This window comes from Ambystoma mexicanum, chromosome 14, assembly GCF_040938575.1.
Source record: "Ambystoma mexicanum isolate Mex_15411 chromosome 14, UKY_AmexF1_1, whole genome shotgun sequence".
NCBI classification, from domain to species: Eukaryota; Metazoa; Chordata; class Amphibia; order Caudata; family Ambystomatidae; genus Ambystoma; species Ambystoma mexicanum.
In genome coordinates this window covers 532,106,285-532,178,373 of record NC_090940.1, presented here as the reverse complement: position 1 = coordinate 532,178,373, position 72,089 = coordinate 532,106,285, and positions in this window count along the sequence as shown.

Here is a 72,089-nt window from a genome sequence, read left to right as displayed (position 1 = left end):
TAGACTTTGCATTATATCTTCAATGAGATCACTACTACTAATGCATGAACTTCCGCAACATCCAAAGGGTAGTGTTGTACATCTATTTTAGATGTCCCGTAATGGTATTCAAGGATATTGGGTCTCATTACGACCCTAGTGGTAGGGGGTTAACGGGGCCTTTAGAGTTGCCGGCCCCGTTAACCCCCTACCACCTCATTACGAGGTCTGCTGGCGGGACCCGCTAAAGACGCCTGGTAAAACCAGGAGTACTTAGAGGGACCCTCTAGAAGACCAAGATGCAAACAACGGGCCCGTCATTAACAGGCCCGTTGTTAGCATCCTCCCCATTCCCATTGAGCCCTATGGAGGTTCAAATGGGAATGGGGATGTACCGGGTCCGAGTTCCTTGAATGGGGAAATACCGGCCCTCCAGGGTATTTCCCCATTCAGGGAACCCGGACCCGGTACCCAACCCGGTTTGGGGGTAGCCAGGCTGCAAATAGTGTAATGAGGCCCATTGTTTTTGTCTCAATTGGCCTCATTAGGAGTATGGTGGTAAGGCAACAACGGCGCCGGTATAGCTACCGGCACCGTTGCTACCGTACCGCCATACTAGGACTTCTGCATGCAGGTGCCCTTGCGGCCACCTGGTCTGACCAGGTGGTTGTACTGGCAAACGCGAGCAGAACATGATGGTAGCAACGGTACTGTTATAAACTGTACCACTGCTACCATCCTCCCCATTCCCATTGAGCCCTATGGGGCTCAAATGGGAAAGGGGACGTACCTGCTCCGGCACCCGCGCAAGGGGAATTACTGGGTCTGCCGAGGTCGGAATGGCCCGGTAATTCCCCTTTCGCAGGTGCCAGAGCCGGAAGCCAGTTTGGGGGTAGCCTTGCTGCTAAGCCCAGCAAGGCTACCTCCAACCTCGTAATGAGGCCCAATGTGTTTTGTGCATACAGTAACGCCCATCTTCAGGAGTGGTAGAGTCTAAAGTCCTCCCAATTTCTAGTAAAACATGTTAATGACTATCTAATCTTTTTCAGATATAAGAACCACACAACAGTGAAGTCACTCATCTGCTTAGAGTCTAGTAGTAAAAGAGGACAAGCATACATGTTTTACTGCCCATCTGCGTTATTCTTGATGTCTCCTGCTCCACCCAAATTAACAGCCGGCCTGGCACAAGCATACTCCCCCTACACATCCATGCAACCGTCACTCGCTCATTCAATCAGCATTCACTCATGCACCCATACACTATACAACCAGCACACACCCATGCTTCATACAGTCAGTCAATCATTCATTCATTCCTTCAAGCAGAGGACGCTTCCTGCTTCTTGTACATGCGTGCAGGAGTCTGAGTGCTGCCTTGTCGCCACCCCAGACCCTTTGAATGTGTAGGGAGGTGTGGAAGCACTCAGACGCATTCAAATATGCAGTTCCTCCAGCCTGCATCCCGAATGGGCCATGCAAGGCTGGGAAAGCAAAACACCCACAGACTTGTATGGTCCATTGAACATGAGTGTGAGGAACATTTTAAGCCAGTCCAGAAGCATACCTTCAGCTGCAGCAAGCAGCTGGGTGTGCTGAGTGTTTGCACTGGGCTGGCTCGGCTCCTCCATAAAAGGTGAGTGTTCTAGCAAGTCGGTGCCCCCTCGCCCATTATGGATAAGCCACAGGTGATCATTAACTGCTAGAGTGGCAGAAGCAGTCAGAATCAGGGCATGCATTGCAAGGAGAAGTCAGGAAAGGAGAAGTCAGGAAAGAAGAAACAATTCACCGAGGGCGAGGTTGAGGTTTGGTGGCATCTAGTAGCATGAGGAAGAACATTTCAACCTACGTGGGAAGCAAACCACCATGGCAGAAAGGAATGTCCTTTAACATGAGGTGACCCAGTGCATATGGGTATGCTAAACTGCACACTCAAAAGACATTACAAAAAAGTGGGGTTCCACCATATGCTGCATAAAGGGATACCTTGCAGAGGAGACATCACTTTCATGCAGCCACAAGTTTTCTGTGACTCATAGCAGAAGAATTGTCACAGCAACCGCCCCAAAGCAGTGCACTCAACCCAATAGCAGACAGCAGTGTTCTCTGAATGGCTGAAGGAATGGCCATGCTACATGGAAAGGGACAATAAGCACAGCCATGGTGAGACCACTTTTTGTACGTCCCTCTCAGTAGGGTGAGGTGTTCGTAAGAGTGGCCAAAGCTACTGACCAGCTGAAATGTAGGGTTAAATCAAGAAATTCTTTCACCACCAGGAATTTAAAACCATGCCAGAGTTCCTGCCTCAATGTACCAAAGGCATCCAATTAGATTCCCAAGAAAAACAGTTCTACTGCAGGCAGAATGTTTGTGAACTTGCACCGCTTGCATACAAAGTCATGGGGAAAGAGTGGGCACAAAGGATATGGGGCAGTGTGCCTAATGGAAAGGTGGATTGTAGGGGAAGGGTGAAGCGATAGCTGAACTGCCAACAGGGAAGACAGGAAGGCTGGAAGGGAGCAAAGAAAAGTGAATGGACATACCGGGTAGAGCCAAGAAAGTTGAACAATATGTCCAGAGGTTGGAGCCTGGGAACTGTGACGAATCTAGGGTAGAGCCACCCCCTTTGGGGACTAGCGAGATGAGCCTGCTTCCCTTAAAACACCCTAGCAAGAGGGTAAGGGGGATCCCTGTGGGGGTGGCTTCCCCATAGGGGCAGAGATCGCAATAGGAATATAGGTCAACATTCAGTTCCATGTCATTTCATCGTGGGAATAACCATCGCTGGGTTTTTCTCCACGGAAATTCCATCGAAAAAACTCATTGAATTTTTTATTTTTTTATTTTTCGGGGGTACCCACCCCAAGCACCCCATTCTCTTTAATTATTTTATATACCCGAATACCCAGACCCCATATATATATATATATTTGTAGCCCCCTCCAAAAAGATGATGAGTTTTTTTTCGATAGAGTTTCCGCAGAGAAAAGCCCAGCAAGGGTTAATCCCGCGATGAAAGGATGTTGTCCCAGCATTCCTCCCCCCTTATACATAACACCTTTGCAGGGTAGGGACTGGTGGTTACCATGGCCTTATACACCCTTTAGCAATGGCTTACCTGGCTTCTGACCGCACCTGTGCCCAATCTCCTCCGAAGACTAAAGGGAAACGAGTTAGCGTCTGGATCATCCTTACATTGGGAGAGCCGTCACAAGAGACATTTGATGAAGAAAGACTTCCTATATTTTGTTATTTCTCTGGGCAAATCCTGTTTATATTTAAGTTGGGCCACCCCTGTAAACAGTCCCTAATAACATTGTTGAACTTTAAGCATCTGGTCTTGCCGTACTTCTTAGTTGCAAATGTCCAATCTGTGACAGAACACACAGGCTCAGTGTTGATCTTTTCATTGTATCATTTTGTTTTGAAACTGCATCTATGCCTTGTAGGGACTAGACTCATGACCTTGCACAGTGAATCCATATAGATTGAACAGGAATATAACATGTATTCATGCATGTAGACTCTTGAATAGGAGAAAGAAAAGGAGAGAGACGACTTCGCAACTGGCCCTTCTACTGACAACACTTGCCCAGGGCATTGGTACTGCCAGCCCAGTCAATGGTTGATGACCAAACACCAGCGACCGGTGAAACGTATCTTAACAGAAGCTGCTGCAAGTGCCCAAGAAGCAACAGGCACACTGCCAAGGCCTTGATAACAGTCTAGAGCCCAAACCCATAATTGGTCCGATGTCAGAGAACCAAGTGTCCTCTCGGACCGCCCTCATCAACCTCAGGGCCACCAGAGGTGAATGACCGTGGCGTGTAATGATGGAAGTTATCTGCGCATGACGTGTTAAATACTGCTTGCCATATGCCAAACGCGCCTCCAGATGACCTATTATGCTGAGGCAACCACCTGTCTTCTACCTTGGAGGCCTACGTAACGTCATGGCAGCACACTCCAGCCATGGCAGTGCCTCCTCCCTACGAAGTGCCCATGATATATGTCCTAATACAGCAGGGGCATCAGTGCCATCACCATCTGCAATGATCCCTTGCCTCCCCAGATGTGCCACAGCAACTGAGTCAGCTCAGAGGTCAGAGGTTGACTTCATTCAAAGTGATGTTCTTTGGTTTGCCTTTGTTTTCAAGATTGTGCTTTGCTCACTGATGTAATGTTTTATTTTTTAAATCTTCTATTTAGTTTTTTAAAGTTGCATTCATACTTCAGTTGTAGGTTCTCTTCTTTTGTCCTTTTTATTAACACCTTTGACTCATGGTTGAATGACACTGAATACATTTTTGCCATATATATATTCCTGTGAGTTAGCATTCCGTTGGTAGCGTTGGACGTGACCCTGGGACATGGATGTGCTCTGATCTATATACTTGCTCTCTTTTTGAGGTCACTTTCTCCAGTAATATTTGGAGCGAGTGCTGTGTGCAATATGTATGGGTCAATGCTTTGCTCTTTTTTTGTGCTTCATGGTGTTCTTTACTTTAGTGGGTGTCTCCTTCATTTCTAGGGCATTTAGATGGCTACTCCATGCAAGAGTGCCTCATTCAGCTGCTTGGCATGTTTGCAGCCTGCCCCAGCAAACCTTGCACCTTTGCACCTTTGCTTGTGAATATGTTGTTCACATATTATGCTCAATTCCAGTGCCTTTCATTTGCTCATGAAAAAACATTTGAACATTGGTGCACAGGGACAATCTATGCTTATACTTGTGTTTACAAAATGAAGCATGAGATAAATACTGCACTAGTATGAAGAATATGGTCAGCAAAAGCAGGCAGTGAGGATAATACCCGTGGGCCCCCATTACAAGCTTCCCGGACTGGAAAGAAGCGCTGGTAACCCTGGTTACCGGCAGCTTTTCCAGACCAGCATACTCTGCGTCTGCCGGTAGGGGCAGTGAACTACCGGTAGGCCTGACCTGCTGCAAGTTCTGGCTTCCACTGGCAGATAATTCACTGTGCACCGGCACCATTAGTAATGGCGCGGGTGCCAGTGCTTCAGTGTTCCCATACCCGTGGAGTCCTATGGGACTCCACGGGAATGGGAACTTACTGTTGTGCCTCGCCCGTAATATCTGCCTCGCCCGTAGTATCCCAGTATTACCAGGATATTGGGCGGCTGAAACGGTCAGCCGAGGTTGCCGGGCCAACCGGCAACCTTGTAATGAGGGCCAAGTGTTACCAGAACTCATAATGAACCCCTAAGGGCCTTATTCTCTGTTTGGTGGTATTGCTTATGGTAATACCGCCAAACTTGTTTACCATTTGCAGTTGGTAAATACTGATGACCATCGAATTTAGAGTTACGTTTTTATTCCCTATTTTTGGAGTCCCATTTGACTCCATTTGACCTTGGAGAGCCCGGTAATTCCCTTTCCTGGAACCCGGACCTGGTACATCCCCATTCCCATTTGAGCCCCCATAGGGCTCAATGGGAATGGGGAAGATGCTAACAACTGGCCCGTTAATGACGGGCCCGTTGTTAGCATCCTGGTCTGCTAGCGGGTCCTGCTAAGGGCGCCTGGTTTTACCAGACATCCATAGCGGGACTTGCATGCAGACCTCGTAATGAGGTGGTAGAGGGTTAACGGCGCCGGCAGCATTACCGGCGCCGTTAACCCTCTACTGCCTTCCTCGTAATGAGGCCCAGTGTCTCCCAAAAGTAACAGGCAAGACAAAGCAGCAGCCGGATGGACAACCGCCAGGGGAAAAGCCCAAAGGCAGAAATATCCCCAATAGATTCCTTCTTCAGTAGCAGCAGAAGTAGACGTAGTTGTTGGTAAATTCTGAGGCACTTGGTAAATGGTAATAATAGCAGAAGGCAGGACAGGTGGAACAAGGGCGAAAAAGCAAGAGAAAAAGCCAAGCACATAACGGGAAGGCAGATGAAGGCAATTATAAGGCCTGCGAGGAAGGGAGTTACAATGCAGATGAGGAAGGCAACCTGGTGAAAGATAGTAGTAGAAGGAAGAAACAATGAGGTAGCAAGGAGAGAACAAAGATAAGTCAGAAAGGCCAGACAGAGTGCTGGAACTACCGTCTTACCTGAGAACGAACAGGGTTGCAATGCACGGGTGCGACAGGCCTTTGTAAAGTAAATACTAAGAGCAGACAACATCTTGAGAAACACTAGACCGATAAGCAGTCTTTTCCAGAGTAAAGTAATGGCACACTGCATGGATCCTCTTCCATCTGTGCCACAGTGACCATCGGGGGAGGGATCTGAGTTTCCAGGGGTGTTTCAAATGTAAACGTTGGAGCATTCAAGTGGCATGGACAAACGTTGAAGGTTGCCCAAGGCCGGTCAGCAGATGTGTATCCCTTCTAATGTATGAGGTACTGTGGCGATCCACGATTTTAACAGGAGTCACATATCTTTCAAACCTCGTATTGCTCAGGCTCATCAGAAGAGGGAAATGCTTGTCTTCTTATCTTCCTTGAGTTCCTGTCAGGTATGTATTGTTTCAGCAAAGAAGAATGAAAGACAAATAAATTTGTTTCCAACTGAATGAAAGACCTACATCACGGGATGACAACTTAGATGGATGCCTCAAGTGAGGTAGAAACTTAGTAGAAAGCCAAACTTTGGTGCCCTTCTTTCAATCCGGGTTACTTAATCTATGCCTATCCGCTTTCAATTTGTTGGCCTTCTTGTTTGTTCAAGATTTTCGTAAGCAGAATTATGGTTCTGAGAAATGGAATTAAAAAGAGCATCAACAGTAGGCAGTTTTATGGGAGGAAAAACAGAAGTAGGAAGAGGTCTGGGATGCATACCTGTGGTACCAAAAAAAGGACTCATCTTGGTGGTGGAGTGAATGGTATTACTGTAAGCGAATTCTGCAATGAGTAATACACCCACCAAATTGTCGTGATTGGCTGAAGAAAAGCAATAAAGATACAGTTCTAGGGTGTGGTTTACTCCCTCAGTTTGGCCGTTAGTCTGAGGTTCATAACCCAAGGAGAGTGCCCTCTCTGTGCCAATCTTTTGACATAGTACAGACCAGAAACGAAAGGTATATTGTGACCCTCTAACAGACAGAATAGTAACATGTAGAACCTGAAGCCTAAAGATTTCTTTTAGGAACACACTGGCAATTTGAGGGGTGGAAGGGATACCTGGTAATGGTGTGAAACTTGCCATCTTGCTGAAGGAATTGATGGTAACCATAATGGCTGTGCAATCATGCGAAGGTTGGAGGTCTTCAACAAAATTGCTAGAGATGTGAAGCCAGGATCCTCTTGGTGTAGGTCCTTTTGGAGCCACCCCAAGGGGTTGGCTGTGGAGTATTTGCTGTGGACACAAGCTGGACAGGAAGACACACACTCGCTCATGTCCTTCTTCAAAATAGGCCACCCGAAGGTGCGAGAGATGAGATCAATAGTAGCAGAGATACCCTTATGACCACGGCCTTTGAATCATGAAATCAGGACATCACTTGTTTCTGTAATAAGGAATCAGTAACACCAGGATATCCCCCAGGAACAACAATCCATTTGCGAGTCACCTCCTATAAGGAGGATATATATTCCTCCTTGTATATGACTGAGGTATTTCAGATCTCCTGTAAAAACGAGTGTATGGAGAAGACAAACTTCTTCTCCACGAGGATCCCCTCCACCACAGCGGGTGATTCCAAAGAACTATCCAGGCTGTGAGAAAGACAGTCCACAATGATGTTTTTACTGCCTGTTAGATAGGTAAGGAAGATGTCGAACAGGGAGAAGAAATACACCAAGCTTGCCTGCCGGCCGTTTTGGCTTTCCATCTGTTGAAGTACCTGCAGTTCTAGTGATCAGCACAAACCTCAAATGGATGTGTAGCTCCTAACAATAGGTGACACCATTCTGTACAGGTTTGCCAGATGGCTAAGAACTCATTTTCTATGACAGAATAGTTGATTTAAAATGAGGTAGGAGTTCTGGAATAATAGGCAACAGAGTGTTCTTTACCATCTGTTCCTATTTGTTTGAAGAACTGCTCCTATGGTCCTGTGGGAAGAATCGGTCTCTACTATGAAGGAAAAGGACTGGTCTGGCTGAAACAGCACCCGGGCAGAGCAGAAGATGGAGACGTTGAAAAGCCTGGTCAGCTGCTTTACCCCAAACAAAATGTACATTCTTCCTTAATAAAGAGGTTATGGGTAGGACAATCTCCAATAAATTCCTGATCGACATATGGTAAAGGTTTGCCAAACCTATAAGCATCGGACATCTTTTACAGAAGATGGGGAGGCCATGGAAGGATAGCCGAGGGCTTGCGATAATCCATTTTGATGCAGTGATCAGACAGGATGAATCCAAGATAGGAAACAGATATACTTCAAAGGCACACTTCTCTGGTATGACCAGGAGGCTGAGTTGTCATTGTTGGTGAAGAACCTCCTTAATATGCTGCTGGTGAAGGTCCTTAGAAGCAGAATATACCAAAATGTCATTGAGGTGAATTATCACAGTATGGAAGAGCAAATCAGTGAAGATCCTGTGCATGAACCTTTGGAAGACAGCAGGTCCATTAACCAGACCAACTGTCATGATTCACCGTCCCTGGAAAGTGTGGACGCAATGGAAGAAGCATTGAGTTGTTTTTTGTGAAGTGTATGCAGCGGTCTAGTGTTTCTACCTGACCTGACGCATTGAAATACGTGCCGGTAGGGCTCGGGAGTTGCGTTGCAACCCTGTGTTTACTCCCCGGGTTTACATGCTTTTCGAGCATACCTGCCATCTTCTGATTTCCTGCTTCCTCTCTTCCACTCTGTTTACCTCCTCGTTCCCTCCTTCCTGACTGTTCGTGTCTTTCCCTGTGTGTACGGAGCTTTCATCCCTACGTGCCATTGAACGCTTTACCTGTACTGGCTCCTCCTTGGTCTCTGCTCTGGAATGAAGGTCCGGCATTTAACTCCTATCCTGACGGTGTATCGGCTCTCCAGAGCCTGCTTGGGTTTTCCTGCCTCCACAGAGAAATAATACCGGAGCCAGTATCACTTCATTTTCTCTGACCAAACGTTATCAAGTGCATGCTGGAAGTTGTATTCCTGCACATCTCATCGGAACACCAGGAATCTTTCTCAAACTTCCGCGGATCAACTCATCAAGTTCAGGGTTTTTTAAGCAAGGCTTTTTCCCTGATTGTGGGGGTTGGCTCACTGGGGGTCCCCGCTGCTGGGCTAGTAGCTGTTAGGCAAGGTGGCCTCCAGAAGAGCTCATCCCAAGATCCACCAAAGAAAATCCGACACTGCCTGGAGAGAGAGGAGAGAGATACTGACTGAAGGATCCTCCGACGACGTGTCCACAGGTGAGGCGGAGGAGGTGGGTGTTAAGGATACGATATCGGGTAATTCACTATCAAAGCTTGAGAGTTTGAAATGCCCAAGAATGGCCAGCCTGGGACAATACCAGGAACTGGTCAATGCCATACAAGGGATTACGGTAGAAGTACAGACCCTAAAGTCTGATAACACTGCTCTGAAAGCCGACAACACAGCTTTACATCATCAGATACTTAAAAGGGAAGAGAACCGAGGAGACTTGCCACCATTGCCTCTGTCCTGTGGGAAGTAAGACAGAAATCCCAAAAGGCTAAAGGAATCTTTAGATGCCTGCTTGATTTACTACACCTTCCGTCCAAAAACCTTCGAACTCGATAAGGCAAAGGTCGGATTCCTTATATCTAATCTAGCAGGAAATGCTTTAGCATGGGCCACTCCGTTAGTCAACAATGCGGATCCAGTCTTGAATGATTACGGATTATTTGTACAGCAGTTCCGTACCAGGTTTGAAAGACCAGAAGTATTATATACCTCTTACGAGAGCCTATTAGATATGAGACAAGGGTCTTCGGAGAGTAGCACAAGAAACCGGATGGCCGGATTCAGTTAAGCATACACTTTTCAGAAGAGGTTTGCATGAAGGCATAAAAGACGAGTTGGCCAGGATCGCCAGACCTTCGACCTTTCAGGATCTCATCGCCCTGGCTCTACAGATCGAATATCGAATTACAGAACGAAGAACAGAGAGAAGAAGACCCAGATCTTTCACCCCTTTACCTCTGAACCTCCCTATCAACCCCGAAAAAGCTCCATCAGCGTCACTATCTGATGAACCTCTGCAGATCGGATCTGCTAGAGGATCCCTGACTGCGGCGAAAGAAAACGACGCAAAGAGCTCAGTCTTTGCCTATACTGTGGCTCAGAGAAGCACTTTCTACGTGATTGTCCCGAAGTGCCTCCCAGGAGATCGGGAAGCGAACAACCCCGACCCTGAGCAGGGACAAGGAAAGGGTTTCGGCTGTTACTCCCTGTCTTCCAGTACCCTCAAAACACTTGGACTTCTCGCATCAGTTAATGGTGTTTAAGGTATCTATAGAATGGACTGAAGACCATAAGGCGGAATGCCTAGCTATGTTAAAATGCGGAGCAGCTGGTAATTTTATGGACGATCAGTGGGCAAAGAACCAATCCATACCAAGAAGAGGAAAGAACCAGCCTATTCCCCTAGAAGGAGTTGATGGAACACCTCTGACCTCCTTACCCATCACACAGGAGACCTACGAGGTAACTGTCACGATGCCTCCCCATCAGGAAAGAATTGTTTTCAATCTAATAAAGGCAGCACATTTCCCAGTTATACTAGGAATCCCTTGGCTCAGAAAACACAACGCCCAAATCAACTGGGAAACCAATATAGTGGAATTCCAATCAGAGAATTGTTTACGCTCTTGCCTTGGCCTTACCACAAAACAATCACACCAAGAAGAACCGAAGAACCTGTGCCCATAAGGAATGTAAACTTAATTCCTCCTGCATATCAGAACTTTGAAGATGTCTTTTTAGATGTACTACCCAGACCTTTACCACCTCACAGACCAGAAGACTGCACGATTGAACTAATTCCAGGAGCTGTGGTTCCATTTGGGAGGATGTTTCCATTATCTCTACCTGAGAAGGAAGCCTTAAGAGAATATTTAAATGGTCTGATACAAGAATCAACTTCCTCAGCTGGAGCTCCACCCTTTATCATTTCTAAGAAGGGAACCAAAGAACTCAGACCTAGTATCGATTACGGAGGCCTTAACAGCCTAACTATACGAGACAGATACCTGATGCCTCTAATAAAAGACATAATGGAAGCTGTGCAGGGTGCAAAGTGGTTCACTAAACTTAACCTACGAGGGGCTTACCATCTGCTAAGAATCCAGGAAGGGGACGAATGGAAGACAGCGTTTCGAACCCCATTAGGGCATTATGAATACCGAGTAATGCCTTTTGGCCTGGTCAACGCCCCAGCACAATTCCAAAGGTTTATGGACAAGGTTTTTGCCAATCTACTCTTTTCTTCAGTAATTGTACATCTGGACGATATCTTGATATTTTCCAGAACTCTTGAAACACACCGACAACATGTAAAAGAAGTCCTTCTGAGGCTTCGTCAAAATCATCTATTGGCTAAACCTGAAAAGTGCCTGTTTGAAGTCTCTACTGTGCCATATTAAGGATTCATTTTGTCTGAAAATCAAATTGAGATGGACACGCTTAAGATTGAGGCCATAACTCGATGGCCCACTCCTGGCTCTGTGAAAGAAATCCAGAGGATTCTGGATCTAGCTAATTTTTACAGGAAGTTTATTAGCGGGTTCTCTGACTGGATCCTGCCCATCACGGCTCTACTTAAGAAGGGAGTAAGATTCACCTGGACCCCCGAGGCTGATAAAGCCTTCAAACAGCTTAAAGAAGCTTCATAACAGCACCCATACTCCGACAACCCGACCAATCTTTACCTTTCATAGTAGAGACTGATGCCTCTCAAGGAGCAATTGGATCCGTGCTCTTGGAGAAGAAAGAAGACCATCTAGAACATCCCATACCCTATTATTCAAGGACGTTAGCCCCCAGTGAAAGAAACTACTCAGTTTTTGAAAGGGAACCTCTGGCCATCAAACAAGCCTGTGAAGAATGGAGGCACCTCTTACAGGGGGCCATGTATCCTTTTCAGGTCCGTACCTATCATAAAAATCTCAGCGTCTTACGACAGATGGAATGTCGGAATGCACGCCATGCTAGGTGGGCATACTTCTTTTCTCAGTTTGATTTCGATCTCACCTACTTACCTGGAAGGAATAATCAGGTAGCAGATGCTCTCTCTCTGAGCTATGTTGATGAAATAGAAAGTCACGCAGAAAAGGAACTTTTATTGAATGGTAAACGGTTCATTGCAACTATTACAAGGTTTCTTCAACAGGTATTGGAAGCCCAGAGAACAACCCCTATTCCCTTTGATTCTACTATAAACCGGAAGGGGAAATATTGGTTCAAGGAAGACCAGTTGTTTCTGCCCACCTCAGCGCTTCAAACAAAGGCTCTCTCTTGGTTCCATGATATATCCACTGCTGGACACAAAGGTCAAGCTGCTACACTTGAACTAATCAGATGACATTTCTGGTGGCCTAATATAACCAAGGATACTAAGGATTATGTTTCCTCCTGTCCTAAGTGCGCCCAGAGTAAATACAGCACAGCCAAACACTTGGGACTGTTACAACAAGAAGGGCCTTCCGTAGGACCCTGGCAGCATATCTCAATGGATTTCATAGTTGAGCTCCTAGAATCCCAGGGGCATACTGCAATAATGGTGGTGGTCGATTGATTTAGTAAGTTAGCCCATTTCTCCCCACTGAAGGGGACCCCTTCTGCCTCTGTGACAGCAGAAGTATTCCTTAAGGATGTGGTGCGTCTTCACAGAGTTCCTCTCACAATTGTATCTGATAGAGGAACACAGTTCATCTCGAAGTTTTGGGCCTCTCTCTGTAAACAATTGCAGATTCAAAAAGCCATGTCATCTGGGTTTCATCCCGAAAGCAATGGACAGATGGAACGTCTAAACGCTACTCTGTAACAGAATTTACGATACTTCTGTAACCAGGCTCAATACGACTCGTATCAACTTTTGCTGGTAGCGGAATTCTCCTACAATAACACCATTCATTCTGCTATTGGGATGAGTCCCTTTAAAAGTACCTACAGGTACGATCCCAGACATCTACCCTTTTCAGCTTTCCAACCTACTAAGCTACTTACTATAGATCATAAATCGAATACCCTTAAGGAAACCCAAAAAAGGGCACAGGAGACCTTGCTATCCAGTCTACAGAGGTACAAGAAATGGGCAGATTTGGGTAGACGAAAGAACCCAGAGTGGCGAGTCGGTACTAAGGTTTGGCTATCCATCAAATATCTACCCCTATGGGTACATCCAGGAAAATGTGCTCCTAGATACATAGGTCCCTTTTCCATAGAAGGACAAGTCAATCCTGTGGCTTTCAAGTTATCTCTTCCTGATTCATTACGCAGAATACACCTGGTGTTCCATACTTCTCTACTAAAGGAATACCAACCTGATCCCTACAAAAGACAAATAACCAAGAATACCTCAGGTGCAGACCACTCACAAGAATATGAAGTGTCCCGCATCCTGGACTCTAGATACAGACATGGAACTTTACAATACCTCATACTATGGAAAGGTTTTCCCTGGGCCGAACAGTCTTGGGAACCCGTGAGGAACATAAACGCACCCAGACTGGTATGTCTCTTTCATAGGCTTCACCATGGGAAAGCAGGAGGGGGGCCCTTGAGAGGAGGTCATACTGTCATGATTCACCTTCCCTGGAAAGTGTGGACACAATGGAAGAAGCATTGAGTCATTTTTTGAGAAGTGTATGCAGCGGTCTAGTGTTTCTACCTGACCTGACGCATTGAAATATGTGCCGGCAGGGCTCGCTCGTTGCGTTGCAACCCTGTGTTTACTCCCCGGGTTTACACGCTTTTCAAGCATACCTGCCGTCTTCTGCTTTCCTGCTTCCTCTCTTCCACTCTGTTTACCTCCTCATTCCCTCCTTCCTGACTCTTCGTCTCTTTCCCTGTGTGTACGGAGCTTTCATCCCTACGTGCCTTTGAGCGCTTTACCTGTACTGGCTCCTCCTTGGTCTCTGCTCTGGAACGAAGGTCCGGCATTTAACTCCTATCCTGCCTGTGTATCAGCTCTCCGGAGCCTGCTTGGATTTTCCTGCCTCCACAGAGAAATAATACCGGAGCCAGTATCACTTCATTTTCTCCAACCAAACGTTACCAAGTGCACGCTGGAAGTTGTATTCCTGCACATCTCATCGGAACGCCATGAATCTTTCTCCAACTTCTGCGGATCAAATCATCAAGTTCAGGGTTTTTTAAGCAAGGCTTTTTCCCTGATTGTGGGGGTTGGCTCACTCGGGGTCCCCGCTGCCGGGCTAGTAGCTGTTAGGCAAGGTGGCCTCCAGAAGAGCTCATCCTAAAATTTACCAAAGAAAATCCAACACCGCCTGGAGAGAGGAGAGAGATACTGACCGAAGGATCCTCTGACGATGTGTCCACAGGTGAGGAGGAGGAGGTGGGTGTTAAGAATACGATATCGGGTAATTCACTATCAAAGCTTGAGACCAACGGGCATCACCTGGTATTCATAATGCCCATAGGGAGTTGCGAATGCGGTCTTCCACTCATCGCCGCTGCAGATCCACGGAGGGTGATAGGCACCACGTAGATCTAATTTGGTGAATACTTTAACCCCTTGAACCGCTTCAAGGATATCATTAATCAAAGGCTTTGGGTATCTATCTCTTACAGTAATTCTGTTAAAACTGCGGAAGTCTATGCAGGACCATAGTTCCTTTGTGTTCTTCTTAAGTACAAAGAAGAGTGAAGTCCCAGGAGAGGATCTTGAGTCCCGAATAAGCACATTCTGCAGGTTGCTGTTGAGATATTCCTTTAGTGCTTGCTTTTCGTGAATTGGAAAGGGTATACATCCTGCTGAATCAACAATGAAATCTGTTATGAGATCAATATCACAGTCTTCTGGCTGATGGGGAGGCTGTTCTTTGTGTTTCTTATCCTCAAAGACGTCCATAAATTTGTGATACATGCTGGTACACAATGTATCCCAATGATGGAGACTGGCACTTGTAGGAGTGCCACATTGAGCTGTTCTTTGGAGGCATCTTCTAGGCAATGTGTGACACAATCCCTTGAGGTGAACTGAACTGTATTATCGGTCCAATCTATATGTGGGTTGTATTTGTGGACACTTATCACACAAACGTGTACATTTATTTCGGGATAAATAGTCAGCACACCTTACATATCTAAATCACTAAATTAATTATTTCATTTTTCTAAAAGTACATTCCACAAATATATATTGTGTGGTTGCCATTCTCTGCACATAACAATATATTCAATACATTAATCTATTCACAACCAGCATGAATGCATTCAGAAAATGTTTATAAAAATAAATGAATTACATATATTTTAACACCAGCCATTAAAAGTGCAATGGAAATGCCAAATGTTTGCAGTGCCATGGAATGTCCAGAATGATCGGAATATGGGCAGCATGTAGAAAGTAAAAAGACAAGAGTTCATGGTGGTTGTTGATGTCAACAGACATTTCAATGGAGCTGTGTGTAATGGGCACAGAACTAAGTGGTCTGCCATCAACACACTCCAAGGGTTGATAATCTTTCCTAACCCCCATGTCGGCCCAAAGGGTATCCATGAAGATGCTTGCAGTACCAGAGTCTAGAAGAGCGAGTACTTTGATAGGTGTTCTATTCTTTATCTCCAGGCATACTTCAGCACTGTGAGTCTAGAGTCCAGAATCTTAGACTAGAGAATCAATGGTGGGACTGTGCACACAACCCTGCATCATCGTCCCATCTAGGATCGGGGTCTGTCATTTCCTTGTCTCCTATGGAGTACATATGGAGTACCTCAGGGCAGTCTCTGAGTAAATTACCTTTAGCTCCACGATAGAGACACAGACCTTGATCCCTTCACCTCTTCCTTTCCACAATTGACAAGGGACCTCAGACAGTTTCCAGCTGCATAGGTTCTTTGGGAGCTGAAGCAACCTTTATTGGGAATGATGGTGTATAACGCAATCCCGTGGGAGCCCCTCAAATCCATCTCTTCTCATTTTTACGTTCTGATAAAGGGACCTCGATCTGAAGAACTGTAGACACCAGGTCATAGAATGAAAACAGAGCGGGGTACCTGGGCCAATTTGTCCTTGATGTCATTGTTGAATTTACTTCTAAAGATAGTATACTGGTGTGTCTCGGCCATCCTGCTTTGACAGCGGTCCTCTTAAAGGAAGAGATATAGGCGAGGACATCAGAGGAACGCTAACTCTTGGCTTTCAAACATTTTTTTAACCGCTTGTACAAAAGTGTAATAATCAGACAAAAGTGTACTCGCCGACGTTACTATTGGTGTTGCCCATGCCTGCTCATTTCCAGTTAGGTTTCAGATCGTGAAGCCCACTTTGGCTCTGTCAGAAGCGTAGGTGGTAGTGCGGAATGCAAAGTGCACAGTGCAGTTGTCTATAGATTCCCGGATATGTTTATGGGACACGTCGAATTTCCTTGAGGCCAAACCGAACTGAGGCAAATCCCTTGTCTGAGCGTATCTGGTTATCAACATTTACCCAAGGGTGGCATTCTCTGCCTTCAGGTGTTGTACCTCCAAAGTAAGTCCCTGAACGGCTCTCAGAGTCAGCACTGTGACCTATGTCCTCACCTCTGATAGTGTCCTGTTCTTACGGCATCTCTTGTTCCTTCATCCTTTTTTCTTATGTCATGCTGATGTGAATTCTTTGAAGAGATATTGGCATTCTCTGCCTATCGCCACAGTGTATCCTTAAAGTAACAGGCAAGACAAAGGGGCAGCCAGATGGACCACCCACAGGGTAAAATCCTGAATGCATAAAAACCCCAATAGAGTTCTTCCTCAGAAGCAGCCGGAAGTTGACGTAGTTGTAAGCACTTGGTATATGGGAATAACAGCAGCAGAAGGAAGGCAGATGGACCAAGGGCAAAAAATCAAGAGAAAAAGTGAAGCACCGAACGGGAAGGCAGAGGAAGGCAGTGCCAAATCAGGTGAGGAAGTCAACAGGACGAAAGATAGTAGAAGGAGGAACAAACAACAAGGAAGAACAGAGGGAAGAAAGATAGTAAGAAAGGCCAGACAGAGCACTTGAACTAGAGTCTTATTCGAGAATGAACAGGGTTGCAATGTACTGGTGTAAATACGAAGCGCAGGCACCATCTTGAAAAAGACTAGACCGATAACCAGTCATTTCCAGAGAAAATGTAACGGCACACTGCATGGATCCTCTTCCATCGGTACCATGCCGACCTTCGCCATGCTGTTACAGCATCCCCCTCTCATTCGGTATTCCTGAAAAATGCAATCAAATGAGGCTGAAAAGATCCATACATTTCCCAAAATTATTTCTTCCATTCCCTTTGTATAGCTGTTAAATTTGAGATGGAGACTCAGGATCAGTTCTGACGGTTTGCATCCCCTCCCCGAAACTAATTTGAATAGGAGAAGAAGTGCTAGGCTCATTTTCCCATTCCGGTATACTTGAGCAAATGCCTTGTCCAAAAATCATAGAGGAAAACTCAAGACGGGGAGGTAGGTAGCTAAACGTATGGATCGGTCCCATCTCCTTTACTGAAAATAAGTGATTAAATTCAAGATTAAAAAAGAATGGCAAGGGGCAAAATATTCAGGTGACGCAACTACTGTCGCCCTTACACATACAAGACACCTTGCACAGAGGAGGCTAAGGGCTGGAGCCAGATTCCTAAGAGCAGGAAATTCCACCTTACTCAGGAACATAGCACGGAAAGCTGGGGGCTGTGGTGGAAAATGGGAGGGTATAAAGGTCCAACACCCCATATCAGTAGAAGATACATCCTTTCCCCCAAAAAAAGGAAAAATTAATGCAGAAAAACAAGAGATAAATGCTATTAGATGGCAGTTATGATATGATATGATAGATCATGTATAATGCGCTTAATACCCAGAGGTTTCTAAGCGCGGACCCAGGGATCAAACCTGTGGTGCTCCGTGACATCTTGCTTCCAATTAAATAGTTAAGAATGATAAGTACCTAGGTATTATGTTAAACAAAAAACTAAATTGGATTGACAATTTTAAGAACACAGCTGAGAAAGCAACCCAGAACACATTGGCATTGACAAGATTGTATTCTGAACACAGTGGTTACAGTCTGATGCTGTTGGATGAAGCATTTAGGATAAGGATTTCTAAAGGTGTGCTATCTGTGCTATATGGGGACAGGGGAGGATTGGGCTCTTATCTGTGCTATATGGGGACAGGGGAGGAATGGGCTCTTATCTGTGCTGTATGGGGACATGGGAGGATTGGGCTCTTATCTGTGCTGTATGGGGACGGGAGGATTGGGCTCTTATCTGTGCTATATGGGGACGGGAGGAATAGGCTCTTATCTGTGCTATATGGGGACAGCGAAGGATTGGGCTCTTATCTGTGCTATATGGGGACAGGGGAGGATTGGGCTCTTATCTGTGCTATATGGGGACGGGAGGATTAGGCTCTTATCTGTGCTATATGGGGACAGCGAAGGATTGGGCTCTTATCTGTGCTATATGGGGACAGGGGAGGATTGGGCTCTTATCTGTGCTATATGGGGACAGGGGAGGATTGGGCCCTTTTTTGCAACAATCAAATACATAGGACAAAAGGTAGGTGCTAGCAGACACTTTTGGGGATTCCGCAGGGATCAGTGATGGCCTATGTTCACATCGATTTGGGGTTTCGTTTTTTCTTTTCTTTGTTTTATAAACAAAAAAAACGTGTTCAGAAAATGTTCATAAAAGCATCACAAGTAAATACAAAAGCAACAGGTTAAGAAGACACATTTCACATATAATACCAAAAGATAAAGTGCTCAATATAATATAGATAATTATAAAATCACAATTAATCCAAAGACATGTAATAAAACGTTTCTCCAATTGGAAGAGCACAATAATCATTTAGAATGCATACAGGATGAGCGGAGCTCAGGCCGCCTGCAGTATCCCAATTCATATGCTTGTGGAAGCTCGAACCCAGGCTATGGTTGATTTTTGGGGGTTTATGATCTTTCCATCGAATATTTACCATCAAAGGTAAGTACCATCGAATTTCAACCAACTAAAATGTTTAATCGAATTCCCATACAAAAAAAAGTCCAAAATGTTTATGCATCGAAACCCTTTCATCGAATAGGATTTCGTTATATAAACACTTTCTATTTTTTTGCATGGAAATTCGATGAAACATAATGTTAAAGGGAGCTATCCAAGTGCTGAAATCTATATTTTTAACACTGGACAGCTCCCTGTAACTTGGGGTATTTATTGTTTATTGGGGAGACCCCCAAAACCCCCCTCAACCGCCAGGGGTCCTCCCCCCTAACATCCCCCAAACCCCACTTTAAAAATGTAACCCTTGTCCAGTGCTGAAATCTTTAATGTATTTCAGCACTGGACAGCTCCCTATAACTTTTGTGATATTTATTTCTTATTGAGGGGTCCCCCCCACACCCCCCCAACCCCCATGTGGCCTCGCCCCTATCCCCCACAAAACCCCATTTTCAAAAATTGATTAACCCTTTCCTCAACCCATCCATCGAAATTCTTTCAATGAATATGCATTTTGATGGATCATTTTCGTCAGATTTTAATTCGATGAAACCTTTATCGATGGAAAGACTGAATACCATTTTTGGGCTTCCTGATGATTGAGTCGCTCGCCAAACATGGTGCATTGACCTTGTATGTTAAACGCATGGGAGCAACTCCATGCACTCTTCATTATGAACAAAAGAAACCATTAAGAGAAGGGGATGTCAGTCAGTCAATGGGCCTCATCACGACCCAGGCGTTAATCATGGCGCTATTACGCCGGTAATTTACCGATTCTGCCATGGTGAATGGCGGAATTACCGCCCCATTCCAAGGTTGGCGGGGCGGCAATCCCCCATTCACCATTGGCCCTTCCCCATTCCCATTTTTGCCCCCATAGGGCTCAATGGAAATGGGGAAGGTGGTAGTTACGGTACCGCAAATTGCGGTACCATAATTACCTCCGAGGTCCCTTTGCGGGTCCAATCCTTAACGGCTGGTAAAACCATCCGTTAAGGTAGGGACCCGCAAAGGGACTTCGTAATTAGGCAGTAAGGGGTTAACGGCGCAGCCACCTTTTACAGCGCCGTTAACCCCTTACCGCCTGGGTCATAATGAGGCCCAATAAGTTTATTCGGATACATGATCCATTAAACGCAACAAACATTAACACAATACAATGCAATCAATCATTAAGAACCCCTCAATAAGCACTGAATGAGCACCACACACAGTGGGTAATAATAAGCAGCACTCAGATACTTGAGAGTTCGTAGCGCTATATAAATGCTAAATATTATTATTATTATTATTATTAATAATAAAACATTCTTCATAGTTAATTCCCGTTCAATTCATTTGCCACAGATTTTGCAGCACATATACAATACAAAAATGCCTACAACCCACATAGCACCATAAAAAGACTAGATCCAGGGTAAAGGAGCAGTGATACGAGCAGAATGGAGCTTATTCACTTAGAAACTGCTTCCTTAGGTGCATAGCTCTCTTCCAAAGCGAAAGCAGTGCCTATGCAGTCAAACCCGAATCCGCACGAAGAAGAAACGAGTGTATGCTGCTCCCTTCTGGGAGACCACAGGCACATGCCAAGGCGTATGTTATGTACTATGGCATGTTTGCTTTAGCGAAGCAAGAGCTACTCGTTCAAGACTGTTAAACATTTGCTATATTGCCTTATCTTCATCTGGGACCATGCCATTACTGCGCCCAGTTTACCGTGCCCTCCCAAAAGGACGACCTTTTATTTTTTTTCGACCCCCTTTTCTCAGCATATATATGTGAGGGATGAGGTACAGTAAATAATGAATGTGGGGAGTGGGTGGGTAGGAGTTGTGGGGGTCTCCGTCTGCATATATATATATGCTGTGAAAAGGGGGTCGGGAAAAAAAGTCAGCATTTTCGGCTGCCGCAATCAGTGGCGCCCCCAGACATTTTTCATAGGGGTGGCCCGATGAGGTCATTGGGGTGGCACAACAAAACAAACACATGAGCTGCAGGCAGGCAGGTGGGGGAGCCAGCATTTTAATAAGTGTGGCTGTGATTCCCCTTGGCCACCCCTTGATGGCGCCTCTGGGCGCAGTAAACTCGGCACAGTAATCACATAGACCCTCTTCATCTCAGAACAGCCCTCCGCTCTAAAATTAAGCAACGCTCCAGATTGTGATCAGCCGGAAATGTGGAGCAAAGTTGTCATAGGAGAGGTTGTATACTAATTGACCTTTTCACAATTGACCTCGGGAGAATTGACCTCGGGAGAATTGACCTAATTTAGAAGGTCAATTAGGACATATATGCGGGGGGAAACCCCCTGTGACCCCCCAACCAATCCAAAGCCCCCTGCAACCCCCCACCCAATCCCCTTATATTATTTTTAATCCAAAACCAACCTAATACATATATAAAATAACTACGATAGTATAAAGGTCAATTGTGCAGAAGGTCAATTAGGACCACTATAATTAGGTCAATTGTGCAAAAGGTCAATTTGGGCAATACCTTAGGGGATGTTTCTTTTGTCATTATTGGCTGTACAAGGCTATGGGCTTTTATATGCAAGTAATTACAGGCAAGGAATTATTGAGAGTCGACAAGCTGAAATGAAATATACAAACTACTTCTGATTACATAGTCAAAGGAATGGGGACTGTTTTATTGATGTAATTTGATGATTAAAAAGTGTTGAAAGCATAAAAGGTTTTTATATAAACATAATATACTGTTACAAAAACAAAGCAGTGCTGTTAAGATTTAAGGTGAAAAAAGAATATGATTAAGGGTACTTGGTAACTCACAAGATAAGTGACTACACTAGCTGCGTGTTGCATTGACTAACAACTCATAGACCTGCACATGAGTGAACACTCTCGCTGTGTCATGGTCAGGCGGACATGTGACGGCAACTGTAAACTCATAGGGGAGCCCTGTTTCAGGTGAAGTGGATGGAAACCTGTTCGGTAAACGTAATTGCCCATCAACATTTAGAAATAAGCGTTATCTCTTTACAGAGCAAACTGTTGTGCCTAAATCGCAACCTTAGGTTTCACCTGTGAAATCAGACAAATGTATAATTCATCTTCAATAGAGCATGTCATTTAAAATGTTTATACCAGAGTATAATCTCGGTTGAGATCTCATGAAAACAGACATTTATTTAAAATAAAGAGGAGATGAAGAGAACTTTACAGAACAACTTCTTCTCCAATGGTGCACTGGTGTCATTTTTCATAGATGTCTGATAAATGATATATTGTGTTATGTTGCTAAGATGTATACGACCCACACTGCCATTCGCAGGGCTGCTGGTGACCTGACAGAGAGTGGAGTGGGTCAGGTTAGTGGTTGGCGGGGAATAATGCAAGATCGTTTTCCTGTTTCTTCGACGTGCTGACCAGAAGTACCCCGAGCTCTGCCTGTGGGTTGATTTCTAATGTTCTGTGTTGAGAGCATAGAGGCATGTGTGTGTGGAGTGGAGGCGTGTGTGCTTGTCAGGATCAGACACATTAGCTGGGCCTCGGATATGTAAGCTGAGTCTAGAGGTGTAGCGTTCTGTTGTTTGATGTCTGTTGGGAAGGTTATCGCATTGTGGTGTGCAGGTGGCTTATCCAGTATGTGTATAGTGTCTTTGAGCATAGAGGTTCAGAATGTTAGGGTGCTGAGGTGAGTGGGGAGCATCATGGGAAACTTGGAGCATAGTCACAACACATATGGATTTGCAAACCTGCAGACCTTTGAGACCTGCCCGCCAGCTACAAGGGCTGAATCCAGCTGAGAAATATTATATTGGATCATTTCCTCTGAACCTCTTGCAGCTTCTTTCTTTCTCTGCTGAAATTAATGAAACTATGAGAGGGTCCGGCCTGCGAGTAATTCAGTAAGAGGGCAATCCGGCACACTGCACTGAGCTCCGTCGGCAGGAACCAACCGCTTTTGGTACGGTCTTTTCCATCCCTGCCGTCGCAGTTTTCTGTGCCGAGGATCATGACCCGTTCTTTCCCTCGCCGACGGCATCATGAAGGGTGGTTACGTTCACTGATGTTGAGGCTATCCGGAAAAAATGCTTAGTTAACCCACACAGGCTGGATCATGATACGGATTCAATTTGCGCTGGGATGCGGATAAAATTTTCTTCCTGAAATGTTATTAATGTCTAAAATTCTATAGGTCTACTTAAAAAAAAAAAATAGAAATGTGCATTCAAATAAATAATGTAAGGTGCATTTGCCAGCAAATGACCAATATGCATGTAGAGCAGAGGCGTTGCTAGGGGAAGTATGAGGGGGCTATAGCCCCGGGTCTTTTGGTTGTAGCCCCAGATAGAAGCTCAGAGGTTACAACCAAAAATGACAGCTAGCCCCCAGTCCCGACAGTTCCAACATTAGCATAGCCCCGGATCGTTTCCAGACCTTGCAACACCCCTGATGTAGAGTACATGCTTGCATGTAGAGTACATGATATCAGCTATCAGTCGGGATGTGCAAAGGGACTTTGCTGTCACACGCTTCGTGAAGTGTACCATATAACTTTGCAACCTTGAAGTTGTGAAGTTTTTCGCAAGCATGATTTAATGCCGATAAATTGGTTTTAGCAGCCACTGGAATACGTATAGATGATTATTAGCTCAATAAATAGTGCTGTTTTTACACAACAATAGAGTTGATGACTGGAAGCTTTGGAATTACTCTTAACCTCTGGCAACGCTCTGACCAACCCTCCAGACCATCATCGTTCTTCGCCTGCCAAGCCATTACAGAAAGGGGAAAGACCATATGCAAATCCGGCTTGGCCCCACCCCAAAAACGGTGTGGGGGACAGTCCAGCTGGAACCGCTTGGTCACATCCCTTCCTTGTAATGGCTTGGCAGGCAAAGAACGATGGTCTAGACGGTTGCCCAGAGCAATGCCCGTGGTTATGATTAATTCAAAGCCTTCCATCCATCACCTCTGTTGTTTTTCTTTTTTCCATCTGCAAACAGTAATAACTGAAAGTCAAATCCCGCTAATTTAAACCGGTCACACCAAGGAGGCAGTTCTGAAAAATATTCATGTAAAATACCATCTACTGAAACTATTTTGCAGAATTTCATTGAGCGAAATGGGAATTGAACAACATTGCTTGAGGACTTTCACCGTTCTCCTGAACCCTATAGACCAATCCGATTTGGCAGATTATTCCAGTGCAAGTGTTTTTAAACCTCTTTCTGTGTTTTAAAACCTTTTTAAATTATATAATCTTCCATTTGCACACATTTTTAATAATTGTATAACTCAATACAAGAATATTTTAAAAACGGTAGCAGCTGCACCTCTCCAGAAAGAACATGGCATGATAACTTGTTCTAAAATGAGAGTTTGCAGCCACACTTTAGCTCACTGTAACTTTCACAGATGGGAAATATCCATTTGCATAGCAGTCTTTGTCCCGCCCACATGGGCAGTCCAGCACCAAAATGCTATGGCAATTCGTCTCTGAACAAGAGTACCAACAGCAACCCATACCCGTGTTTCTGCCTTGTTGGGCCTCATGAGTGCAATACAAGAATACATCTGTGTTTATCCGATAGTATAGTCCGTAATGCTCAATTGTGCATTGCCCATTTCTTAACTACTATCAGACACTTTTTTCACCCTTTTACGATGGCGAAACGAAAAGTGAAATTGAGCCTTTCCCCACACTCACTAAACGATCACACTTAGTTGCTAAACCCATAGAGGAAGGCACAGTATTAATTAAAGAAATCAGATGTTTGTTGGGGTCCTTACAAGATGATGGTCTTCAAATATGAGCTCATAACAAAAAGGTCTACAGCAGGGAATTGTATCATTGCAGACGGTACAGCACTCATAACTTTAGCTTCCACAGGGGCAAGAGGGTGTCTATCAAAGCCATTGGGCCTCATTACGGGTTTGGAGGTAGCCATGCTGTTTTTACCGGCATGGCTACCCCCAAACTTGGGTCCGGGTCCCAAAAATTGGGAATTATTGGGCCATTCCGACATTTGCGGGCCAGGTAATTCCAATTCGCGGGTCCCGGAGCCGGTACGTCCCCAATCCCATTGAGCCCTCAAAGGGCTCAATGGGAATTGGGAGGATGGTAGCAACGGTCCCGTTAATAATGGGACCATTGCTACCATCCAGTACTGCTCGCGGGTGCCACTCTGCACCAGGCATGCAGAGCGCCCCCCGCGAGCAGAACCCGTAATATTGCAGCGAGGTAACAACACCACTGGTACCACTACCAGCGTCATTGTTGCCTTACTGCAACACTTATAATGAGGCCCATTATCACCAATAGGAAGAATGATCCCAGCCATTTGCCGAAGAGAGGCAAAGACTTGGATGCCTTTGAAATACCATGGATTCAGCAACAGATAAAAGCGAGAAATGACGGTGTCCCAGCAGAAATCCACATGTTAGGTCAACCAAGTGGCAGGGAATTGATGACCCCAGAACTCAACGAACAGCATTCTGCAAAGGTTACACCTGATAAACCCTGTGAAGCAGATGATTGTTATATCATCAGTAGTGTTTCTGTATCTAACAGACCTGAGACGTGGGCCTCCATGATTGAATCGAGTGATCGTGCTTGTGTAAGTAGAGTAGCAGACATAGAATTTGATGGTAAGACGGGCGAGAAGCATGTCTTTTGTGTAGATGCCAACATTGACATTGCTATTGCCACTGTGCTTGCAATATATATGGTGGAAAATAATAGCAGTATTTTAATAACAGAAGCTGTGGGCATTGACACTCCCTGTGGACGGGAAGAAAAATCTAATTCAGTGATTCATTTATACCACATTTGGTGGCATCGGTGGGATTGACCGGAACACGATGGAGGACTTGATAAAGACACTGAGTGAGGGCCAACAGTTTTTACAGCAGGCCCTGCAACTTCAAAGTCAGCAGGCCCAGGCTGATAGACAGGGCTTTCAACAAGCCTTGGAGCTATAGCAGGCCCAGTTATTAGAAGTCACAAATATGAGAAGCCAGACTGCAGTGGCAACGTCGGTCCTTCAAAAATTCACTAGCGGCGAAGATCCCGCTCACTTCTTTGTCAACTTTGAATGCCCAGTGGCCAAGTGAGAGGTGGTGCCACTCTATCGGCCCCCTCATGACTGGAGAGATGCAGAGCGCCTACCAGGCAGCTAACCCGGCAGGAGACACCAGCTACCAAGACATGAAGCGGGTGGTGTTGGAACATGGTGTTCGAACAGAATATGTATCCTGTGGCTGTGGACTGGAAAATAAATGAACAAGGGGATAGTTTCTGCATGGCCCAAGAACTTGACCCTCTACTGAAACATGCCAGAGACTCTGCAGAAGGCGAGCCAAAAGTGAAGAACCCCCACTTTATCAAGGATAATGGTTTATATTATCGTAAAAGTATCGACCCCGGCGAAGAAACAGTCCTCCAATTGTTGGTTCCCAGCAAATATTATTGTCCAGTACTTGAAGTTGCCCATCTTCAAGTAGGGGAGGGTCATCTTGGTGTTGCGAAAACCACACAAAAGATCCTCGCAAGATTTTATTGGCCGGGTGTATATGGGCAAGTAGCTCGCTTTTGTCAACAGTGTGTAGAGTACCAAAAAAAGAACCGGCCAAGTGTACCCAAGGCTCCTCTCCAATTCATGCCGTTGATATTAGAACCTTTCCAGCAAATTGGAATGGATATCGTGGGACCATTAGATGCTACAAGTAGGGGACACAAGTATTTGTTGGTAATTGTAGATTACGCAACCAGGTATCCCAAAGCTTTTCCCTTACGTTCCACGGACGCCCAGCAAATATGTGATGTCCTCATCCCTTTCATCTCCAGAGTGGGCATACCTAAAGAAATAGTTACGGATAGAGGAACCAACTTCATGTCAGCGGTATTAAAGCAAGTATGTGAAACTTTACACATCAACCAACTCAAGACTGCTGTTTATCATCCACAAACGGATGGTATGGTTGAGAGATACAACCTGATAATTAAACAGATGTTGAGGAAGACCATCCAACCAGGTGAGCGAACCTGGGATAGAGTGTTACCATGGATTTTAATGACGTTGAGGAATACTCCTCAGTCTTCTACGGGGTTTGCCCCATTTGAACTGTTGTTCGGAAGACCGGTGAGAACTCTGTTGGACATCCTAAAAGAGAGTTGGGAAGAGCAGTCGAATCCCGCAATTACCTTGACTGAATGCGCTTCAGAACTAAAATCCTGAGTAGAAAAACTTTAGTCATTGGCACAGTCACATCTACAACACGCTTTAGGTAAACAAGAGCAATATTACAACCAGAAGACAAGAGTACGTAGTTTTCAAGTAGGAGATCGGGTTCTGGTGCTTCTTCCTACGACTGAAAATAAAATGCTAGCATCATGGAAAGGACCTTATGCAATTGAGGAGGTTTTGGGACCAATAACATATAGAGTTCGTCAACCTGAGAATAAAATTCCTCTGCAGACTTACCATGTTCATCTACTGAAGAAATGGACAGAACCTGAAGTTACAGTAGCTATGATTAGCGTGGAAGAGGGGTCGGCAGAATACTTAGCAACGACGGAAGCACCAAGAGGAGTGGAAGCTCTAAATTTCAATCCAAAACTAGACCCTGTTAAAAAATCAGAACTTTATAGCTTGGTGAAGCGATATGCAGAAATAGTTTCTTCAATACCAGGAAGAACTTCGTTGACTTGTCACCACATTCAGACCAATCCAGGAGCAAAGGTGAGAATGCGGCCATATAGAATCCCAGAAGCAAGACTACAAGCTGTAGAGAAAGAAATTCAGGAGATGCTTCGCTTGGGCGTGATTGAACCATCACATAGTGACTGGTGTTCCCCTCTAGTGATGGTACTGAAACCAGATGGAAGTATTCGCTTCTGCATGGATTTCAGGAGGCTGAATGAAGTGTCAAAGTTCAACGTTTATCCCATGCCTAGGATTGATGACCTTCTGGAGAAACTTGGTAAGGCAAGATTTCTAACAACAATTGATTTAACAAAGGGTTATTGGCAAATACCTTTGTTCTCTCCAGATAAAGAGAAAACTGCTTTTGCTTCTCCCGACTGACTGCTCCAATTTACAGTCCTTCCATTTGGACTTCATGGGGCACCGGCCACTTTCCAAAGATTAATGAACTACTTAATAAAGGGTCGTGAGAGTTATGTTGGTGCCTATTTGGATGACATTGTTGTATCCAGTCAAAGTTGGGCAGATCATTTGAAACATTTAACTGCAATTTTTCAAACCTTGAAGGGGGCAGGGTTACACATAAACCCCAAAAAAACAAACTTGGCGAATTCACATACCAAATATTTGGGATATTATGTGAGACCACAAGAGGAAAAGATGGACGCCATACGTCAACTGCAGTTTCCAACAACTACCAAGCAAGTTAGAGCATTCCTTGGTTTCGTAGGGTATTACTGTCAATTTATACCACATTTTTCGACTTTGGCAACTCCTTTGACAAATCTACTGAGATCAGATGCTCCACCTAAGAGCGAATGGAAAAATGCTAAAACTGAAGAAGCATTTGTCGCCCTAAAAACAGCGCTTTCTGATAAAGCTGTTCTTCATTGTCCTGACTTTAAAATGCCGTTCTATCTACATACGGATGCTTCAGGATCAGGACTTGGGGCGGTACTTTTCCAAAACAAAGGTGAGGAAGAGAGACCTATTCTGTTTATTAGCAGTAAGTTGATGCCTCATGAGATGAAGTATGCAACGATCGAGAAGGAATGCTTGGCAGTAAAGTGGGCAATTGAGTCCCTAAGGTACTATTTGCTGGGCAGGAATTTCACGTTGGTTACTGATCATGCCCCATTAGTGTGGTTATCACGGAACAAGGAGACGAATCCTAGAGTGCTGAGATGATTTTTGTCATTACAACCATATTCCTTCCAAACTATTCATCAAGCGGGAAGCAAGATGACTCAAGCTGATTTCCTGTCTAGAATTTATGCCCTTCCCGAGCTTAAGGGGAGGATATGTGATGATGCCAGAGGAGGATGGGTCATATCAGAGCCAATTAAATAACCAAATCCCCTTTTGTATCATTAACAAAGCAGGAAGAGTAAGCTGATTATGTCATAAAGTGTCATGAAGGGAGGGTCATAACTCTTGGAAGGACAACTGAGAGCTCCAATGAGAGATAGAGTTTTCAATAAGGTGCTCTTCTTTAATACTGGACTTCTGTGTTGTTGTTTTTTAGCCTTTGGAGAAGAGTGAGGAGGAAAAGGCTCCCTCTGAAGAGGAAATTGTATACGAATGGGCTTATTGAGTGAGAGTTGCCCTAAAGGTTAAGTCAAGATATGCTCCTGTTGAGCGTCTTGTGAAGTTATAGTTAGAGACTGTTGAAGCGAGTCAGCAGAGGTCGAGAGAGAAAGTGAGTGAGGCCTTGAGAAGGTGTTGTGAAGGCTGGTGAAAACTCCAGCTGAGACTGCCCGTTTGGCGGCTCCGGCCCGATCCTCACAGAGGGAGAGGCTGTAAGAGCAGCTGAGAGGTGCCCCCACCCTTGCGAAGGAGGAGTCCGCTCGGTGAAGACATCCATAGCCGTAAGAGCAGTTGAGAGGTCCTCCACCCCTTGCGAAGGAGGATTCGGCTTGGTGAGAACATCCGTAGCCGTAAGAGCAGCTGAGAGGTCCCGCACCCTTGCGAAGGAGGAGCCGGCTTGGCGCCGTAATCCGCAGCCAAAGAACAGCGTAGAGACCCGTAGCAGCACTCGAGCCCCCACCGTTGCGGGGGAGGTGTCGGCGCCAAAGGCCGAAGAAGTGTCAAGCTGCAAGTGTGTTACAGACCTCCGCGGGGCTGTATGAATAAAGGGAAGTCCCGATCAACGAATAGCTAATCTACGCAAGTCAGGGAGGTCCAACGTTCGTCGGAGAAGTCCAGGAAGAGACAGAGGGCAAACAAATAAAGGTGAGAAGGCGGAAGAGGCAGTTTGGTACGGCGGAGTGAAAGATTCAGTAAAGAAACGAATAACTGAGAGAAGGGAAGTGGAGAAGCAAGGAGTAGAGTTTAGTCTTCTCTCCTATCTGTGAAATGGGCTAAACTTGAATACAGCTGGAAACTAGTCCTAGACTCATTTTGACACTAAGTCACCACAAGGTCTGCCTAATATTGTAAAGGAAGCTAGCCCTCTATAAAGGCTAGCTTGAGTATTGAGGGGGACATGAAGTGAAAAGCCAAGAAGGAACACCCATGAAGGTCTAAGGACCCCTATCACTATGACAAAAGAACACTGCAAACATACCTGGCAAGACAAGTGATAGAAAGACTGGCTGAGAGAGAAGAGAGACAAGGCAGTACTCCAGTTGTCTTGCATCTTGTTTTTCTGGTTACAAGCAAAAAAATAAAACAAAGTTCAAACCCCATACCTGTGTCTTGAATGGTCTATTCCCATCCGCTAATTAATCCAGTCTCAGCTGGAGTTTTCACCGGCCTTCACAACATCTTCTCAAGGCCTCGCTCACTTTCTCTCTCGACCTCTGCTGACTCGCTTCAACAGTCTCTAACTATAACTTCACAAGACGCTCAACAGGAGCATATCTTGACTTAACCTTTAGGCAACTCTCACTCAATAAGCCCATTCGTATACGATTTCCTCTTCAGAGGGAGCCTTTTCCTCCTCACTCTTCTCCAAAGGCTAAAACAACAACACAGAAGTCCAGTATTAAAGAAGAGCACCTTATTGAAAACTCTCTTTATCTTTCATTGGAGCTCTCAGTTGTCCTTCCAAGAGTTATGACCCTCCCTTCATGACACTTTATGACATCATCAGCTTACTCTTCCTGCTTTGTTAATGATACAAAAGGGGATTTGGTTATGTAATTGGCTCTAATAGGACTCATCCTCCTCTGGCATCATCACACACTCCCTGTGGACGGGAAGAAAAATCTCATTCATTGGGTGAATGTGATGCCATCCGGACTATATACAGCCTGGTGCTGATGGCATCGGACCACAATGTATATGCTCCGATGATCGTATTTGGGCTGAATTTCATAACTTGAAAGAGTTATTGTCGATCTAACAGGGTTGGTGAGGGAATTAAGTAACATAGGCCCTCATTACAACTCAGGCGGTAAGGGGTTTACGGCGCCGTAAACAGCGCCGACCCTTACCGCCTGAGTACGAGGTCCCTTAGCCCCATGGCGGATTTAACACCTGCTTTTAGCAGGTGTTAAAATCCATGGCGCTAAGGGACCATGTTGTTAATTACGCCACCGTAATTTACGGTGGCGTAATTAACGCCTTCCCTACTCCCATTATGCCCTATGGGGCAAAAATGGGAATGGGGAAGGGTAAATGGGGATTGGGGACTTACCGCCCCGCCGACCTCGGAATGGGGCGGTAAGTCCGCCTACCACCATGGTGTAAACATAGTTTACGCCATGGTGGTAAAGTCACGGCCCAGGCGGTAACTTACCGCCTGGGTCGTAATGAGGCCCATAGTGTCGAGACAAATAGTTAGACATAAGGGTAAACAAAATCGCCCCATTTCCCAAATAAATGAAACCCGCTCCAGTAAAGGCAAATAGTACAAAAAATACCTCTACAATACTGCCTGCTACTATGAGTAACATCCAGGACTCGCACATGTTCAATGTCACATCAAACCTGGTTGAGGTTAAAATATGTCATCAAATTTGAGGTTAATCACATCTAATTAAAAGTTGAGCGATGCATATTCCTCATTATAAAAATCAAGAAATCTTTTTGCATATGCAATGTTCCCATAATACGCAGTGGCTCCCATGAAAGTATGGAGGCGCCTACCAATAAGACCATAGACTGGATTCCACATGTAAGAGGATGTGACTCAGTCATACAGGAAGACCCAGAGCCATGGCAAACCCAGAGCTTGATCATATCAGGCAGAGTTGAAAGATCTTCTTCTTGTTCGGAGCCTGTTGACAATGGAATACAGGTCCTATCCCCTCTGTCTACAAGTATAATATCCAGAGAAGCCATTCCTAAAAAGTGTCACAGAATGAGTCAATCTTTCAGCAGTATCTAAACTGATGGCCCGACTAGTAGTACATTACAACCAGGCAGTATTTTGCACCAGGACCCAAGGAGCGCAAGGAGTATTGTAGTCACACACAATACGTTGGGAGAAGGTTTACAGGGAGTGGGTTGACTGGTAAAAAGTAAAGACATATACCACCAGGAAAAAATAACCTTTGCCAGTAAGGATGTAAGTATAGAAACGTATCTGCAGGAAAAAACAATCCCTCTTAATAATGACAGGAGACATGCCAGAATATTGAGCTGGAATAGAGCTGGGCTGGAGTAGAAACTACTGGACAGTGATTGGTGTGAGTGGATCAGAGAATTCGATATCATCTGCTTTCAGGAGACATGGGCCACAGAACCCCTCCACATTCAGGGCTATGGTACTTTCTCTATACTAGCTGCTGAATCGGCACCAGGATGGCCAAGTGGGGATCTGGGTTAACTCCTCATTGCATGACTCAATAAGTGAGAAGAATACCAGCCTGCCAGACTTACAGGATTTGGTGATCACTTTGAATTCTGGTCCTATATTATTAATCATCAACATTTACAATACAACTAATTGCAACAATGGCATGAGTTTCATCCTTCATGCATAAAACATCATCGAGACAAGGCGATCCCTCTTTAAAGGAGATTGGTATGCTATTATGCTGGGTGATTTCAACCTTCAGTTTGAACCCACCACTACCTTTGATAGTATCATGCACGAGGAGGACGAGGCTACGGATATCCCAATGTTAAGTTCAACTCGCCCTAAGCAGAAATATAAACATGGTACCGATTTCCAACGTCTTGTCTTAAATTTGGAAATGAGTGCCTGTAATGGCAGAACCTTTGATGATAGTCCATCATTACAAACTTTTAACTTAGGTGGTAAAACCTGGTAGAAAAAAAATCCAGGTATTCTTTATTTATTTATTGTTCATTTATAACGCTCATAATACCAGCGAGTGGTTTCTAAGAGCGGGCTCGGGATTCAAACCTGTGTTGCGCCACTTTGTCCTATTTCTTGAATTGACCTTGCCACAGTATGGGAAGGCACATAATAAACAGAGAAATAGAAATACTCCCCAGAGGATTTATTGGCAAAAACAGTTAAATGGCAAAACCTAGAATTATGTATGGCCCTCCCTAGTATTTACTTTGCAATCCTGTCACCACTGGAACAGATCCTCAGTGGTGTGGATATTAGTGAGGACGAGATACTGAGGCTGTATGCTGAGTTGGTTGCAATTATACACCCCTTGGTACCAAGAAGGCTGTACTGGTAGAAAACAATAGTAGAACATGAAATCCATGGTTTGCCAAGAAAGGTATGGTAACTAAGCAGACACAAATGAATCACATTAAGGACATAGATAGCAACATCAGGGAAGATATATCAATATTTGCCCCATAGATATTAGCAAATAATAGACCAGAAAAAGATACCTATTGCATAAGCAAAATGGGGAGATCCGCTGGAGGCTGTTCACGAGGAAAATAGTTCTGGAAATTGATGAAACCTGGGGCACGTGCAACAGAAAATGCATCAGTGCAAGTATCTGTGGGAGTAAATGGCTGGACCATTTTATGACCATGTGCGAGGAGGCTCGCCAGGCATTCTCACTTAATAACGTTACTTCACTGATAGATGGCATCGAGGTGGGTAAATCAATATTCAAAAGGGCACCTTTTTGATGCCTTGCTCTGCCCAGGTGAGTAGCGTCAAATATAGAACAAAAATGAGCAAGGTCATGTGAATCTCACTGCTGAAAGAAGAACAACAAACTCCTGCATTCGTCGCACCTTGACATGGTGGACACAGAATCATACATACACATTTTTGACAGGAAAATTCTGTACACTGCAGTTCAGATTTAATTTGTTTGCAGTGAGTGTTTCAGATACACTTGATTTACTAAAACATAAGATACCTCAACATTTATACATTTTCATGGTATAGTACCTAAATTGCATGTAACAAATGTTGAATATTTGTGAAACACAATTCTATTGCTTCTACATCCTCTAAGGAATCATTGGGAAGGAAACTAGAGAACTTAGTGAAGTAATAGCATGATAAACAGCGTAATTGCGTGAAAAACAATGTAGGGTTGAACAACAACAACACACAAAAAAAACAAGTCAACACGACAGTGTTTCGGCCAAAGGGTAAGCTAAATGAGTTTAGGTGGTGTAGGCCTTCATCAGGACGGGATATTCATATGGAAGAAGTATCTTATGTGGTCTGTTGGAATAAACAGACAGAGAGTGTTTCAGGAATGAGTCAATTCAGGTGAGTCTAGCAGTCGAGAAGTGAATAAGTACCAGGAGAAACCAGAGCTTACCGGATGGATAATCCACTCTTCTTGTCTCAGGAAAAGAAAGGGTTGGCACTTGGTGCCAAAAAGGGGATAAGGCACCCAGAGGTGATACAATCTCAGTGGATTTGTATAAGAATGAATCTGTGATCTGGGTACCTTTCTTCCAGAACATATTTAATGCCATTAGTGGTCTCACATTGGTGCTAAAGATGTAGGTGCAGACAGAAATTGCACTGATGTATACGAATGGGGGCAGTGATGAGCCTGCCAAATATTGGCCTATTTTGCTATTGGACTTTGTGGGTGAAATCTATGCCAAAATCCTCTTGGATCGTCTTCTCAAGTGGTTTGAGGAGACTCGGGCTAATGATTATCGACAAGCAGGGTTCCAACTTGTGGTATCTACTATTGATCAGTGTTTTTGACTTTCTCCTCTCCTTAATAAATATGTCACGCTGGGAACGATTAAATTATATGTCCTCTTCGTTGATTTAAAGTTTTCATTAGACAGTATCCACATATTTAAATTATGGGAGAAGTGACTGTCAGCAGGGCTACCTTCTTCACTGATAATAAACATAATTGCTCTATATAGTGAAAAAAAGCATCTGTAAGATGGAGGTTATCAAGTTGTCTGACCCCGTATTTTGCAGTACAGAAGGGGGTGAGACGGGGCTGCGTTCTAGCTCCAAACCTCTTCTGTCTGTTTATTAATTCAATCTTTGACACACTTGATAAGGCCGCTACTGACGCTCCCACTTTGGGTAAGGACAGAATGCCGTTACTCCTATTCGCTGATGATGCGATTTTAGGTTCCCAGACTCCTATCCATCTCCAAAAGCAGTCTTCACTGTTTTATGAATATTAGCTGAAAATGGCTTGAAAATGAATAAGAAAAAAAAACAAAGTTCTAGTTCTCTGTCTCCCGAGAGCTAAGTGTTGTAACATAGCGATTCCAGTTGACGATACAATCCTCGAGCAGGTGAATGTGTATGATTATCTTGGAGTTAGGTTTGAAAGTAAGTGTGGGTGGTCTGAACATAGAACCAAAGCCGAACAAACTTTAGAGAGAGTCAGCAAAGCTCTACTAGGCTATGCCAAAACTCATGGCAATGGGGCTGTTAGGCCCTCTCTTAGGCCTATAAGCTTAAGTCCAAGGCAGCTGCAATTTACGGCTCAGAAATCTGGGAATTTAGGAAAAACGATAAATTTGTAAAAATTAAAAAGACCTTTTTTTAGAAAATTGTTGTACTTACGGAAAGGAACGCCTAATGTCCCTATTAAAAGGGACATCAATTGGCAAAGCATACAATACGACATAGCTGTTAGACCAGTTCTGTATTGGCTGTGAGTAGGGTCTTCACCAGTGCTTGCAAAACTGAGAGAGGCACTTACTGATGTCCTCTCCCAAGGTGGTGGAAGCTCACTTCGGTGGTGTTTACACTTTAAATCCACTCTTCTATTCTTGGATCTCAATGATCTGTGGGAAGGTCCCACGTGTACTAATAACACATCTAAAGCTCTGGTGAAAAACATGTATAAAAGCCATATTTAGCATCAAAAGAAAATGCAATGCCAGGACTCTGAGCTTGCGCAAAGGTATTGGGCTTTAAAGTTAGAGATCTGCTATGAGACACATCTGGATATCCTGCAACCGCAATATGCAAAATCACTATATATCAGATTTAGAATGGGAACCTTGCCTGCTGGTTCATTGTAAACGCGTTGGAATCCTGATCACTACCATTTTTGTTTCCATTGCCACAACACCGTAGAAATGGTGCGGTATTGTATGTTTCTGTGTCCAATATATCGGCTTCTGAGAATGATATACGTAAAACCTATCCTTGTCAGACATTACAACTATGCCTGTCCAGAAACAACAGTGCTGGTAAGCTTAGCGGCACGGTGGTTTCCGTACCGGCATATTACAACTCTGCAGGCGGGTGCTGTCCCGCCCGGCAGGTCAGGCCTGCTAGGCGGAATGGCACCTGCCCGCAGAGTTTTCAAGGAAGCACCGGCACCGTTATTAACGTTGCCGGTGCTTCCGTGGTCCCCATTCCCATGGAGTCCCATATGACTCTATGGGAATAGGGACTTACAATTTGCCGCCGCCTTACTACCCGGACCGCTGGGGTTGTAATCCCCCGGCGTTACTGTGAAGTCAGGCACTGGTAAATCCTTACGCATCCGGCGCAACCTACTGTGGCACCGGCACAGTTATCAACCGACCCGCAATGAGGCCTGCGATGTCCGAACGATCAATGAAGCTCTGTTATTATACAAAACAACAAAGCATGAAACGATATATACAGGGCATCCCTTCGTAGGAGAAAGTGTATTTCAGTCAGTCTTACCAGATTCTCTATAACCTTCTAACACGATTAGCATTACAATGGTCTATTTAATACGTTCATCTGGAGGATAACTCTGGGGCAACGTGCTGAGCTTGGAATGGAAGCAAGACAACGCAGAACAACACAGGTTCGAATCCCGGGTCTTCGGTATTGAGCGTGTTATAAACAAACTATTATAATAATCAATTGTATTCTTTGTTATATTTGCCAATACCGAGTATAATGAATGATTTATACCTAACAAAATGATGGCACCTATGAAGGATACTATTTTAATATTTAATCGGAAAACGCAAGGTGTGATGCATTGTTTTTTAATTGGATTTTATGTATTGTTGCATTTTATCAGATATGTCGAATAAATGAAATTCAATGATTACTTCTGAACGTGAGTTTGCAGTCACTCACTGTAATGAGTGGTACAACTATGCATGTGCACACATGCAGGTGGACGGGTGCTGCTAGTCCATGCAACTGGTTACACACGCCCGACACAATGGTGTGGGCATGGTGGCCACTTGGAGGCTCCTCCATCACACATTCTGACCTCATTACCATGCCCAGTGAGGGCAGATGATGAGACTCTGCACATGATCTCTTTAACCCATTGTCAGCCATGCAGGAGCATCATTCAAGCTGAAGGCAAAGATGAGTAGAAGGAAAGGTACCTCGTGGACATGTCTGCGATCTTCCCCTGGTGAAACCTGTCCTCAGCCAATGGTGTGTTGCATTCCACTCTCCAGTAGCATTGGCCAGCTGGGGCTGTGTTCTCCTGACTCATGCACGTTGCCTCTCATGCGACAGGAAGGATGCCTGCATTGTTTCCCAACTGGGGCTATGGCCTCCTGACTCCATGCACGTTGCCTCACGTGCTGCCGTAAAGTTGCCAGCATTCTTGCCAAACCAGGGCTGGTGTCTCCTGGATCCATGCACATTTGCCAAGGTAAGAGTGCCAGTGTTGTTGCTCGGCTGAGGTTGTGGTCCCTGGGCTCCTTGCATGTTGCCTCACATGCATGCAGTGTGATGAGGCAACCTTCGGACCGTGGTTGCTCGTCATGTGCCACCACTTGAAGCACACTCTGGAGAGTCCACCTCAGGGCTCCAGGGACCAGAAAGCACTTTTTAAACTAAGGCCCACAAAGGTGAGAAAAAAAGCCCCCTGCATGGAAACTCAGTCCACAGACATAGAAAATAGAAACAGGTTCTTCCCTGTAAATCAGCCAAGGGAAAATCTTTCTGCAACATCGACAATGATTTTGCTCCTTCGTTTTTCCTGGCAGATCTGCTAAGGAAAATCCTCATAAAAGCACGGTTGACTCAGGAGAATACATTGTATCCCTTTCTCTCTCTGCTGAGGAAGAGAAATCAAACCCCCAAAGAAGTTGCTATTTATGAAACATTGTGCTCTGGATATAGCATCACAGGAGATACACTGTTTCAGTTTTCCCACCCTGAAGCCCGGTAAAGGAAACAGAGGTAGCACATACATTCCCAGGCTTATAGAAGGGTTTCAGATAGTAGGAATACATATTTAACTTACCAGTACACACAGAGGGACGGGTGTGAGAACCCAGTATGCACAGAAGCAGGTATGAAATCCATAATGGAGGCTGGGTGCACATGACTTTATGCCAGCCCCCCGCCCCCACGAAAGACTAGCGTGCCAATAGCACAGGGACAGAAAAGGGACCACCAACGCTTTAACACAGGTGCAACATATTTCCCTGATACTCAACCCATGTGAAGGAAGAGTCACCAGATAAAAGCCCAATCATCCTTTTTTGCAGACCCTGCAATAACTGCCAGCCAGAAGGTTGGAGTGCCAGATAGACCCAAAGCAGGGAGGCTCGGTCAGCTGAAGTCAGTCCCAGTAAAAACGTAGCGGGAAGAAGAGCATGGGAGTCTCCAAGTCAGGAAACCTAGCACTGAACTGACAGTCTCTGGGAAGCATGGAACAGAGAGGGCCCACTTGAAACTGCATCTGCAAACAGCATCTGTAATAACAGGGAAAACACCCTATGGTGAGGTAAGGCTGGGGATGAATGGGTAAATACATAGGGTCTCATTACACGGACGGCGGTAAGGGTTTACCGGTACCGGTATTTTACCGTTACCGGTAAACCCTTACCGCCTTACTACGAGGTCCCTTTGCGGGTTTGAGAATTTAACGCCTGCTTTTTGAAGGCGTTAAAAACCAACCCACAAAGGGACCAGGGAGCTAATTACGGTACCGCAATTTGCGGTGCCGTAATTAGCACCTTCCCCATTCCCATTATGCCCTATGGGGCAAAAATGGGGATGGGGAAGGGCAAAGGGGGAAGGGGGAATTCCCCTTTCCACCAAGGCGGTGCCGGTATTTTACCGGCATGGACCAAGGTGCTAACAGCACCTTGGTCCACCGCCGTCCGTGTAATGAGGCCCATAGAACTGGGATTAGCTGAGAGAGGCAATACAGAAAAAAGAATCCAGGTTGGAGGCAGAATCAAGCTGTATCGCCTGGGCAGTAATTTAGGGAGTGGAAAAAACAGAAGTATTGAGATTAACAGAGGAGAATTCTGGGGAGCAGAGTGAGGAGGGTATCAGCCTGGAGCGAGACTTAGGTGATATCATCTGGGAAGCTAGACAGAAATCAGACCAGCAGTATTTAACAAGAGAAAACGATTATTTGGGAAGGAGAGAGCAAGGGCGGTACTGACTTGGTAGGTCAGGCAAGGATTACCATTTGGGAAGTTTGAACAGAAAGAAGTCTCAAACTCCACAGAGAGGAGAAGGAGAGAGACTAATGGTCATGTCAAGGTCGAAAAGAGACCAGTTGAGAGAGGGAGCGTTAAGGCGGGCCTCTTGGTGAGTTTTGAGAAAGCAACGGTCCAGTGCGGCCCTGTTGTGAGTCCTCAGAAAGGTGAGGTTCACAAGGGGTCTGTCGGTAATCCTTAAGAATTCAAAGATAAGGAAAGCAAGAGCTGTTGTGGGGAGGTCGAGAAGGAAGCAGAAACCTTGAGATGGTGCTAGCACTAGGGACAAGCGAGAGAAACAGCGACAAGAATACAGAGGTTCCAGAGAACCACTTTGGTTCGGGCGCGAGTGTAGCAGTGGGAGGAGGTTTGAGACAGCGACACTACACCAGTGGACAGGAAAGAGAGACTAGGAAATGCAAAAGGAAGAAAGGCAAGCCTGTGAAGCATACAAGGATGAATAAGGGGACACTAGAGGGACACACCTGGTTCTCAATCTAGCCTCACCAATCAGGGTCAGTGCGGCCTTCCTCTGGGAGACAGCTGATGTGAGGACAGGGAAGGAGAGCATACTGCCAAAACATCTCGCGGCCCAAAAGCTGTATAACCACAGAAGAGAGCTATTTGTGGGAGGAGGAGCAGAGAAAACAACCTCTTTGAGAGACTTGTGTGAAATGCCTTCGCTTGGACACTGGAAATACTTTTGTTAAGTTTTAGGATTGGATAATGGCGGTTTGGGATTTCTGTTGGTCCTTTTAAATGCTGGATATTGCAATGAGGAAACCCTTGAGGGAAAGAGAGGGAAGCCATGGAGCCTTTGGTTAGGAAACCAGAAATCCTTTGGAGGAAGAGTGGGAGCATTGTTTTTCTAGAAGCTTTTAGTTAGGAATGCCCTTGGCCCGAATCCTCACTTTGGTGATAGACTTTGTAAGCATTGTTCCACCCTTGACATTGAGTCATCTTATCATCCTGACATGTTTAGTATTTAGCTTGAAAGGTATCCTGACATTATATGTTTCCCAAAAAAATATTATAATCCGATCTGGGGATGCCCTTTCCAACTACTGAAAATGTATTTACCCTAGTACCAATGCCAATGTCTGTACATGTGTAACGCTCACCTGATTCCCACGAAGGCGCCGATCTGTTCTGGACTGCTATGACCTCTTCTAAGGTGATGCGCAGGACTCGGAAGACGGACTGGACCGGACCCCCAAACCTCGCCTGTGTGGCCCGTAGAAGAATCCTTCTGTAGATGGAAAAGGGGATTAACTGTCTGCTGGATAATGTGTCGGATTCCCCCTTCCCCCTCTCACACTCCTCGAACCCCCTCTGCGATTCCCCATAGAGTCTCACCTTAGATTCTGAAAGGACGAGCTCTCCATCCTGCTTCCGATGCAGAGGCGCGTTGATTTCCAGTTACTTCACTGGATCTGGGGTTTGGTGAGTATTGAACTCCGCTTGACTTTTCCGATATGAGGCCGTAAGTATTCAGTTGCAAAAGTTCAAGCCTTAATTGTCCGTTGTCCTTTTCTCTATTTCAGATGTAGGATGAAGAATCCGCGTAGAGGAATGGATTCGCCGAAGGTAACTCCGGTGAGTCTTTTTGATGGATGATTCCCTTAGTGATCTTGCTTTCACCCACTAATGCGTGTGTCTTTTTCCCCTTAGGGGCCAGGGTATGGAAGTGCCAAAGAAGCGGCGCCGACCCGAGGTGAGGAAAGATTGTCCCAACAATAATCAGGTAAGTCTTAAGGTGGAAGAATCAGGCCTTCCTCGATCTGTTCCTTCGCTCATCTTTGTTTTGTCTCGTGTTCCCCTTAGGGGCAGGGATACGCCAGTGCCAAAGAAGCGGCGCCGACCCAAGGTGTGGAAAGATTGTCCCAACAAAAATCAGGTAAGTCTTAAGGTGGAAGAATCAGGCCTTCCTCAATCTGTTCCTTCGCTCACCTTTGTTTGTCTCTTTTTCTCCTTAGGCGCTGAAAGGCGACGGATGGTGCCAATGATGGCTGAAGAGCCTGAGGGCGCCTCGTGAAGGTGAGTGGAACGCGGCGCTGCAGCGAGCGATGCGATGCGCTTCTAAAAATAATGTCTTTTCTCAGGATCGTCGGAGTGATGGTTCCGGACTCCAGATGGAGGTAGGTAAAGTTCAATTATTCACCTTTCTCTCCTTTCCTTCCTTTTCAGGTGTTCCAGGTTGCAGGCGGGCGTGGCTGGAGCCAGGATGCAGGAGCAGACACGGTGAGTGTCCAGCTGCTAGATGCAGAACAACGCGAAGTGTGAGCTGCTGTCTGGGCGTGGTTTAAATAGCCCCCAAAGTAGTTCCAGGTAAGTATTCTTCCTCAGCCACGCCCGAGTAGTAAAATAGTCCCATAGGTAAAATAGTCCCTTTCAGACCTCCAGGAGGTCTGGATCCGGCAGCATGGTCTGCATCAGGTAAGTCCATCCAAGCACTCCCATAATGAGCCTGGCGCCCATGGTGCCAGGACTGATGCCTTCTATGAGCCTGGCGCCAAAGGCGCCAGGACAATGTCCAAAGAGCCCCTATAAGGGGTTGCTGGGACCCTCCCTGGGGACATGATGTCTGCTTTTGGGGACGCTGGCCCTGAACTGGCTTCCCGGGAGTAGGCATCATGACATCACTCTCCCCCAAGGCCCCTCCCAAGATTGTTCCCTCCGGGGGTTTTGGTTTGTTTGGGAAGATCCGGTGGAATTTCTTAATTAATCGAGGTGCATGTACATAGTCACTGGGTTCCCAGGACCTCTCCTGAGGCCCGTATCCCTTCCAATCGATTAGATAGAAAAGTTTTGACCTTAACATCTTTGAATCTAAAATGTTCTTCACCTCGAATTCAGGTTCTCCATCTATTTGAATGGGTTCTGGAGGCTTGATTAGTCTGGTTCCAGGTTGCACTGGTTTCAAAAGTGACACATGAAAAACAGGGTGAATTTGCATGTTAGCTGGTAAATCAAGTTTAACGGCCGCTGGATTGATTATGGCCGTAATGGAGTAAGGCCCCAGATATTTTGGATTAAAAGTTCGAGGTCCCTTGAGCGATAAGTGCCTGGTAGCCAGCCATACTTGGTCCCCAATCTGGTACTGAGGTGCTTCACTCCGATGCAGGTCAGCATTCTTCTTGTATTTTCTCTTGGCTTGTTGTAAATGTGTAGTTGCTTCTTTGAAGGCTTGGGTAATTGTAGAATGCAGATGGTCCACTGCGGGCATTCCGAGGCCTTGAGGCGAGTCGAGGTCTGAGGTTCGAGGGTAATGCCCATATAAAGTAGAAAAAGGACTTTGCCCAGTTCCAGAGTGTACCGAATTATTATATGCATATTCGGCTATCCAAAGAATGTCTTTCCAGTTACTTTCAGATTGCTGCAACATACACCGTAAATATTGCTCAAGGGTCTGATTCGTCCTCTCTGTTTGACCATCGGTCTAGGGTGGTGACTAGTCGATAATCTTACATCGATTGTGCCAATTGACAACATCTACGCCAAAAGTGGGAAATGAATTGGCTTCCCCGGTCTGAGATTAGTGCAGACGGGAATCCATGTAAACGAACAATATTTTCAAGGAATTCTTTGGCTAGAACTGAAGCTGAAGGTAAACCTTTCAATGGAATGAAGTGGGCCATTTTGGAAAATAAATCCACAATAACAAGAATAGTGTTATATCCTGAACAAGGAGGTAAGTACGTAATAAAATCCAATGACAGGGTGTGCCAAGGTGCTGGCGGAATGTCTAAAGGTTGAAGAAGACCGGCTGGTCTTTTGTTTTGGCCTTTATTTTGGGCGCAAACACCACAGGACATCACAAATGATTTAACATCTTTTCGCCAAGAAGGCCACTAGAATTGTCGTTTCACCTTTTCTTCCGTCTTGGCAATACCGGGGTGCCCCTCTATTAGTGTATCATAATAACGAGAAATAACGAGCTCTTGTAATTCCTTGTGTGGCAGAAATAAGCGCCCTTGGAAATAAGGTAAATCATTATTTATAGTAAAGTCAGATCCCTTTTGTACCCAATCCTGTAAGTCTGTAGGGTCCAGGAGTTGTTTAACTCTAGCTTGAATGTCTTCAAGCGTTTGTAAAGAAGTCATGCCCAAAATTCTCTGTTCTGGAATTATCGGTACAGGTTCTGAGTTAGTATCAGTTTCTCCCATTCCTATTCGGGGTAGAGCGTCCGCTTTGCCATTCTTACAGCCAGGACGGGACGTGATTACAAAATCAAATTCCACAAAAAACAAAGCCCAACGGAGCTGTCGAGATGACAGCCTTGGCGGTCTTTAAATACTGTAAGTTCCGGTGATCGGTGATCACCGTGATGGTATGTCTAGCACCAAGTAGATAATGCCGCCAGGCTTTAAAGGCGGATTTAATGGCTAACAGTTCTTTGTCAGTGATTGTGTAGTTAAGCTCGGGTGCCGAGAATTTTCTGGACCAAAATGCAACGGGATGCAGTTGGTTAGTTTCGGGATCTCTTTGAGACAGGACAGCTCCCATGGCTAGGCTGGATGCGTCAGTTTCAACGACATAAGGGAGATCTGGTCGCGGGTGCTTCAATACAGGTGCGGAGGTAAATTTAGCTTTTAGTTCCTGAAAGGCCTGCTCGGCTTCTTCAGACCATTCGAAAAATGTTTATTTTTCCTTAAGAGCGCAGTGATGGATTGAACAACACGACAAAATTCTGGGATAAACCTGCGATAAAAATTGGCAAAGCCAAGCATGCTTTGAACACCTTTCACGGAGCTAGGCGATGGCCATTTGAGGATAGCATCCACTTTTCGTGAGTCCATGCGGACTCCTTTAGGTGTCAGGATGAAACCAGGAAACTCGACTTCCGTGGCATGGAAAACACATTTTTCAAGTTTAGCAAATAGTTTGTGTTGGCGCAATTTCTCGAGAACTGCCCTGACATGTTTTCTATGATCAGATTCCAAAGAGGAGTACACAAGAATGTCATCGATATATACGACAACACAAACGTCGATGAGTTTCCGAAAGACATCGTTCATGAAGTATTGGAAGGCAGCCGGTGCATTGCACAATCCGAAAGGCATCACCTGGTACTCGAATAGACCATATTTGGTGCGGAAGGCAGTTTTCCATTCATCGCCTTCCTTTATTCGCACCAGATGGTAGGCCCCCCGGAGATCTAACTTGGTGTATATGCAGGCATCCTTCACCTGGTCAAGGAGTTCAGGGATCAGAGGCAAGGGGTCTGGGTTTTTCAAAGGGTATCTGGTTCAATGCGCGGTAGTCAATACAAGTTCTGAGGTCGCCTTCTTTTTTAGGCACGAAGAATAAAGCCGAGGATTCAGGAGACTTTGACGGGCGAATAAAACCATTGGCTAGGTACTGATCTAGATATTGTCGTAAATGAAGATTCTCGGGTTCGGTAAGGGCATAGATCCTGCTGCAAGGGGGTTGTGCACCGGGCAATAGATCGATCTGGCAATCGTACGACCTGTGAGGCGGTAGAGTGTTGGCCTGTTCCTTTTGGAAGACATCTTGAAATTCTTGGTATTCTGGCGGTATTTGCAAAATGACAGGGGTTACTGTAGCTAGGTCAGTATTTGGATTTCTTGGATAACAGGTTTGTGCACAATCTGGAAAGGTTATCCTCTTTGCTCGCCAGTCAATTCGAGGATTATGTGTTTCCAACCAAGGGATTCCTAGAATTACTTGAAATTGCGGAGCCTTGATTACATCAAACACAATTGCCTCCCGATGTCCGTCTTGACCCAACAATGTCACTTCAGCAGTCGAGTGTGTTACCGGCCCAGAGGCGATTTCGGTTACATCCACTGTGGTGATGACATCCTTACTGGTTTTAGGGCAAAGAGGGAGGTTGATCCTGGAAGCCAATTCACGATCCACATAGTTTCCTATAGCCCCACTATCAATGTATGCCTTAATGGCATGTAACCGCCCAGGCTGCTTCGGATTTACGAGGACCATTGGCATGATGAAATGCGAGGTCAGAGAGTTAGTTTTTAAGCTTGGCAAGCGGACCCTTACGCTTGTCGGGCGTGGTCGTTTCCCGACTCAGATTCCATCAGGTTCTTATCAGCGACTCCTACCGCCTTCTTATACGGTTTTATAGGGCAATCTCGTAAAAAGTGTCCAGAAGCCCCACAATAAAGGCACAATTGCATTTGCCGTCTTCGTTCACGCTCTTTTTGAGTTAAAGGTCCTTTAACCCCTCTAATTTGCATAGGGTTCAGTAACATCGGCACCCTTGGGGTTAACATCGGTTTTGACCAAAACCTGGGTCTCAAACTTGGACCGATCTGCCTTTCTGTTTTGAAGCCTGTGATCTAATTGGACCACCAAGTCTATATATTCAGAGCAGTCTTGGGGTGGATTTACGACCTGGGCCAGGACATCCTTAAGTTCTCCACGTAGACCTCGATGGAATAACGTGATTCTTTTATCCTCCGGCCATCCAGTCTCCACAATTAACCTATTGAAGGTTGCGATATAGGCTAAGAGGTCCTCGTTACCCTGTCGTAGGGATAGAAGCTCGTTGTCCATGGCCTGTCCCTGAGAATGCCGCGCAAAAAGTCTTTCCATACTTGTCTGGAAGGCTTGAAAGTTCCGAAGAATTGGGTCATCTTGAGTAACCAGTGGAACTGACCAATCCGCAGCACAGCCGCTGAGATATGATAGTACAAAAGCGACCTTGGTTTGGTCGTTAGGGAAGGCCCCAGGTCTGCAGAGGAAGTGCAATCGGCATTGATTCATGAATACGCCGAACCTTTTGGGGTCCCCGGCAAAACGTTCCGGTGGGGCCAGTGGCATATTTCCAGGTAGATTAATTTGCACAGGGTTATTAGAAACCACTGGGGCGGAATTACCCCCAGAACCTGGTAAAGGAGTTTGACTAGCCTGACCTTGTAATAGCTGTCTGCCAAGATCATCAGTTCGTTCTTTAGATACAATTAACTCTCTCCTGAGGGCATTCGTCTCCTGGCGAGCGGAATGAACTTCAGCCCATAATTCCCCCAATAGCTGGGCCAGCTGGTCTGTCTCGGAAGTCTCCATAGCGCCCAGGTGGGAAATTGTAGGTAGGCTTCGCGTTCTGTAACGCTTACCTGATTCCCACGGAGGTGCCGATCTGTTCTGGACTGCTATGACCTCTTCTAAGGTGATGCGCAGGACTCGGAAGACGGACTGGACCGGACCCCCAAACCTCGCCTGTCTGGCCCGTAGAAGAATCCTTCTGTAGATGGAAAAGGGGATTAACTGTCTGCTGGATAATGTGTCGGATTCCCCCCCTTCCCCCTCTCACACTCCTCGAACCCCCTCCGCAATTCCCTGTAGAGTCTCACCTTAGAGTCTGAAAGGACGAGCTCTCCATCCTGCTTCCGATGCAGGGGCGCGTTGATTTTCAGTTACTTCACTGGATCTTGGGTTTGGTGAGTATTCAACTCCACTTGACTTTTCCGATATGAGGCCGTAAGTATTCAGTTGCACAAGTTCAAGCCTTAATTGTCCGTTGTCCTTTTCTCTATTTCAGATGTAGGATGAAGAATCCGCGTAGAGGAATGGATTCGCCGAAGGTAACTCCGGTGAGTCTTTTTGATGGATGATTCCCTTAGTGATCTTGCTTTCACCCACTGATGCGTGTGTCTTTTTCCCCTTAGGGGCCGGGGTACGGAAGTGCCAAAGAAGCGGCGCCGACCCGAGGTGAGGAAAGATTGTCCCAACAATAATCAGGTAAGTCTTAAGGTGGAAGAATCAGGCCTTCCTCAATCTGTTCCTTCGCTCACCTTTGTTTTGTCTCTTTTTCCCCTTAGGGGCCGGGGTACGGCAGTGCCAAAGAAGCGGCGCCGACCCGAGGTGTGGAAAGATTGTCCAACAAAAATCAGGTAAGTCTTAAGGTGGAAGAATCAGGCCTTCCTCAATCTGTTCCTTCGCTCACCTTTGTTTGTCTCTTTTTCTCCTTAGGCGCTGAAAGGCGACGGATGGTGCCAATGGTGGCTGAAGAGCCCGAGGGCGCCTCGTGAAGGTGAGTGGAAAGTGGCGCTGCAGCGACCGATGCGATGCGCTTCTAAAAATAATGTCTTTTCTCAGGATCGTCGGAGTGATGGTTCCGGACTCCGGATGGAGGTAGGTAAAGTTCAATTATTCACCTTTCTCTCCTTTCCTTCCTTTTCAGGTGTTCCAGGTTGCAGGCGGGCGTGGCTGGAGCCAGGATGCAGGAGCAGACACGGTGAGCGTCCAGCTGCTAGATGCAGAACAACGCGAAGCGTGAGCTTTAAATAGCCCCCAAAGTAGTTCCAGGTAAGTATTCTTCCTCAGCCACGCCCGAATAGTAAAATAGTCCGATAGGTAAAATAGTCCCTTTCACACCTCAAGGAGGTCTGTATCCGGCAGCATGGTCTGCATCAGGTAAGTCCATCCAAGCACTCTCATAATGAACCTGGCCCCTATGGTGCCAGGACTGATGCCTTCTATGAGCCTGGCGCCTAAGGCGCCAGGACAATGTCCAAAGAGCCCCTATAAGGGGTTGCTGGGTCCCTCCCTGGGGACATGATGTCTGCTTTCGGGGACGCTGGCCCTGAACTGGCTTCCCGGGAGTAGGCATCATGACAACAGGTTAAATGAAGAAATACTGCTTATGACCACACAACATAAGCTGTTATTAGCTGAAAAATATGTTTATTAATCTTGATGAAATTTAAATCTTGCACAAAATTACTTTACTCATTCGGAAAAAAATATACAAATAATACAATTAAGATAAAGAGTGAGAGAGCGGAGTGTGCTTGAAAGTGAAATGCTGTGCCTAAACAATAGTTAATTTAAGTGCAATTAAAGGCATTCAGACAAATGTAATGAATCCTATGGAGTCATCACTAATTCACCATCGATGATCTCTTCCTATGTGGCCAGGGAACGGCAGCCGCTACCTGATCCTGACTGTGGGGGGTGGTGATATAAGAAGGATCACATGGGAGAGGACGGTTGTGGGGGAAAGCTGGTAAATCCATTGGGTGAGACTCTGTTTTTCCCCCCCCTCATTATGAGGAAGCTCTTATAATACTAATTAGTTCTTGATGGCTTGTTGCCACCCTACAAATTCTCCTTTTTGTAGAAACCCCTTACTTTAAGACACTCTAAAAAAATGCTTCATACCTCCAACAAACACCACACATACATGACATCTCCTGTTGCTGATGTTATTTCAAAGACACTTCCTAAACAACAATATTTTAGAAATACCCTAAACTTTTAGGACTTCAACTTCCATAAAGCCTCAAGTACTGAGACGAGGAAGAGGAGGAAGGAGGTGATTCAGATTGAGAGAAGCCTAAGGTTGAATGTGCAGAAAAGTGGCTTGATTAAATCACAAGTGTGCGGCACAATTAAAAATGGCATCTACACTCCAAGTAGAAGCAGAACCAAGAGGGGACCTTGCTAGAAGAAGTTGGGAGAACAGGCACATCCATGCAGCAGCTCACAAGTGCGGGAATCACTTACTGGCATCATGGGAAAGAATGAGAGACGCTGGGGGCAACTTTGGAGGACCGTCAGAGTGGTGGGAGCAGCTGAGAAGCTCTTGCAGATACGGCCGTGCCAAAAAAGCAGCATTCTCTATTCCTAGTCACGGTGAGAAGCGAGCGAGAGAGCAGAAAGCTTACATGAGCGCTGGAGGAAGGTCCACAGCACACCAGAGGCAGCTTCTTTGTAGAGACACTTTGCTTGTCAGAAATGCTACGAAGTATCGGTGAGTCTGCCCAGAGGGATTGGGGACTCTGGGCGTACTGACAGGCATTTACACAACTGAATGCATTAAGAACATTAGAATACTGAGCAGATACAGTACAACAACAAAACATGACTAAATCCCCATATATGAGATTGCTTTGCACCTGCTTTTTGAAGAGTATCAGCACCTGAAACCTGGTATTTGATGCTGTGGGAGTTTTCCTGGATTGTGCACAGCCGTATGGAGGAGCGGCTGTTGGCCACCGCGCTGGCCCCCTCCCCCTTCCCACAGGGAGACTGTGATTTCATAGCGTTGTGTTCTGACATGCTCAGGCCGGAGGATGCATGTCCCTTTGAGGTACCGGAGGAAGGAGAGTGTTGACTTCAGGGAGCCGACATCCCCGAAGACCATACCATTCTGTGGCAGAGTTTCCATGCTGGTGTTGACCTTGAATTGCTATGACTTTTGCCGCTGGCGCAGCATGGAGTGTTGGAGAGGCTAATCATCCTTGTGGCTTGAGCTGCAGTCTCCGTGTTGCAAGCAGTGCACAGACCAGCATGAACTGCTGTGGTCTTTGGCCATATCTTCGGCTGCTGCTGCGACAGATTGATAGTTCCTGCTGTTGGCTCTGCTACATGGTGGGGTCTCATGTGCCAAATGGAGCAGTTTCCTCCTCCCTTCCTGATTCACTTAGCCCCTACTTTCACTTATGTGTGCTCTTCACCTTCTTCTCCTCTACCTCTGTCTGACCTTGTAGCACCAATGCTATTTATGACTGTGGCTAGTAGGGCACCTCCTACAAAGATCTTTCTCCGCTGCGAGGCCCTTCAACAATGCGGATTTCCATCTGCCTGATCTCTAACTCCTGTGTCCTTCACCTGCCATTTCCTCCTGCTTCTTTCATGCCCAAATAACTGCCTGTTTTGCCCTGCGATCCTGGAGTCTCTGGACTGGTCATCATCTTCCTATTGATCAACATCTGTGGCTACTAGGCCACCTGCTTCTTTCATGCCCAAAGGCCTGCCTGACTTGCCCTGAGATCCTGAACTATCTGGACTGGACGTCATCTTCCTTGTTGTACGAAATCTGTGGCTACTACACCGCATGGTGAGTAGTTTTTGCATTGTGCATTGTGCCACCTTTCTTTCTGTTTCCACTCCCCCCTGCATTCATGCTTCTCTCCATCTCCTCTATCTACTCCATCTGTTTCTCTTTCACCTATCCTCCCTCTCTCTCAAGGCCAGGAAGGAAAAAGTTTAAGGAAGCTCTTCTGACCTCTAATCCAGGACTGCCCATTGCTGACACTTATGTCAATGCTTCCTCCAAGCAGACTGTTACTGACATCCTCTTTGTCATCCCCTCTCCTGATCTATGGACTCCCCATATGGTCTCTATTCTCTCACCTTTCTCCTGTTTGCCCATTAATGGTGGAACTAGATGTGAAGTACTCTTGGCATGCTTGCTTCTCATCCTCTAGGTGCATCATTAATGTCTATAACAATGGCACCATCATGTACAGGGTTCTCAACCCAATCTCCTCCTTCTTGACAACGTCTTCCGTCTCTCATTACCAGCCTCCCTTCATCTCCCATTCCCTCTGTTGTCCTCCATACCCCTTCCTCTCCGCCATCACCAAGGGGCGTACCACACCTCTGTACCCTGTCTTGGAAAACTTTCATAGGTGGTAATCAGCTTCACTTAGCTACTCTGAATTCTTGTTTTGCTGTCAAACATTCCTCAGATAGCTCTCTCCTTCTTGAAGATTTGGACAGCAACGTCCTCGCCCTTACCAAGAAGTGATTCAATGCCAACTCTGCCACTGCTTTTGACACTCTTCTCCCCGAGGGCTATACGATCCTCTCCAAGCCAAGGCCCTTCCAGTCTGTGGACAGAGTGGCCCTTATTTTCCCCAAATGGGTCCCTGCTACTATCACACCCACTCAATCCTACTCCTCTTTTGAATGTCTTGTCTGCAGGCTACATGTCTCTCCTTCACTCTTGCTTTCCCTTGCAACTATCTACAGGCTCCCTGGCCCAATTTCCCTCTACCTTTCTTAGTGTGCTGGTCTGTCCTCCTCCCTCTTGACATCTACTACCACGTTTCCCTTCCTCTGAGACTTAAACATCCATCTGGACTATACTGAAGTGGCCACTGTACTCTTTCATGACCTTTGCGACTCTCTCTCCCTCACCATTCTTCCCTCTGGTCTGATCAATTCAGCCGGACACACTGTGGATGCGCTGATCTCAGCAGAAATCACTATCTAACCTTCTCATTACTCCTCTTGCCTGGTCTGACCATGCACTCCTCTAGTCCCACCTTGAGCTCCTAGGCTCTCTGGCTGAGCCGCCTCCCCCACTTCCTGCCCCCTTCACCTTCATCCGTCTATTGAAGCGAGTGTCAGTCGCTGCTTTCGCCTCCACTTTCATCCCGCTCCTACTCCTGCTACTGTCTCTCCCTCTGATTTGGCCAACTGTAACCTTCATCTCTCCATCTCCAATACCCTTGACACCCTTGCCCCTGTCATGAGGATCCGCCTGCAGCCTGCCGCCAAATGTAACAGCTGGTATGACTCTGACCTTTCCTCACTGAAACAAATGTGTAGAGCTGCTGAACGGAAGTGGCAGACCTCAGGCACATCCCTGGACAACCTGGACTGTCTGCTCAAAGGTTATAATGCTTCTCCATCTGCTCCAAGAAGATGGCCCACTTCCAAGCCTACATCTCTGGAGCCACAAACAACATGGCTGAATTGTTCAAAATCTGCAAGGAACTCGCAATCCTACTGCAGTCTCCCCCTCCCTCTTCCAACCCAGCCCCTCTGTACTGCTTAGGCCTTCAATGTCACAACTAAAACTCAGGACATCCTGTCTGCACTCTCTTCTACCCCTTTCCTGCTCTCCCACCATCTCCCAAACCTCTCTTGACCCCCCTCATCCCTCAAACATGTTCCTCTTTCTCCCCCATAGTGCCAGATGAGGTCTCTAAAGTTGCCCGCTCTATGAAAGTCTCCTCCAAACAGGAGCTCCCCTGCTCCTCCAGAACAATCAAGGACAACATTTCCTCTCTCTCTCCGGTCCTAGCAGAGTTCTGTAACCACTCCTTTTCCACAGGCTCCTTTTACTTTAACCCTAATGCACTCCCGTGTGCACCCTCTCTCCTAAAAAAGCCTTCCACTTACCCCTCCAGACCCGCCAACTATCTCACCACCCCCTTCATGGGCCAACACCTGGAGAAATTGGTAATCTCCCAATTGACCCACCACACTGAAATTGTTGGCTGTCTCCATGACTGCCAATCTGGCTTTAGAGCATCCAGAGGCAGGGAAACTGCTCTTCTGAACACCCGTGAAGGTCTACTCTCTAACCTTGATTCCAACTCCCCTGCCATTCTTATTCTCCTTGATCTTTCATCTGCTTTTGACATGGTCATTCACTCCATCCTCATAAAACAGCCCTGTGATACCATTGGCATCATGGGCCAGGCACTGGACTGGCTGATCTCCTTCCTTTCCAATTATCCTTCCCAGGTGCAGCTGGGTCCTTCCCTCTCCTCCACCTCACTCTCTAGCTGCGGTGTTCCTCAGGGCTCCATCCTGTTGCCGTGGCTCTTCAACATCTACCTTGCCCCTCTTGCCCACTTGATCCGCTCCTTCTCTCCTCCTTTCCAGTGTTATTTTGATGACATACAGCTCTCCTTCAAGATTCCCTCCACCTCCTACCCTTCCTCTCTCTCATTCCTGACCGTCTGACTGCTATTCAGGCATGGTGCACTGCTAACAATCTCTCCCTTAATGGCAGGAAGACTGAGATACTTCTCGTAGCTGCCCCTGCTTCTGCCCCACTGTCTGGCCACGCTCCTTGGGTCCTCTCCCCTGACGATCTTGTGAGTCCAAAAACCTTGGTGTCATCTTCGACTCCTCTTTCTACTTCTCTCCTCACATCATGGACCTTGCCAAGAATTCCCACTTTCAGATTCACCTCCTTAGGGGCATTCTCCCTTTCCTCTTCTTCCCCTAGAAACTCAATGTCTATAAAGCTCTGGTCCTCTCCAGGCTGGACTACTGTTGCAGCCTTTTTCTCAAACTGCCTTTCTCCTCCCTACGCCCCTTCAACTAATCCCGAATAGAACTGCAAGATTTATCCTTGGCTTCAAATCCAGGGACTGCATCTCTCCAGCCCATAAATGTCTCCACTGGCTTCTGGTGGTGCAAGGATAAAATTCAAGACCCTCTGCATCATCCACAAGACCTTCTGGGGCCTGGGATCCTGCTATCTCCAACTCTCTCTCCTTCAGTACCTCCCTGTTAGAGTCTGCCGGTCCTATAGTTCCAACTCTGCAGGTCAGACGCTTCTCCAAGCAGAGCGTGGGAGGTAGATCTCGCTCGTCGGCAGGTGCCTCCCTCTGGAATAGCCTCCCTGCATCTCTCGGACATCCTTAAGTTTTGGAAACTTCTCAAAACCCTGCTATTCTCTACCTCTTTCCCTCTCTCCCTCTTGCTGACTCCTCCTCTGCTGCTGTGACTGGCGGCCTGGTCCGTTATGAACCTTATAGACTACCAGACCCTCCCTGACCAGTCCAAACCAGCACTCCCCCTATCAGCATTGCCCTATTGACCAGCACCCCCCTGAGTCTATCCCATCCCAGTCTCAGCACTTAGTCGTTGGCCTTCACCTCGGCACTCCCTTGCACTTATCCCCTTTAACTCCTTTAGCACTTCCTAGCCCCCCAGGGCCAACCCTACCCCTTTCTTGCACTTCCCGTAACTGCACTTGCATGATACGAATGTCGCAAGCCCTAGTAGGACCGTTATTGTTGTTTATTGCTATTTGGTGTGCATTCCCTTGTCTACTCCCCTTTTGCCTTGTGGCATCTGGAAACACTCTTTGATGTATAGGCACCTTACAAATACTCAATAAATATATACATCTCCATGTATGAGATGCCAATGTAGGGAGAGTTGGAACAAGTATTACATGAAGCACACAAACAAAAACACAGAGAAGTGATACAACGGTGGCATATTTAAGGAAGAGTGAAACTGAAAAGAAGCCTTGGTGAAAGAAGCACATCAGGCAATTGATATTTGGAGGGGAGAAAGACAACAGGTAGATAAGTATACAAGTTGATCTGCAAGGCCCCAGAGAAGGATTCCTGGCAGGGGAGTATACCAGGCAATCCACCAAAATTACAAAAAGTTGTTAGCAATTGAGGCAAGATACAAGGCAGGGGCGTATAGTAGGGGATCTGAAAGGGCCATAAAGAAAAGCCTGGCAGCCAAATATACCAGGCACTTTGAACTTAAACAAGAACTTTAAAACTGCGAGAAGATACCTGGCAGGAGAATACACCAGGAAGTCCAAATGTATTCATGTCGTACAATACCTAGCAGAGAAGTTGACCAGGGCTGCTGGAAAGCACACAAAGGAGCTGTTGGTGAATAGAGACGCCAAGTATTTGAAGTTGTGAAATTAAATACAGACGTTTTGGGACAAGATACCTGGCAGGGGAGTAAAATAAATGTTTGTGTGGAATTTCTTATCTGAATGTGGAATTTCTCATCTGAATAAGAACTCTTGTAACTCCCGTACAAGGACCTCAAGGAGTTGCTGACTGTTATAAAATCCTTTTGTAAATCCAGTAGAAAGAAACCAAGACAGAATTTAATGTTATGGAATGTATTGTTTGCACAAGAACTTTTCTGAACCTAATTCGAAGAACCAAGAAGATTGTTGTTTGAAAGAGACACATTTGCCATCCTACCCGAACATTAAGAAACAGTAGTTTAAAAGAGAATTCTGGTTTGTTATTCTACCCAACAACCTAGGGGAAGGGAATCATCCTCTGGAGCCAAGGTTCTTTCCTTGGAAAATACTTTTCTGTTGGATTTGCTTATTTACATTTGATCATGAACACTTTTTGCTAACTATAAGTCAGAGACATGTTCCTGCACCCTTAGTTGTTTATTTTAGTTTAAGGACCAGATTAAGTTAGGGAAACTCTCATTATGATAGGGATAGAGAGGCATTCGTCCAACCCATTTCTGTTTTAATGAATGTGTCTGAAACTGGGAAAACTATACCTTTGTGTCTGCCTCTCATTTCTGAGCCCTCACACAAAGTAAATAAAAATAGAGAAAAAATTATTTAAAACAATGTTCTTTAAAATTGTACATCCTTTTAATAACAATCACACCAAGTATGGGAGGATCCCTATCAGGGAGCGAAGTCCCTCTTAACTTAAATTATTCTATTTCTACATTATTGAACATGCCCACAGGTGTGGGGACGGAATGGCAGCGATTTCATTAGATGCCCACAAAGCATTCGACATGATGGATTGGGGGTATATGCGGGCGACCCTGGAACATTTTGGATTCGGCCCAAACTTCACCAAATGGGTCATGGCCAACTACCAAATTCCCTCAACATAATTAAGGGTTAATGCCAGGAGATCCGAGGCAATACAGATATCAAGGGGCACCAGACAGGGGTGTCCACTGTCCCCACTGATTTTTGCTCTATATATGGAGCCCTTTGCCGCCAAGATTAGGCAGAATACCAGGATAAGGGGGGTCCAAATAGGGGGGCGGGAATATAAAATTGTGCTATATGCGGATGATGTTTTAATAACAGCATCGAACCTGGCAACATCCCTTGTTTCCCCATGGAAAGAAATTGACGAATTTGGAGTATTATCAGGGTTCAAAATTAACCTAGATAAATCATCAGCCCTAGCGATCAACGTCACTAAACTGGAAAGAGCAGCCCTCTGCCCGTTAATGCCTATTCCATGGGCAAGAGAGGCGATAGATTACCTAGGGGTGAGAATTACTAAGGACCCGGCCCAACTATACGCCGCAAATTTTCCGCAACTGATTACAAATCTTAAGAATGACCTAAAGTCCTGGTCCTCCAGGGAAATTTCCTGGTTTGGCCGTATCTCGGCCATAAATTTGAACATTATCCCCAGATGGCTATACTCCTGTGCCGCAATACCGACCCGTATCCCGGGCCCGGTACTGGTGGACATGCAAAAGAAACTGCAGGGATTTGTCTGGGGTGGGAAAAAGCCGCGCATCAGTAAACGAATAATGATGCGGGACAAAAACCAGGGGGGACTGGGGGTCCCAGACATAGCCAGATACACTCTAGCAGCTCAACTATCACATGCCTTCTCATGGGTGCAAGAAGAGGATCCCCCAAAATGGACGCAGATAGAGGAGACCTGGTGCCTGCTCAGCCCCGCGGACCCCCCGCACCTGCCAGAAAGGAAAGGGCAGGCTAGCACAGGCCCTCTGGCTGCTTCAATCACAACAGCCTGATGTTGGAAAGCAGCGGCTCGCAAGTGGGGTGGTAGGAGCACGCTGGGCCCTCTATCCCTGATTTGGAACAACCCAGAGTTTTCGCCATGCTGTCTCCCCAATAATTTCCAGTCTTGGAGGGGGGGCGGATTACTTAAAACGGGTGACTTTCTGGAGGAAGGCGTGCCCATCACATTTGAAAGATGCAAAGAGAAATTTGGGGTGGAGGAGAGGGAAAGATTTCATTACACCCAAATAAAACACTGGTTATCTAATAGGGCGGTTCGCGAGAAATGCTCGAGAGAGCTAACGGCTCTGGAGAGCACCCTGACAACCCCTACAAAAAGAAGCAAAGTCTCTACACTGTACCGTCTCCTGGACAGGGTGGACCCCACGAAAAAAGAAAGATACATGATTGAGTGGGAGAGGGACCTGGGACGGGCAATAGAGGTGGAGGAATGGGCAAAAATAGGGACCAGGCTGCATAAAAGCTCAGAATGCATTACAAACAGGGAGGGGGGCTACACATTTTGCTATAGATATTATGTGACCCCGGTCCAAATCAACAGAGCTAATCCACATCTCTCGGACCAATGCTGGCGGGGCTGCGCCACCCCCGGTTCACTATTTCACATGATATGGGCCTGCCCAAAGGCGGAGGCTTACTGGAGGGAGGTGATTAAACACATTAAGGACATTACGGGACTCACTATTCCTTGGGACCCGGGGATCGTTCTCCTAGGAAACAGGGGGAGGGGCATTACTGATTTCAGGTCACATACCTCGTTTGTGTACGCACTTACTCCTTGCAGCGAAAATTGCCATGGCCCGTCTGTGGTAACATGAGAAGGGACCCTCAATAGCATTATGGTGGCACAAATGTTGGGGCATTGCAGTAGCAGAAAAGGTGACCGCGATCCGGAACAACTCATTCACCAAAAACATGAACATCTGGTATCCTTTCATAGACTATGCAACGAGATTTCCAGCCCTGTCCAGAAGGCCACCACTCACCAGATGGCTACAAAGCAGCCCCCTCTACTGACCAACCCATAACCCTCAATCACAATAACGCTTCCCAGAACTCTTGACAACTCCGCTAAGCCCAAAGAAAATATCGGACATTCGAGCTATGCCGTCCACAGGCTATTTTCTTATCCTCCGTATGAACTTATATTTCTGAATATTGCGATTATTGATCAAATTCTGTTGTTGATGTATTGATGACTTTGTACACCTTAATAAAATGTTGTTATAAAAAAAAATATTCTATTTCTTAAAACATGTGCAAGATACCATGTTCTGTGAAACTTCATAATCATTCCTGTCAAAGCCAATGTATGCAGGCTATTCTTAGTACAATACAAAACATACAATGTAATGTAATTGTTCTGGACATGTAAAACTAAGTGCTCCCAATCCAAGAAAATAGTTTACAGACTGTAGGAGTAGACCTTTTGTCTTCTCTTTATTGTATCTTTCTTCATTACTCCTCAACATTTGCCCTGTAGTTAAATCCTATGTGTTTTAGAATCACTGATATTTGTATCGTTAATAAACTGGCAAATAACTATTTCCAAGTTGAACACATACATGATATTTATTCTTCAAACTCAGTGCACACCAAAAACAAATTCCACTTAAATTATATGTATTCATTGTTGATCTACAAAAGGACACACATTTCTCAACTTAGCACACATCCTAAACAATCACGTTTAAAGGGTATCAGGTCAAAATGTCCCCATACATAATGACCACATATTGTATCGCCGGGAAATATAAGGTCGCCGGGAAAAGCCATTGGCGACCTTATATATGGGGACGACATGTATGGGGACGTGCTGTGGGGATGTCCCCTGCTCCCGTTGTATAATGTCTCTGCAAAAAGCAGCAACATTTTTGTCAGGAGACATTTTTGCGTGGACATTAGAGTAAAGTAGAATTAAATCTAGATAGTCACTAAACAATTAATTGTTACTTAGGTTCACATCCATGTGTATGTCGTTCTCGTGTCTGACACCACATTCTCTAGCCACGTTTGTTGCGTGCCACCATTCATAAAGTAAACTGCATCTTCTTCCTTTGAACCTCGTCCTGGACTCCGTGACCTCATTGCGTCACATGGATGTGTGACTGCACTTAGTATCATGTTGCTCTGTAGTCTAGGGCATGGGGTATATTTTGGGCCCATTTTTACGTGGTACTCAAGGCATCTGATTAAGTGCAGATGCATGTCATGCTGCAGACAGTATGCTGATGGTGGACACTAAACATGTGACACCCCTGTTGGATGATGCAAGGTTTGCATTCTGTTGCCTCGGCCTTTCCCCGCCATCAGGAGCATGCTCTAGGCCCCCCTTTTCAGTTCTAGGCCCCCCCTTTTCAGTTCATGCCACTCAAGTTGATGACTATCTCATTCTACTATTTTAGCAGCTGGTTCTGCTCAAGTCAGAGCAGGAACATGTACTTCTATTCCACAGCTATGGCCTGCCTTGTGGCTTCCTGTATGAACTTGCATTTATTTACCTTCAACCAACAAGGCCATGTGGCCTGGGGTGTAGTTGTCATCCAGTTGTGGTGGTGTGTGCTTGATGTCCGCATGAGCGGTGAGGTGGTTGACCAGGTGTCTGGCGGGTCATCCACTGGTTGGCCAGCAAAATGGTAATTGGCCACATCCACGTTCTCCTCAGGGACATTCCCCACTGGGTCTGCTAGAGTCTCCACTTCCTCAAAGTGAGTTGTTGGTTGTGTCAACTCCTGATGACCCATTCATATTAACTGGGTTGTGCCACTTTCTGTTCCCACTGCCGTGTTCTGCAAGATCCAAATGGATGTGCACTAGTGCCACTTTCAGGGTTCTGGGTGGGGTCCTTGTAAGGTTCAGCAATGGGGGTTCCCCTTGAATCTCTCTTTGGTGGCTTCTGTACCTGCTTTTTGACATGCTTGTCTGGTGCAGTGGATTGCTGCAAGGTGTTGACTACTAAAATGGCAGACATGTATACCATCAGCTGTTTGGGCTCTGTTTGATCTTTATGTCAGATTGTTTGCCTGCAACTTGATCTACCTCCTTGTCATTGTGGGAGTTGCAGCAAACTTTGCATTGACAACTGGGAGTCCAAGTGATGTTCAATCATTGGTGTATGTGTTTGCCCTTTGCATGCTTAATTTCAGCAGACTGTATGGCCGTTGTCAATGGGGTACTTTGCCGATTGTGTGAAGCTGCATTCTTAGGGCACTTGTTGTAGCTATGCCATGTTTGTGGTCCATATCGTGTTGGGCATGTAATGTAAATGTGTGTTTTGTTCACCTGTGTTGTTGCCTCCACCATGCCTGTCACACCTTCGAGCTTTATGAGAGGCAGTACTTTCTGCTCTCAGGCAGTCCATGTGAAGGTTTTGGTTTCCTCTCATTAGTGCTCTTTTGGGTATTACACAAATTGACCTTTTACAATCGACCTTTTATCCTAATTGACCTAATTATAGTGGTCCTAATTGACCTTCTGCACAATTGACCTTTATATTATTTTAGTTATTTTATATTTGTATTGGGTTGGTTTTGGATTATAAATAATATAAGGGAATTGGGTGGGGGATTCTGGGGGTTTGTGGGGGGTTTTGGATTGGGTGGAGGGTTGTGGGGGGTTTCCCCCCTCATATATGTCCTAATTGACCTTCAAAATTAGGTTGATTCTCGAAAGGTCAATTCTCCCGAGGTCCATTCTGAAAAGGTCAATTAGTATACAACCCTCTTTTGTGCCCCCTATGCCTTGGTTATCATCTTGCACATGGAATATTACAGATGACTCCATCTCTTCCTCATGGACTTTGTGTCACAAGGCAAAGCGCATGAATGATCGTTGCCCACGTCTCGCTTTTAGTTGCCATTGATGGCATGGGCTTAAGCACCCAGGTGGCAATGCCCCCACTGCCACCAAGGTCTCCTCCAGCACTTCCTGTTCAGTATCTGCGAATCCCGGGGTATATTACACCCACATTTTGGCTGGCACTGCGGCATCTATCTGCCCACCTATCCACTTGCTGGCTGTCCCATCAGGACCACGGACTCCCCTTTTTCTGTGGACTTTGGGCAAAGTTGGGCACTGTGACGAAGCACAGGATTCGATCACTTCTCCCCCGGGGGAGCCTTTCCGTGTGCGGCTAGGGAATTGAGCCAGCTACGCAATAATTCCCCTACGAAGGTGGTAAGCAGAACCTCGTAGGGAGAGACACCAGAAGTGGTCTAACTCACTTCAGTGACTTTGATGATGTCGCTCTATGTGTCATAGCTGTCTGCTGGTTCATTTTTTCCACATGACACACCCATATGCAGGCATCCTGGAGTGACAGAGGGCAGAAGTCTTCCTAGGTGGTTGTTCAGTAGTATGAGGCTGTCCAGTGGTATGACCATAACACTCTAATTAGGGCCAAAGCACCTGTGAGCCCAAAGCACGTTCCCGATCAAATAAAGAACATTTGAAAAATGAAACATGAAACAAATTTACAAGAGATTATTTGAACTTCTTTTGCCGGGCTCAGAATCAACTGTATAGCTCCCAAACAAGTGGGGAGAAGCAGAACAAGTGCATTTTTTTTAATTCAGAAAGTGATAGGCTGCTCTGATTCCAGAGTTGGTGAACCTCAGAATGTTTATGAAGAGACCCATGTTAGGAAGTACTCTCGTATATGACGATATTGATATATTATTTCTATCGCGCTCATACACAAGTGTTTCAGAGCACGCCAAGGCAAGGAAGGGGAACAAGGGAGAACAAAATAACGATCTTACTAGGCCCAGTGACATTGAAAACGCACAAGTGCATGGGAGGGGAAAACACCTAAAACTGACATTACATTCAAAACACAAGGCTGAAAGGTTCCTTGGAGCGTGCCAATGATGCCCAAATGAAACAGCACACCTCTTAGCCATAGATTTTGCTGATTTTCTCCAAACGATGGCCCCTCAAGGGTGCAATCAGAGACTGCATCTGTGAAACAGCTTCCCAGAACTCCCTGTGTCCTTTTGCCAACAAGCATGGACACGATTGAGAATTTGAAGACCTGGACTGAAGAGTGGCCAACACTAGTACCATACATTACTCTTTGCTGTTTGTTCAGACGCGAATATAGTGCTAGGAAAAGTAGACCTCCAAATTGGGGCAGCTCCCACAATCTTGTGGAGGATTCCGTTCAGCTCACATGTTTATTCAGATTAAACACGCATTCCCTACAAAATCATATACAAAATACACAGTAAAATTGAATATAAAGAATTCATGATAAATGTTATGTTATGTGGATTTATACCGCGCGCCAATACAATGCATATATCCTAGCGCTATAAGGTGCGAGTCTGTAGCAAAACTGCGCTGAAGCAAAGGAAGGGGTGCAGGCGCAACATCCTATCACCGTACGAATTCACATTCACAGAGGAGACCTGGTGCCTGCTCAGCCCCGCGGACCTCCCGCACCTGCCAGAAAGGAAAGGGCAGGCTAGCACAGGCCCTCTGGCTGCTACAATCACAACAGCCCGATGTTGGAAAGCAGCGGCTCGCAAGTGCGGTGGTAGGCGGTGGTAGGAGCACGCTGGGCCCTCTATCCCTGATTTGGAACAACCCAGAGGTTTCGCCATGCTGTCTCCCCAATAATTTCCAGTCTTGGAGGGAGGGCGGATTACTTAAAACGGGTGACTTTCTGGAGGAAGGCGTGCCCATCACATTTGAAAGATGCAAAGAGAAATTTGGGGTGGAGGAGAGGGAAAGATTTCATTACACCCAAATAAGACACTGGTTATCTAATAGGGTGGTTCGCGAGAAATGCTCGAGAGAGCTAACGGCTCTGGAGAGCATCCTCACAACCCCTACAAAAAGAAGCAAAATCTCTACACTGTACCGTCTCCTGGACAGGGTGGACCCCACGAAAAAAGAAAGATACATGATTGAGTGGGAGAGGGACCTGGGACGTGCAATAGAGGTGGAGGAATGGGCAAAAATAGGGACCAGGCTGCATAAAAGCTCAGAATGCATTACAAACAGGGAGGGGGGCTACACATTTTGCTATAGATATTATGTGACCCCGGTCCAAATCAACAGAGCTAATCCACATCTCTCGGACCAATGCTGGCGGGGCTGCGCCACCCCCGGTTCACTATTTCACATGATATGGGCCTGCCCAAAGGCGGAGGCTTACTGGAGGGAGGTGATTAAACACATTAAGGACATTACGGGACTCACTATTCCTTGGGACCCGGGGATCGTTCTCCTAGGAAACAGGGGGAGGGGCATTACTGATTTCAGGTCACATACCTCGTTTGTGTACGCACTTACTCCTTGTAGCGAAAATTGCCATGGCCCGTCTGTGGTAGCATGAGAAGGGACCCTCAATAGCATTATGGTGGCACAAATGTTGGGACATTGCAGTAGCAGAAAAGGTGACCGCGATCCGGAACAACTCATTCACCAAAAACATGAACATCTGGTATCCTTTCATAGACTATGCAACGAGATTTCCGGCCATGTCCAGAAGGCCACCACTCACCAGATGGCTACAAAGCAGCCCCCTCTACTGACCAACCCATAACCCTCAATCACAATCACCCTTCCCAGAACTCTTGACAACTCCGCTAAGCCCAAAGAAAATATCGGACATTCGAGCTATGCCGTCCACAGGCTATTTTCTTATCCTCCGTATGAACTTATATTTCTGAATATTGCGATTATTGATCAAATTCTGTTGTTGATGTATTGATGACTTTGTACACCTTAATAAAATGTTGTTATAAAAAAAATATTCTATTTCTTAAAACATGTGCAAGATACCATGTTCTGTGAAACTTCATAATCATTCCTGTCAAAGCCAATGTATGCAGGCTATTCTTAGTACAATACAAAACATACAATGTAATGTAATTGTTCTGGACATGCAAAACTAAGTGCTCCCAATCCAAGAAAATAGTTTACAGACTGTAGGAGTAGACCTTTTGTCTTCTCTTTATTGTATCTTTCTTCATTACTCCTCAACATTTGCCCTGTAGTTAAATCCTATGTGTTTTAGAATCACTGATATTTGTATCGTTAATAAACTGGCAAATAACTATTTCCAAGTTGAACACATACATGATATTTATTCTTCAAACTCAGTGCACACCAAACACAAATTCCACTTAAATTATATGTATTCATTGTTGATCTACAAAAGGACACACATTTCTCAACTTAGCACACATCCTAAACAATCACGTTTAAAGGGTACCAGGTCAAAATGTCCCCATACATAATGACCACATATATAATGTCGCCGGGAAAAAGCCATTGGCGACAATATATGGGGACAACATGTATGGGGACGTGCTGTGGGGATGTCCCCTGCTCCCGTTGTATAATGTCTCTGCAAAAAGCAGCAACATTTTTGTCAGGAGACATTTTTGCGTGGACATTAGAGTAAAGTAGAATTAAATCTAGATAGTCACCAAACAATTAATTGTTACTTAGGTTCACATCCATGTGTATGTCGTTCTCGTGTCTGACACCACATTCTCTAGCCACGTTTGTTGCGCGCCACCATTCATAAAGTAAACTGCATCTTCTTCCTTTGAACCTCGTCCTGGACTCCGTGACCTCATTGCGTCACATGGATGTGTGACTGCACTTAGTATCATGTTGCTCTGTAGTCTAGGGCATGGGGTATATTTTGGGCCCATTTTTACGTGGTGCTCAAGGCATCTGATTAAGTGCAGATGCATGTCATGCTGCAGATAGTATGCTGATGGTGGACACTAAACATGTGACACCTCTGTTGGAAGATGCAAGGTTTGCATTCTGTTGCCTCAGCCTTTCCCCGCCATCAGGAGCATGCTCTAGGCCCCCCCTTTTCAGTTCATGCCACTCAAGTTGATGACTATCTCATTCTACTATTTTAGCAGCTGGTTCTGCTCAAGTCAGAGCAGGAACATGTACTTCTATTCCACAGCTATGGCCTGCCTTGTGGCTTCCTGTATGAACTTGCATTTATTTACCTTCAACCAACAAGGCCATGTGGCCTGGGGTGTAGTTGTCATCCAGTTGTGGTGGTGTGTGCTTGATGTCCGCATGAGCGGTGAGGTGGTTGACCAGGTGTCTGGCGGGTCATCCACTGGTTGGCCAGCAAAATGGTAATTGGCCACATCCACGTTCTCCTCAGGGACATTCCCCACTGGGTCTGCTAGAGTCTCCACTTCCTCAAAGTGAGTTGTTGGTTGTGTCAACTCCTGATGACCCATTCATATTAACTGGGTTGTGCCACTTTCTGTTCCCACTGCCGTGTTCTGCAAGATCCAAATGGATGTGCACTAGTGCCACTTTCAGGGTTCTGGGTGGGGTCCTTGTAAGGTTCAGCAATGGGAGTTCCCCTTGAATCTCTCTTTGGTGGCTTCTGTACCTGCTTTTTGACATGCTTGTCTGGTGCAGTGGATTGCTGCAAGGTGTTGACTACTAAAATGGCAGACATGTATACCATCAGCTGTTTGGACTCTGTTTGATCTTTATGTCAGATTGTTTGCCTGCAACTTGCTCTACCTCCTTGTCATTGTGGGAGTTGCAGCAAACTTTGCATTGACAACTGGGAGTCCAAGTGATGTTCAATCATTGGTGTATGTGTTTGCCCTTTGCATGCTTAATTTCAGCAGACTGTATGGCCGTTGTCAATGGGGTACTTTGCCGATTGTGTGAAGCTGCATTCTTAGGGCACTTGTTGTAGCTATGCCATGTTTGTGGTCCATATTGTGTTGGGCATGTAATGTAAATGTGTGTTTTGTTCACCTGTGTTGTTGCCTCCACCATGCCTGTCACACCTTCGAGCTTTATGAGAGGCAGTACTTTCTGCTCTCAGGCAGTCTATGTGAAGGTTTTGGTTTCCTCTCATTAGTGCTCTTTTGGGTATTACACAAATTGACCTTTTACAATTGACCTTTTATCCTAATTGACCTAATTATAGTGGTCCTAATTGACCTTCTGCACAATTGACCTTTATATTATTTTAGTTATTTTATATTTGTATTGGGTTGGTTTTGGATTATAAATAATATAAGGGAATTGGGTGGGGGATTCTGGGGGTTTGTGGGGGGTTTTGAATTGGGTGGAGGGTTGCGGGGGGTTTCCCCCTCATATATGTCCTAATTGACCTTCAAAATTAGGTCGACTCTCGAAAGGGCAATTCTCCCGAGGTCCATTCTGAAAAGGTCAATTAGTATACAACCCTCTTTTGTGCCCCCTATGCCTTGGTTATCATCTTGCACATGGAATATTACAGATGACTCCATCTCTTCCTCATGGACTTTGTGTCACAAGGCAAAGCGCATGAATGATCGTTGCCCACGTCTCGCTTTTAGTTGCCATTGATGGCATGGGCTTAAGCACCCAAGTGGCAATGCCCCTACTGCCACCAAGTTCTCCTCCAGCACTTCCTGTTCAGTATCTGCGAATCCCGGGGTATATTACACCCACATTTTGGCTGGCCATGGCACTGCGGCATCTATCTACCCACCTATCCACTTGCTGGCTGTCCCATCAGGACCACGGACTCCCCTTTTTCTGTGGACTTTGGGCAAAGTTGGGCACTGTGACGAAGCACAGGATTCGATCACTTCTCCCCCGGGGGAGCCTTTCCGTGTGAGGCTAGGGAATTGAGCCAGCTATGCAATAATTCCCCTACGAAGGTGGTAAGCAGTACCTCATAGGGAGAGACACCAGAAGTGGTGTAACTCACTTCAGTGACTTTGATGATGTCGCTCTATGCGTCATAGCTGTCTGCTGGTTCATTTTTTTCCACATGACACACCCATATGCAGGCATCCTGGAGTGACAGAGGGCAGAAGTCTTCCTAGGTGGTTGTTCAGTAGTATGAGGCTGTCCAGTGGTATGACCATAACACTCTAATTAGGGCCAAAGCACCTGTGAGCCCAAAGCATGTTCCCGATCAAATAAAGAACATTTGAAAAATGAAACATGAAACAAATATACAAGAGATTATTTGAACTTCTTTTGCCGGGCTCAGAATCAACTGTATAGCTCCCAAACAAGTGGGGAGAAGCAGAACAAGTGCATTTTTTTAATTCAGAAAGTGATAGGCTGCTCTGATTCCAGAGTTGGTGAACCTCAGAATGTTTATGAAGAGACCCATGTTAGGAAGTACTCTCGTATATGACGATATTGATATATTATTTCTATCGCGCTCATACACAAGTGTTTCAGAGCACGCCAAGGCAAGGAAGGGGAACAAGGGAGAACAAAATAACGATCTTACTAGGCCCAGTGACATTGAAAACGCACAAGTGCATGGGAGGGGAAAACACCTAAAACTGACATTACATTCAAAACACAAGGCTGAAAGGTTCCTTGGAGCGTGCCAATGATGCCCAAATGAAACAGCACACCTCTTAGCCATAGATTTTGCTGATTTTCTCCAAACGATGGCCCCTCAAGGGTGCAATCAGAGACTGCATCTGTGAAACAACTTCCCAGAACTCCCTGTGTCCTTTTGCCAACAAGCATGGACACGATTGAGAATTTGAAGACCTGGACTGAAGAGTGGCCAACACTAGTACCATACATTACTCTTTGCTGTTTGTTCAGACGCGAATATAGTGCTAGGAAAAGTAGACCTCCAAATTGGTGCAGCTCCCACAATCTTGTGGAGGATTCCGTTCAGCTCACGTGTTTATTCAGATTAAACACGCATTCCCTACAAAATCATATACAAAATACACAGTAACATTGAATATTAAGAATTCATGATAAATGTTATGTTATGTGGATTTATACCGCGCACCAATACAATGCATATATCCTAGCGCTATAAGGTGCCAGTCTGTAGCAAAACTGCTCTGAAGCAAAGGAAGGGGTGCAGGCGCAACATCCTATCACCGTACGAATTCACATTCAAGGATGAGATAGAAAGATACCTCAAAGAGTGTATGACTAAAGCAGATAATACGAATTTACATTTGATGTAACAAAAATGTATAAACATTTTGAGTCGAGTAGAAATTTGAGATAAACGGAAGTTGCAGATAATATACATCATTTACAAACATATATAATTAATTTATACTTTCATGAAGAGGCGTGTTTAGAGGGAAGTGTGGGATACAGCTGAGGGCAAAGTTATAGATACGTTAAAGATTCATGTTGGAGGGAGATGTGGAGTGGGATGGAGAGAGTTAATGGATGGCAGAGCCCAATAGGTGAGCTTTTAATGTACGGTGGAAAGTTCAGTGGGAGGGTTCATTCCTTATTTCAGTTGATAGGCTGCTCCCGTATTTAGATACGGGTACCGAGGAGGAGCAGCTGACGCGTCAGTTTCTGCGGTTCTGGGGAATGCTCCAGCGTGTGCTGTTGGCGTGAGGAAGACGCCGATTCTCGTATTTGTGGAAACCTGTGCCTTTAACGGAGTCCGCCCGCAAGCCCCGCTCCCACCTCCCGACAGCCTACATCAGGTCCCGTGCCTGCGCACCCGCGCGCGCACCCAAGTGGACCAAGTGGCTGGCTGTTTGGCTGTTCGGCTGGCAGCGGCGGTACTGCGGTGTGTTGTCTTTATTCTTTTTTATTAATTTTTTCTTCCATCTGGTCAATAGGGGAGCCGCTACTTTGTGGCTTCAAGTGTAAATATGAGGAAACTTAAAATACCGCAGATACGTAAAGAAGCGGGTGCCGATTTCTTTTCAGCAGTGAGCACAAGACGAGCTAGTCTTGCCCGTGCTGCTGCCCTACCTTTGCCTGAAGTTAATGATGAGGAGGTTGAATTGTTGCAGTGTGCACATGAGTGCTCCCTGTTGGGTAAACAGAATGGGGAGATCATAGACTCCTCTCAGCCATTATTTGGGGATGAGGAGATATCTAATAGTATGGGTGATAAAACCGAGGCTTTGGGTTCTGGCATTGACTCTGAGCTGCATATACCTGATAATGACAACGGTTTTCCTAGTGATTTTAACTATGATGATTTGCTGGATTTATCTAATCAATTACCAAGCCATGCTCTGAAATCCGCTACAAATATGCATGATACATCGGCATCTGATTTCTCTATGATGATGAGTGTCTTTAACCGGCTCATACTTACTGAATTGCGGAATCAAACGAAATCTATTGGGGATCTAGTCTCTGAAATTTCTTTGCTCCCAGGTAAATTATCTGATTCATTGAGTAAAATTATGACGATAAGGCTGGATGACAATCTCAGGCCGAATGCTGTTAGCTCTGGTCCTATAAAGTCTCTCTCTTTTCAGCCAGTAGATGAGATTATTGTTATACCTGCTACTCAGGATTCTGCTGTGGGGACCGGCATGGGTAGTACCAAGTCCAATTCCGCAGATAAAGCTCAATCTGAGCAGGTGGGGAATGTTCCCGGACAGATAGAGGAGCGGGGTATAAATGATTCCAAACTCTCTAAAAGACAGGGGAAAAAGTTGGCCAAATAGAAGAAAAAAATAATAATGGTCATAAGCAAGGAGGGCAGATGAAGTCTTCTAGAAAATTCCTCAGAGATCTCACTTACGATGAGGTTGTTGAAGTACAACTAGTCGGTGTAGAGAAAAAATTGCAAAGTAATAAGTATGTAGGAATGAAAGACCAACCTTTAAAAAAAAGCAGAGGTATTGATCAATTCACACAGAGTTCCTATTCTGAAGGGGACAATCCACTTTGTTATATTTTGAGAAAGAAAAACCACCGAGATGATCTATATGAGATCTTTAATGCTGCCCTGCCATATGTATCCTCGGTGGAATCACAAAGTCCTTTAGAGGGTGAAGATATTATACTGGCCAACGAAAAAGGGTCTGTCATGCTTGAAACAAAGACTAGTAAGGAAGGTGTACTCAGTCATGAGTCAATCCCAGTGAGGAATCATGTAGGTATTTCGGTTAATACTGGATTGGGTAGTTACGATTGGAAAATCGCATCGGGTAAAATACCTAATTACATAAATACTGAAGCAAAAGAGAGGGAAACCGTTGTTAATCCTGTAAAGTCTGTCAGACATGTCTCCAATATGAGTAATGAGAGGGACACCAAACAGATTGTGAATAATGACGCCTTCTATGAATCCCTAATAAAAACACTCAAGGAAAAACACTCTAAAGACCTGTCTAATATGCTGGCAGGACAATCATTGGGTACAAATGATGTTGGAAGCTACGAGGATTATTGTGCTGATCAGGGTGAGGGAAGGTCTGGAATGATTAATCCTAGTGTCCAAGAAAAGGGTATCGAACAGCCACTGGATTGCCCGATGCTTGACCTAAAAGAACCCGTAAGGCCGGAGCTACCGGGGCTTGTTCTGACAAGACTTTTTAATGATCCCTCTATGCCCTCACTAAATAGGTCATTTATACTATCATTATTAGGTCAAATTCCTGAACTTAGCCTGATCACTTCTGCCGACATTGACTTAGTTGATTACATACATAGACAACGTCTCGATTACGTTTGTCTAGTTATTCCATCACCTTTGGTTAGAAATCTTCTCCTGAAAGAGGCAGAACAGCTTCAACAAAGAGGCTATGACATCTTTGAATATTTATATACTCAACCATTGGTAAAACAGTCGCTCTTAACCAATAGTGGTCAAGCGAAGGGATTGTACCATAATAACGTGGTGGGGGGATCTGTGCCTGTAACTGAGAAGTCGGATACACAAGACTGGAGGTGGCTTGCCCTGATCCTGCGCGAATCTATTGATACTCTTAAAAAACTGGCGAAGCCCCTTTAGTAACCGGAAAAACAATCTCGAAAATACTAAGCTGGAATTCACGAGGATCTTCGCATCTGCTACACAATTCCAGCCTTATGAACGATCTAGCCCGATATGAGTTTGTCTGCATTCAAGAAACCTGGTCTAGGGCTCACCTTTGCTGGGAGGGTTTCACGGTCTCGTCACTAACCGCAAAAGGGGGCAGGCGCGGTAGACCCAAAGGAGGTCTTATAACGGCAGTGAAAAATGTCATTAACCCTAGAATCACGGGTGAATGGGCTTTTTTGGATCACTTTTTAGTGGTGGCCTATATATTAAAGTTTAATGCGGTGGATACTGCATTTCTGTTAGTGAATATATATTGGAACCAGGCAGACTACTCTGATAATCAATTAAGGTTGGAACTATGGAATTTGGGCTCATTACTTGAAACCTGGTTGGTTGTTAATCCTGGGGGACACATTGTGATTGTTGGCGACCTAAATGCTGATATTCCCGCTGATTCTCCTCTTGGCGACCTGTATACTGGTAACTATGAGACCGTATTACCAGTAGTTGACAATCCCAAGGGTCGAGGTAGAATTTGGTCGCATCTTATTGAGATCTGGGGATTGGTAGTTGTGGCTAATTCTCTTCCTACGTGGAAAGCCAAGGTTACAAATCCACTATTGATTATATTATTTGCTCGGTGGGTGTGTTCAACTGTACTGGAAGGCTGGACATCATTGATACTAATCTCAGTGACCACTGCATGCTCTCTCTTGAATTGGTCACTGTGGGTCACTCAAAATCAAAAATGATGTATAATCACCCCTTGGAAATTAATCATGCGGGGAATAGAATTAAATGGACTGAGAAAAAAAACGGTTCATTTACTGCCACCATGATTAGAGATTATGAGACCTTTTCTGATAATCAACGGGTCGATACATACTCGGCTGTTAAATTTACAGACTATATTACCAGATCTCTTAGAAAAATGGAGGATTCCTCTGGCAAGAAGAATATAGGCAATACATTTACGACCCATTATTTTGATGGGGCAGTGAAGGACAGGAAGTGTCAAATGAGGAAAGAGATCAGACAGGCTTGGAAAGTGGGGTATGATATTACTGATACTGTGGCTATGGTAAAGAAAATAAAGCAAAAATATAAAAATTGGTCCATCCAACATCGCATGGTTAAATATCAGAGGGATGGTGAAATTATGTTAAATTCCCTACGAGGACATAACTCCAGCAATTTCTGGAACTTAATTAACAACCTTGAGAAACCTCAGAAAGAGTTACTTCTCAATCCTATTAACAAATCTACTTGGCTGGGACATTTTGCCGATATTTATCACACTAAAAATCATGATGTAAAAGATGTTCTGAATTGTGGATCCCAATGGCTCTTGAAATTTAGTACGTGGGACATTGTTGATTTAATATCTAAATCTAAAAATTCGGGTGCGCTTGGGCCGAACAACCTTTCCAATAAAATTTTCAAACGTGAACCTCTGATATGGGCAAAAATACTTTTTAGTTTGTTCAATAATATACTACTGACCAGAGTTCTTCCTCTGTCATGGAGGGTTTCTATTATTATCCCAATTTTTAAGAAGGGTTCCCGACAATGTCCCCTAAGCTATAGGCCAATTGCCATTTCGGATCCAGAATCCAAATTGTTTGCTTCAGTTGTATTGAATTGAAGGAAATTCACAAGTGGATGCTTGAAGAAAAAATTCTCGACATTAGACAAATCGGCTTCAGAAAAAATATGGGAACCGAATGTGGAGGGATGATACTTAGCTGCCTGCGAGCGGAAGCAATGAAGAAGGGTGCTTTACGTGTCTTTGTTGCGTCCATGGACTTAAGCTCCGCTTTTGATTTGGTGGACAG